Source organism: Bufo bufo, chromosome 3 (genome assembly GCF_905171765.1).
Source record: "Bufo bufo chromosome 3, aBufBuf1.1, whole genome shotgun sequence".
NCBI classification, from domain to species: Eukaryota; Metazoa; Chordata; class Amphibia; order Anura; family Bufonidae; genus Bufo; species Bufo bufo.
In genome coordinates, this window is record NC_053391.1 from 19,570,339 (window position 1) to 19,642,427 (window position 72,089).

The 72,089-nt window shown below is 40.9% G+C and overlaps 3 protein-coding genes and 1 pseudogene across 3 annotated transcripts; all 4 read left to right on the forward strand.

Annotated features, from left to right (window-relative positions):
• The first annotated feature begins 476 nt into the window (after positions 1–476).
• Positions 477–9,672, forward strand: LOC120993556 (annotated as a pseudogene).
• A 7,352-nt stretch (positions 9,673–17,024) lies between these two features.
• LOC120993557 (zinc finger protein 84-like) lies at positions 17,025–25,864 on the forward strand. Its single transcript, XM_040422035.1, has 2 exons — positions 17,025–17,739; positions 25,251–25,864. The coding sequence occupies exons 1-2, from the start codon at positions 17,025–17,027 to the stop codon at positions 25,862–25,864; spliced, it is 1,329 nt and encodes a 442-aa protein (XP_040277969.1).
• Positions 25,865–33,221: 7,357 nt separating this feature from the next.
• On the forward strand, positions 33,222–33,962 carry LOC120993559 (gastrula zinc finger protein XlCGF71.1-like). The gene has a single exon (XM_040422036.1). It carries the CDS (start codon positions 33,222–33,224, stop codon positions 33,960–33,962), a length of 741 nt encoding a protein of 246 aa, XP_040277970.1.
• Positions 33,963–41,320: 7,358 nt separating this feature from the next.
• On the forward strand, positions 41,321–50,160 carry LOC120993560 (zinc finger protein 84-like). Its single transcript, XM_040422037.1, has 2 exons — positions 41,321–42,035; positions 49,547–50,160. The coding sequence occupies exons 1-2, from the start codon at positions 41,321–41,323 to the stop codon at positions 50,158–50,160; spliced, it is 1,329 nt and encodes a 442-aa protein (XP_040277971.1).
• The last annotated feature ends 21,929 nt before the right edge of the window (positions 50,161–72,089 follow it).

Below are 72,089 nucleotides of genomic sequence, written 5' to 3' on the forward strand. Positions count from 1 at the left end.
AATCTATATATATTGTGTTTGTGTGTGTGTATGGTATATAGTGTATGGAACCGTATATAGTGTATGGTATATAGTGTGTGGTATATAGTGTGTGGTATATATTGAGTGACAGGAAAATGGACGTGCTATGTGCATGTGATAGAAATGTATCTGTTGTCCATACATACATGCTACAAACATAGTGCTGTGAAGTAACAAGCCAAGGCTATTGGGTAGAATATTGCATCTAGTGCAGCCCTGCCTAAAGAGCCGTGTCCTAGTAATTAGCAGCAGCTAATGAGCTATTTATATATTTGTAGCATTAATTAATTAGTAGCAAGGAAAATAAGGACCATTTAACTTATAAATATGTTCTTCTTTCTCCAGGTGATGACAGGATAAGAAGCTACTAGAAATATCTTTTCTCTTCCTCTTATGACGTAAAAGATAATTAAGTACGACTTGTCAGTAATAGAACTGAACACAGACTGGGTGAAATGTCAACAAGAGCTGAATGTAGGAAACCTTTAGAAATGAAATTTAAGGAAACTCGACAAGGTGAAAGGTCATTTAAATGTCCAGAATGTGGGAAATCATTTATTACAAAAACAAATCTTGTTGAACATCAGAGAATTCACACAGGAGAGAAACCGTATTCATGTATAGAATGTGAGAAGTGTTTTCGTCTGAAGTCAATTCTTTTTCGACATCAGAGAATTCACACAGAAGAGAAGCCATTTTCATGTACAGAATGTGAGAAGTGTTTTAGTCGGAAGTCATATCTTGTTCAACATCAGAGAATTCACACAGGAGAGAAACCGTATTCATGCTCAGAATGTGAGAAGAGTTTTAGTCATAAAATAAATCTTGCACGTCATGAGAAAATTCACACAGGAGAGAAGCTGTTTTCATGTACAGAATGTGAGAAGTGTTTTCGCCAGAAGTCAATTCTTTTTCAACATCAGAGAATTCACACAGAAGAGAAGCCATTTTCATGTACAGAATGTGAGAAGTGTTTTAGTCAGAAGTCACATCTTGTTCAACATCAGAGAATTCACACAGGAGAGAAGCCGTTTTCATGTACAGAATGTGAGAAGTGTTTTAGTCAAAAGTCAGATCTTGTTCAACATCAGATTATTCATACAGGGATAAAGCCATTTAAATGTACAGAATGTGAGAAATGTTTTAAAGATAAATCAAATCTTTTGAAACATTTAAAAATTCACACGAGGAAGTAGCCATGTGTATGTATAGTATGAGAAAAGTATGGAAGAAAGAAGAGACAGAGGGGATATGATAGAAACTTTTAAATACATAAAGGGAATCAACTCGGTAAAGGAGGAGAGCATATTTAAAAGAAGAAAAACTACCACAAGAGGACACAGTTTTAAATTAGAGGGGCAAAGGTTTAAAAGTAATATAGGGAAGTATTATATTCCTGCAGAAGTGGTAGCTGCAAATACAGTGAAGGAGTTTAAGCATGCATGGGATAGGCATAAGGCTATCCTTCATATAAGATAGGGCCAGGGACTATTCATAGGATTCAGATATATTGGGCAGACTAGATGGGCCAAATGGTTCTTATCTGCGACACATTCTATGTTTCTATGTTTCTAAAACAGTAGAATAAAAATGGGTCTTGTGGCAAATCGAAGAGCAGAGAAGTCAAAAGCCTTTGTAATGTTCAGATTGTATGAAATGTGGCAGGTGTGGAGCTCTACTGTAGGACTTGGTACCTTATGATGATTCTTAATTTTTTTCTTTCGATCTTCTTTTATAATAAATTTTACATTGAGTGAATACTGAGTAACGTCTCTTTACACTCAGAGAGTCTCCCCTTGGCTGTGATGTTCATAGAGAGCACAAGATAGGATTTTAACCCCTTAAGGACTGGGCTCATTTTCACCTTAAGGACCATCTCCATTTGCCATAAACTGTTAAAGAATACCTAAAGGGTTAATAAAGTTTGTAATAACATTTTGCGCGTGCGCACAGGGCTCTGCCAGTGTGCAGGTCATTGAGAGGTTGAGCGAAGTGCCGGCGCATGCGCACTTTGCTCTATGAAGCCGAACGGAGAAGTCCGCACGGGCGCATCAGGCAGAGCCCTGTGCGCACGCGCGAGATGTTAGAGCAGAAGGAGGGGGGATGGAGGGAGAGCCGGAAGCGTCACACAGGATTATAAGGCGACGCTGAGGTCGGGAAAGGTGGAGCTGGGCACGAACGGCGGCGGGTGCGGGCGGCAGCTTGGATCCATTTACATCCCCTTGGGCACCTTATTTTGCTCATAAGATTGGGCTTATACCTTTTTAGATCGCACCACTTCTTCTGTAGTTCTCAATCTTTGTGCCACAAGGAGAATTTCATATATAACTCCGCACGGAGAGACCTCAGGATGGCCCGCTTCTCCACTCTCTTCTTGGTAAGGGCCTATCCCCGCACCAACAAACACTGCAAGATAAAGATGCAAGCATATGATTCCAATTTTTTTAATTCTACGTTTTAAAAAATATGTCCTCAACAAACCAGCAAAAAGTAGTTACGTCTTTGAAGGGGAAATATTAGATTGAATGTTACCGTTATAAGATCGGTTTGTATTGCGATTGTATGTGTATGGTGTCTGAGTGAGCAATCGGATATTGGCCAGCTAAGCTGCGATGTACCTGTCTAGAGAAGTGACGGTACGGTATTGGGTGTACTGCTGGTTTGCATCCCTGTGGTGCACCCTGGGTATAGCTAAATGAACCAGCAATAATCTATATATATTGTGTTTGTGTGTGTGTATGGTATATAGTGTATGGAACCGTATATAGTGTATGGTATATAGTGTGTGGTATATAGTGTGTGGTATATATTGAGTGACAGGAAAATGGACGTGCTATGTGCATGTGATAGAAATGTATCTGTTGTCCATACATACATGCTACAAACATAGTGCTGTGAAGTAACAAGAGTACTTAGTGCATCAATCTGTATTATCTACTCTTACCATAAAAACGTTTTTTTTGGTAAGAAAAAAAAAATCACATTCATATAGCAAATATTCTGGAGACTGTCTGGAAATACTTTCTTTGAAAAAACTTTATCGGCGCGAATTAAATGACGTCATGCGGTCGCGCACACTCTAGGACATATAACGTTCATGATTTTTCAGTTTAAATCGTGATCTCGAATATTAAAAATATTCGATATTCTTGGATTAGAATATGACAAATATTCTAAAAAGCGAATATAAAGCAATATAGCGAATATATTCGTTATTTAGAATATTCGTCATTTTTTTGTCCATCTGAAAACGTGATTCCTTCCTGCTTCAGTTGCTTGTGGGCCAATGACTCATTGACCCACAAGCATGAAGCAGGGAGGAATCATGTTTTCAGATGGAAAAAATATGAATTTTCGATATAGCGAATATATAGCACTATATTCGAAATATTCGAGAATTCTCAAAGTTGCGATATTTGAGATAGAAAATTGCTATTCGAATATTCGTGCTCAACACTAGTTATAACCATGCTATAACAGAAAACCATAACGGAATCCCTAACGCTAGTGTGAACTCACCCTAACCCCTTTAATTTTTTATTTATCAGATTGCTTCTTACTAAGCAGCAGAAATATTTCTGATGAAGTAATGGTGGAACAAGCAGCATCCAGTTTGGATTTCTATTTTAGATTGTTATGTTTTTTCCTTCTTCTATATTTAATCTAAAAAAATGCAGAGTTCACAAAAGAGCAACTGACATTCTTCTCTAAGCTGATCAATTGTTATGAAGCATAATATGTTCTATGGACTAAGGATTGTGAAATAGACTCAATGGTATAAGTGGTATCTAATGAAGAAATAATCATAGTCAGGAGAAATACAAGCAGATGACCAGAAGAGGTCTACATTCTCAGAACTGGAAATGAAGACACAGATATCTGGGAGCCCAGTGAGGACAGTCTTAACTTGTATCATGGTGATGGCCACAAGTAAACTACAGAGCAGATGATGTAGAGATTGTGTCATATATAAAAAACTGATGTATCTGATCATGAAATGTGTGTGGTTGATTAAAGCTGACCCAGTAATGCATAATTTATAACTGAATCGTATCTGCCTGATTTCTAAAAATAATAAATGATCCTATAACAAGTTGTCATAGAGGGTTTATAATGAAAGTATTATAATCTGTTCTACTGAATATAATATGAAGTATTTCATATCTGTGAATTATAGATGGAGAGTCATGTGGTTGTAGGTCTGGATGGAATGTATCTCATCAGGATGTAAAATGCTCATTGTTTACACTGATTCTCACATGAAAAGGTCTCGGAGTATCCCAGGAATCTCTTACAGATGCTAAATAAGAGTGTGAACAATAGGTCTCTACCCTGCAAATACAATGTGTAAATGAAGAACCATCTCAGGAGGCCAGAAAATGCTAAACTTGTTGATGAGAAGGTGGGGCCATTATTCTTCCATTGCATATTGTAATGAGGGAAGAAAGATCTGGGCGCCTCTTGGGGGGAAGAGGAGGAGCAGATAGATATAGCCACCAAAGAGGTATAAAAGACCCAAGCATGGCTCAGAAAGCCAGAATTCACCAAGGGAATTCACTTGGATCACTGACTTGCTGAGGAGAAGACACTGACTGGAGATCAAGTACTGAGTGTGTAGAGGGTCCATGTCTGGTAAGTACTGACTGTGCTGTGTATAAGGACAATGTGTCTTTGTCTGTAATGTAATTATACACGCATACATGTTATAGTACATACCTGTAACTGTGCAGGGAACACAGACAATCACCGATCCTGATTGCCATCACTGGACTGTACCAATAAGTTTGTGAAAGAGTTTTACTCACAGGACTAATCTGTAATTAACTCACACATCATTTTCTCTATAGATACCATAATCTGCTTCTCTAACTAGAGATATCTGGGTATCTACAGTTACAGTCAGGTCCATAAATATTGAGACATCGAAACAATTATAACATTTTTGGCTCTATACACCACCACAATGTATTTGAAATTAAACAAACAAAATTTATTGATGATGTGACTGCGGACAAAAGCAGCAGGATGAAGTCTGAAGTGTTTCGGGCAATATTATCTGCTCATATTGAGCCAAATGCTTCAGAACTCATTGGACGGCGCTTCACAGTGCAGATGGACAATGACCTAAAGCATACTGAAAAAGCAACCAAAGAGTTTTTTAAGGGAAAGAAGTGGAATGTTATGCAATGGCCAAGTCAATCACCTGACCTGAATCCGATTGAGCATGCATTTCACTTGCTGAAGACAAAACTGAAGGGAAAATGCCCCAAGAACAAGCAGGAAGTGAAGACAGTTGTAGTAGAAGCCTGGGAGAGCATCACCAGGGATGAAACCCAGCGTCTGGTGATGTCTATGCGTTCCAGACTTCAGGCTGTAATTGACTGCAAAGGATTTGCAACCAAGTATTAAAAAGTGAAAGTTTGATTTATGATTATTATTATGTCCCATTACTTTTGGCCCCTTAACAAGTGGGAGGCACATATGCAAACTGATGTAAATGCCCTCAAATTAAAGCTGACAGTCTGCAGGTAAAGCACATCTTGTTTGTTTAATTTCAAATCCATTGTGGTAGTGTATAGAGCCAAAAATGTTAGAATTGTGTCGATGTCCCAATATTTATGGACCTGCCTGTATATAATACAGGTCTGTACACATAACACATATTGTAGACAGTACATAGTGTAGAGGATGGTGGAGCACAAAACATTGCCTTTTCATGCTATTTTGTGCCGTCATGACTTCCATAAATGATTTCTTAATGTCATGTCCTACTTGTGGGCAGTCTTCTAATGTGTACTTATATAATATGGAGGTAAAGAGTTTCCTCCTTGTAGGGATTATTCAAAACGTTAATGGGGTTTGGGGTCTATTTGCCAGTTTTTTTTAATGGATTTTTAAATTGTCCATAGGATGTAAATTCTACCATACCAATGCTATCCATGTATTACCTATATGCCAGTTAATATCAATAGATAAATCAAAAAGACCGCAATTCAATCTCCATGCTTTCCTTAAATCCTACTTTCTGGGCAATCAGATGACATGAAAAAGTCTGGTGACTGAAAATGTTTGCCGTCTATGATCTGATTTGTCCCTTAAAACATGAGAAACCAATAAAAATGTATTGAACGCGAGTTTAGAGAGTGAAGAAGTTTCAATGATCAATAGTGTTGGCAGTTTAAGAGCTACCAGCACCTCCCGGATAGACAGAGAGCAAGGATTGTCCGGTTTTAGATTTATTAAATAAGTAATCTCATAAAAAATTCAAAAAATAAACTCACAAGGGACCGATAAAATCTAATCAAGGTGTCATGTCTGTGTCATGGTACAAGCCCGGGACAATGCTACATAGCACATGGGCCAAAGTGTAAAGTTCATATAGAAATAATATTACAGTGCAAAACACCTTTATGTGAACACAATGTTATGGACTGGTCTGCAGGATTAATAATCAAAATGAATTCACACTATAAAGAGATAAGTGGGTAGACGTTCCTAAATACTAATAATATCACAGCCTGATGAACGTTAAAATTAAAAAACAAAACCTTTATTAAAAGTCTGTTTAAAGGGGGGCAAAAGGCATATACAGGGAGTGCAGAATTATTAGGCAAGTTGTATTTTTGAGGATTAATATTATTATTGAACAACAACCATGTTCTCAATGAACCCAAAAAACTCATTAATATCAAAGTAGTTTTTAGTTTGTTTTTAGTTTTAGCTATTTTAGGGGGATATCTGTGTGTGCAGGTGACTTTTACTGTGCATAATTATTAGGCAACTTAACAAAAAACAAATATATACCCATTTCAATTATTTATTTTTACCAGTGAAACCAATATAACATCTCAACATTCACAAATATACATTTCTGACATTCAGAAACAAAACAAAAACAAATCAGTGACCAATATAGCCACCTTTCTTTGCAAGGACACTCAAAAGCCTGCCATCCATGGATTCTGTCAGTGTTTTGATCTGTTCACCATCAACATTGCGTGCAGCAGCAACCACAGCCTCCCAGACACTGTTCAGAGAGGTGTACTGTTTTCCCTCCTTGTAAATCTCACATTTGATGATGGACCACAGGTTCTCAATGGGGTTCAGATCAGGTGAACAAGGAGGCCATGTCATTAGATTTTCTTCTTTTATACCCTTTCTTGCCAGCCACGCTGTGGAGTACTTGGACGCGTGTGATGGAGCATTGTCCTGCATGAAAATCATGTTTTTCTTGAAGGATGCAGACTTCTTCCTGTACCACTGCTTGAAGAAGGTGTCTTCCAGAAACTGGCAGTAGGACTGGGAGTTGAGCTTGACTCCATCCTCAACCCGAAAAGGCCCCACAAGCTCATCTTTGATGATACCAGCCCAAACCAGTACTCCACCTCCACCTTGCTGGCGTCTGAGTCGAACTGGAGCTCTCTGCCCTTTACCAATCTAGCCACGGGCCCATCCATCTGGCCCATCAAGACTCACTCTCATTTCATCAGTCCATAAAACCTTAGAAAAATCAGTCTTGAGATATTTATTGGCCCAGTCTTGACGTTTCAGCTTGTGTGTCTTGTTCAGTGGTGGTCGTCTTTCAGCCTTTCTTACCTTGGCCATGTCTCTGAGTATTGCACACCTTGTGCTTTTGGGCACTCCAGTGATGTTGCAGCTCTGAAATATGGCCAAACTGGTGGCAAGTGGCATCTTGGCAGCTGCACGCTTGACTTTTCTCAGTTCATGGGCAGTTATTTTGCGCCTTGGTTTTTCCACACGCTTCTTGCGACCCTGTTGACTATTTTGAATGAAATGCTTGATTATTCGATGATCACGCTTCAGAAGCTTTGCAATTTTTAGAGTGCTGCATCCCTCTGCAAGATATCTCACTATTTTTGACTTTTCTGAGCCTGTCAAGTCCTTCTTTTGACCTATTTTGCCAAAGGAAAGGAAGTTGCCTAATAATTATGCACACCTAATATAGGGTGTTGATGTCATTAGACCACACCCCTTCTCATTACAGAGATGCACATCACCTAATATGCTTAATAGGTAGTAGGCTTTCGAGCCTATACCGCTTGGAGTAAGACAACATGCATAAAGAGGATGATGTGGTCAAAATACTAATTTGCCTAATAATTCTGCACGCAGTGTATGTCACAGTCTGTGACATCAGGCAACCAGTCTCCAACCTATACAGAGAGGGGTAGCAAATAACTCCTCTGTACAGTTAAGGGACTGGGCTAGAAAACTCTACTTGCTAGCTAGTGATTGCTATGGATAAGCAAGTCAGAGTTGAGGGCACGGTAACCAGTGTGAATGGACACATGTGTGTATATTACAAGTGATCCTGTGGGTGTATATGCATATGTGGTTGTGCCACCTAGTTCATAGGTCGTATAATGCTAAATACAGTAGATCTCACTGCCTCTACCAGAGTGGAGTCTCTGTGGACTAGAATGTACCCTTGTATAGTACAGAGTTCAGACCAATCTATTTGTATAGCTTGCGGCCAGTATATAGGTCACAACCATGTATCGCAGCCAGTATGTTTTGGCTATATACAGTCACTCATAGCCAGTATATTTTGGCTCCATATACACACCTGTAGCCAGTATATTTTGGCTCCATCCATTCATCACATACACACTCCAAGGCTATTGGGTAGAATATTGCATCTAGTGCAGCCCTGCCTAAAGAGCCGTGTCCTAGAAATTAGCAGCAGCTAATGAGCTATTTATATATTTGTAGCATTAATTAATTAGTAGCAAGGAAAATAAGTACCATTTAACTTATAAATATGTTCTTCTTTCTCCAGGTGATGACAGGATAAGAAGCTACTAGAAATATCTTTTCTCTTCCTCTTATGACGTAAAAGATAATTAAGTACGACTTGTCAGTAATAGAACTGAACACAGACTGGGTGAAATGTCAACAAGAGCTGAATGTAGGAAACCTTTAGAAATGAAATTTAAGGAAACTCGACAAGGTGAAAGGTCATTTAAATGTCCAGAATGTGGGAAATCATTTATTACAAAAACAAATATTGTTGAACATCAAAGAATTCACACAGGAGAGAAACCGTATTCATGTACAGAATGTGAGAAGTGTTTTCGTCAGAAGTCAATTCTTTTTCGACATCAGAGAATTCACACAGAGGAGAAGCCGTTTTCATGTACAGAATGTGAGAAGTGTTTTAGTCGGAAGTCATATCTTGTTCAACATCAGAGAATTCACACAGGAGAGAAACCGTATTCATGCTCAGAATGTGAGAAGAGTTTTAGTTATAAAATAAATCTTGCACGTCATGAGAAAATTCACACAGGAGAGAAGCCGTTTTCATGTACAGAATGTGAGAAGTGTTTTCGTCAGAAGTCAATTCTTTTTCGACATCAGAGAATTCACACAGAAGAGAAGCCGTTTTCATGTACAGAATGTGAGAAGTGTTTTAGTCAGAAGTCACATCTTGTTCAACATCAGAGAATTCACACAGGAGAGAAGCCGTTTTCATGTACAGAATGTGAGAAGTGTTTTAGTCAAAAGTCAGATCTTGTTCAACATCAGATTATTCATACAGGGATAAAGCCATTTAAATGTACAGAATGTGAGAAATGTTTTAATGATAAATCAACTCTTTTGAAACATTTAAAAATTCACACGAGGAAGTAGCCATGTGTATGTATAGTATGAGAAAACAGTAGAATAAAAATGGGTCTTGTGGCAAATCAAAGAGCGGAGAAGTCAGAAGCCTTTGTAATGTTCAGATTGTATGAAATGTGGCAGGTGTGGAGCTCTACTGTAGGACTTGGTACCTTATGATGATTCTTTATTTTTTTCTTTCAATCTTCTTTTATAATAAATTTTACATTGAGTGAATACTGAGTAACGTCTCTTTACACTCAGAGAGTCTCCCCTTGGCTGTGATGTTCATAGAGAGCACAAGATAGGATTTTAACCCCTTAAGGACTGGGCTCATTTTCACCTTAAGGACCATCTCCATTTGCCATAAACTGTTAAAGAATACCTAAAGGGTTAATAAAGTTTGTAATAACATTTTGCGCGTGCGCACAGGGCTCTGCCAGTGTGCAGGTCATTGAGAGGTTGAGCGAAGTGCCGGCGCATGCGCACTTTGCTCTATGAAGCCGAACGGAGAAGTCCGCACGGGCGCATCAGGCAGAGCCCTGTGCGCACGCGCGAGATGTTAGAGCAGAAGGAGGGGGGATGGAGGGAGAGCCGGAAGCGTCACACAGGATTATAAGGCGACGCTGAGGTCGGGAAAGGCGGAGCTGGGCACGAACGGCGGCGGGTGCGGGCGGCAGCTTGGATCCATTTACATCCCCTTGGGCACCTTATTTTGCTCATAAGATTGGGCTTATACCTTTTCAGATCGCACCACTTCTTCTGTAGTTCTCAATCTTTGTGCCACAAGGAGAATTTCATATATAACTCCGCACGGAGAGACCTCAGGATGGCCCGCTTCTCCACTCTCTTCTTGGTAAGGGCCTATCCCCGCACCAACAAACACTGCAAGATAAAGATGCAAGCATATGATTCCAATTTTTTTAATTCTACGTTTTAAAAAATATGTCCTCAACAAACCAGCAAAAAGTAGTTACGTCTTTGAAGGGGAAATATTAGATTGAATGTTACCGTTATAAGATCGGTTTGTATTGCGATTGTATGTGTATGGTGTCTGAGTGAGCAATCGGATATTGGCCAGCTAAGCTGCGATGTACCTGTCTAGAGAAGTGACGGTACGGTATTGGGTGTACTGCTGGTTTGCATCCCTGTGGTGCACCCTGGGTATAGCTAAATGAACCAGCAATAATCTATATATATTGTGTTTGTGTGTGTGTATGGTATATAGTGTATGGAACCGTATATAGTGTATGGTATATAGTGTGTGGTATATAGTGTGTGGTATATATTGAGTGACAGGAAAATGGACGTGCTATGTGCATGTGATAGAAATGTATCTGTTGTCCATACATACATGCTACAAACATAGTGCTGTGAAGTAACAAGAGTACTTAGTGCACCAATCTGTATTATCTACTCTTACCATAAAAACGTTTTTTTGGTAAGAAAAAAAAAATCACATTCATATAGCAAATATTCTGGAGACTGTCTGGAAATACTTTCTTTGAAAAAACTTTATCGGCGCGAATTAAATGACGTCATGCGGTCGCGCACACTCTAGGACATATAACGTTCATGATTTTTCAGTTTAAATCGTGATCTCGAATATTAAAAATATTCAATATTCTTGGATTAGAATATGACAAATATTCTAAAAAGCGAATATAAAGCAATATAGCGAATATATTCGTTATTTAGAATATTCGTCATTTTTTTGTCCATCTGAAAACGTGATTCCTTCCTGCTTCAGTTGCTTGTGGGCCAATGACTCATTGACCCACAAGCAAGAAGCAGGGAGGAATCATGTTTTCAGATGGAAAAAATATGAATTTTCGATATAGCGAATATATAGCACTATATTCGAAATATTCGAGAATTCTCAAAGTTGCGATATTTGAGATAGAAAATTGCTATTCGAATATTGGTGCTCAACACTAGTTATAACCATGCTATAACAGAAAACCATAACGGAATCCCTAACGCTAGTGTGAACTCACCCTAACCCCTTTAATTTTTTATTTATCAGATTGCTTCTTACTAAGCAGCAGAAATATCTCTGATGAAGTAATGGTGGAACAAGCAGCATCCAGTTTGGATTTCTATTTTAGATTGTTATGTTTTTTCCTTCTTCTATATTTAATCTAAAAAAATGCAGAGTTCACAAAAGAGCAACTGACATTCTTCTCTAAGCTGATCAATTGTTATGAAGCATAATATGTTCTATGGACTAAGGATTGTGAAATAGACTCAATGGTATAAGTGGTATCTAATGAAGAAATAATCATAGTCAGGAGAAATACAAGCAGATGACCAGAAGAGGTCTACATTCTCTGAACTGGAAATGAAGACACAGATATCTGGGAGCCCAGTGAGGACAGTCTTAACTTGTATCATGGTGATGGCCACAAGTAAACTACAGAGCAGATGATGTAGAGATTGTGTCATATATAAAAAACTGATGTATCTGATCATGAAATGTGTGTGGTTGATTAAAGCTGACCCAGTAATGCATAATTTATAACTGAATCGTATCTGCCTGATTTCTGAAAATAATAAATGATCCTATAACAAGTTGTCATAGAGGGTTTATAATGAAAGTATTATAATCTGTTCTACTGAATATAATATGAAGTATTTCATATCTGTGAATTATAGATGGAGAGTCATGTGGTTGTAGGTCTGGATGGAATGTATCTCATCAGGATGTAAAATGCTCATTGTTTACACTGATTCTCACATGAAAAGGTCTCGGAGTATCCCAGGAATCTCTTACAGATGCTAAATAAGAGTGTGAACAATAGGTCTCTACCCTGCAAATACAATGTGTAAATGAAGAACCATCTCAGGAGGCCAGAAAATGCTAAACTTGTTGATGAGAAGGTGGGGCCATTATTCTTCCATTGCATATTGTAATGAGGAAAGAAAGATCTGGGCGCCTCTTGGGGGGAAGAGGAGGAGCAGATAGATATAGCCACCAAAGAGGTATAAAAGACCCAAGCATGGCTCAGAAAGCCAGAATTCACCAAGGGAATTCACTTGGATCACTGACTTGCTGAGGAGAAGACACTGACTGGAGATCAAGTACTGAGTGTGTAGAGGGTCCATGTCTGGTAAGTACTGACTGTGCTGTGTATAAGGACAATGTGTCTTTGTCTGTAATGTAATTATACACGCATACATGTTATAGTACATACCTGTAACTGTGCAGGGAACACAGACAATCACCGATCCTGATCACTGGACTGTACCAATAAGTTTGTGAAAGAGTTTTACTCACAGGACTAATCTGTAATTAACTCACACATCATTTTCTCTATAGATACCATAATCTGCTTCTCTAACTAGAGATATCTGTGTATCTACAGTTACAGTCAGGTCCATAAATATTGAGACATCGAAACAATTATAACATTTTTGGCTCTATACACCACCACAATGTATTTGAAATTAAACAAACAAAATTTATTGATGATGTGACTGCGGACAAAAGCAGCAGGATGAAGTCTGAAGTGTTTCGGGCAATATTATCTGCTCATATTGAGCCAAATGCTTCAGAACTCATTGGACGGCGCTTCACAGTGCAGATGGACAATGACCAAAAGCATACTGAAAAAGCAACCAAAGAGTTTTTTAAGGGAAAGAAGTGGAATGTTATGCAATGGCCAAGTCAATCACCTGACCTGAATCCGATTGAGCATGCATTTCACTTGCTGAAGACAAAACTGAAGGGAAAATGCCCCAAGAACAAGCAGGAAGTGAAGACAGTTGTAGTAGAAGCCTGGGAGAGCATCACCAGGGATGAAACCCAGCGTCTGGTGATGTCTATGCGTTCCAGACTTCAGGCTGTAATTGACTGCAAAGGATTTGCAACCAAGTATTAAAAAGTGAAAGTTTGATTTATGATTATTATTATGTCCCATTACTTTTGGCCCCTTAACAAGTGGGAGGCACATATGCAAACTGATGTAAATGCCCTCAAATTAAAGCTGACAGTCTGCAGGTAAAGCACATCTTGTTTGTTTAATTTCAAATCCATTGTGGTAGTGTATAGAGCCAAAAATGTTAGAATTGTGTCGATGTCCCAATATTTATGGACCTGCCTGTATATAATACAGGTCTGTACACATAACACATATTGTAGACAGTACATAGTGTAGAGGATGGTGGAGCACAAAACATTGCCTTTTCATGCTATTTTGTGCCGTCATGACTTCCATAAATGATTTCTTAATGTCATGTCCTACTTGTGGGCAGTCTTCTAATGTGTACTTATATAATATGGAGGTAAAGAGTTTCCTCCTTGTAGGGATTATTCAAAACGTTAATGGGGTTTGGGGTCTATTTGCCAGTTTTTTTTAATGGATTTTTAAATTGTCCATAGGATGTAAATTCTACCATACCAATGCTATCCATGTATTACCTATATGCCAGTTAATATCAATAGATAAATCAAAAAGACCGCAATTCAATCTCCATGCTTTCCTTAAATCCTACTTTCTGGGCAATCAGATGACATGAAAAAGTCTGGTGACTGAAAATGTTTGCCGTCTATGATCTGATTTGTCCCTTAAAACATGAGAAACCAATAAAAATGTATTGAACGCGAGTTTAGAGAGTGAAGAAGTTTCAATGATCAATAGTGTTGGCAGTTTAAGAGCTACCAGCACCTCCCGGATAGACAGAGAGCAAGGATTGTCCGGTTTTAGATTTATTAAATAAGTAATCTCATAAAAAATTAAAAAAATAAACTCACAAGGGACCGATAAAATCTAATCAAGGTGTCATGTCTGTGTCATGGTACAAGCCCGGGACAATGCTACATAGCACATGGGCCAAAGTGTAAAGTTCATATAGAAATAATATTACAGTGCAAAACACCTTTATGTGAACACAATGTTATGGACTGGTCTGCAGGATTAATAATCAAAATGAATTCACACTATAAAGAGATAAGTGGGTAGACGTTCCTAAATACTAATAATATCACAGCCTGATGAACGTTAAAATTAAAAAACAAAACCTTTATTAAAAGTCTGTTTAAAAGGGGGCAAAAGGCATATACAGGGAGTGCAGAATTATTAGGCAAGTTGTATTTTTGAGGATTAATATTATTATTGAACAACAACCATGTTCTCAATGAACCCAAAAAACTCATTAATATCAAAGTAGTTTTTAGTTTGTTTTTAGTTTTAGCTATTTTAGGGGGATATCTGTGTGTGCAGGTGACTTTTACTGTGCATAATTATTAGGCAACTTAACAAAAAACAAATATATACCCATTTCAATTATTTATTTTTACCAGTGAAACCAATATAACATCTCAACATTCACAAATATACATTTCTGACATTCAGAAACAAAACAAAAACAAATCAGTGACCAATATAGCCACCTTTCTTTGCAAGGACACTCAAAAGCCTGCCATCCATGGATTCTGTCAGTGTTTTGATCTGTTCACCATCAACATTGCGTGCAGCAGCAACCACAGCCTCCCAGACACTGTTCAGAGAGGTGTACTGTTTTCCCTCCTTGTAAATCTCACATTTGATGATGGACCACAGGTTCTCAATGGGGTTCAGATCAGGTGAACAAGGAGGCCATGTCATTAGATTTTCTTCTTTTATACCCTTTCTTGCCAGCCACGCTGTGGAGTACTTGGACGCGTGTGATGGAGCATTGTCCTGCATGAAAATCATGTTTTTCTTGAAGGATGCAGACTTCTTCCTGTACCACTGCTTGAAGAAGGTGTCTTCCAGAAACTGGCAGTAGGACTGGGAGTTGAGCTTGACTCCATCCTCAACCCGAAAAGGCCCCACAAGCTCATCTTTGATGATACCAGCCCAAACCAGTACTCCACCTCCACCTTGCTGGCGTCTGAGTCGAACTGGAGCTCTCTGCCCTTTACCAATCTAGCCACGGGCCCATCCATCTGGCCCATCAAGACTCACTCTCATTTCATCAGTCCATAAAACCTTAGAAAAATCAGTCTTGAGATATTTATTGGCCCAGTCTTGACGTTTCAGCTTGTGTGTCTTGTTCAGTGGTGGTCGTCTTTCAGCCTTTCTTACCTTGGCCATGTCTCTGAGTATTGCACACCTTGTGCTTTTGGGCACTCCAGTGATGTTGCAGCTCTGAAATATGGCCAAACTGGTGGCAAGTGGCATCTTGGCAGCTGCACGCTTGACTTTTCTCAGTTCATGGGCAGTTATTTTGCGCCTTGGTTTTTCCACACGCTTCTTGCGACCCTGTTGACTATTTTGAATGAAACGCTTGATTATTCGATGATCACGCTTCAGAAGCTTTGCAATTTTTAGAGTGCTGCATCCCTCTGCAAGATATCTCATTATTTTTGACTTTTCTGAGCCTGTCAAGTCCTTCTTTTGACCTATTTTGCCAAAGGAAAGGAAGTTGCCTAATAATTATGCACACCTAATATAGGGTGTTGATGTCATTAGACCACACCCCTTCTCATTACAGAGATGCACATCACCTAATATGCTTAATAGGTAGTAGGCTTTCGAGCCTATATCGCTTGGAGTAAGACAACATGCATAAAGAGGATGATGTGGTCAAAATACTCATTTGCCTAATAATTCTGCACGCAGTGTATGTCACAGTCTGTGACATCAGGCAACCAGTCTCCAACCTATACAGAGAGGGGTAGCAAATAACTCCTCTGTACAGTTAAGGGACTGGGCTAGAAAACTCTACTTGCTAGCTAGTGATTGCTATGGATAAGCAAGTCAGAGTTGAGGGCACGGTAACCAGTGTGAATGGACACATGTGTGTATATTACAAGTGATCCTGTGGGTGTATATGCATATGTGGTTGTGCCACCTAGTTCATAGGTCGTATAATGCTAAATACAGTAGATCTCACTGCCTCTACCAGAGTGGAGTCTCTGTGGACTAGAATGTACCCTTGTATAGTACAGAGTTCAGACCAATCTATTTGTATAGCTTGCGGCCAGTATATAGGTCACAACCATGTATCGCAGCCAGTATGTTTTGGCTATATACAGTCACTCATAGCCAGTATATTTTGGCTCCATATACACACCTGTAGCCAGTATATTTTGGCTCCATCCATTCATCACATACACACTCCAAGGCTATTGGGTAGAATATTGCATCTAGTGCAGCCCTGCCTAAAGAGCCGTGTCCTAGAAATTAGCAGCAGCTAATGAGCTATTTATATATTTGTAGCATTAATTAATTAGTAGCAAGGAAAATAAGTACCATTTAACTTATAAATATGTTCTTCTTTCTCCAGGTGATGACAGGATAAGAAGCTACTAGAAATATCTTTTCTCTTCCTCTTATGACGTAAAAGATAATTAAGTACGACTTGTCAGTAATAGAACTGAACACAGACTGGGTGAAATGTCAACAAGAGCTGAATGTAGGAAACCTTTAGAAATGAAATTTAAGGAAACTCGACAAGGTGAAAGGTCATTTAAATGTCCAGAATGTGGGAAATCATTTATTACAAAAACAAATCTTGTTGAACATCAGAGAATTCACACAGGAGAGAAACCGTATTCATGTACAGAATGTGAGAAGTGTTTTCGTCAGAAGTCAATTCTTTTTCGACATCAGAGAATTCACACAGAGGAGAAGCCGTTTTCATGTACAGAATGTGAGAAGTGTTTTAGTCGGAAGTCATATCTTGTTCAACATCAGAGAATTCACACAGGAGAGAAACCGTATTCATGCTCAGAATGTGAGAAGAGTTTTAGTTATAAAATAAATCTTGCACGTCATGAGAAAATTCACACAGGAGAGAAGCCGTTTTCATGTACAGAATGTGAGAAGTGTTTTCGTCAGAAGTCAATTCTTTTTCGACATCAGAGAATTCACACAGAAGAGAAGCCGTTTTCATGTACAGAATGTGAGAAGTGTTTTAGTCAGAAGTCACATCTTGTTCAACATCAGAGAATTCACACAGGAGAGAAGCCGTTTTCATGTACAGAATGTGAGAAGTGTTTTAGTCAAAAGTCAGATCTTGTTCAACATCAGATTATTCATACAGGGATAAAGCCATTTAAATGTACAGAATGTGAGAAATGTTTTAATGATAAATCAACTCTTTTGAAACATTTAAAAATTCACACGAGGAAGTAGCCATGTGTATGTATAGTATGAGAAAACAGTAGAATAAAAATGGGTCTTGTGGCAAATCAAAGAGCGGAGAAGTCAGAAGCCTTTGTAATGTTCAGATTGTATGAAATGTGGCAGGTGTGGAGCTCTACTGTAGGACTTGGTACCTTATGATGATTCTTTATTTTTTTCTTTCAATCTTCTTTTATAATAAATTTTACATTGAGTGAATACTGAGTAACGTCTCTTTACACTCAGAGAGTCTCCCCTTGGCTGTGATGTTCATAGAGAGCACAAGATAGGATTTTAACCCCTTAAGGACTGGGCTCATTTTCACCTTAAGGACCATCTCCATTTGCCATAAACTGTTAAAGAATACCTAAAGGGTTAATAAAGTTTGTAATAACATTTTGCGCGTGCGCACAGGGCTCTGCCAGTGTGCAGGTCATTGAGAGGTTGAGCGAAGTGCCGGCGCATGCGCACTTTGCTCTATGAAGCCGAACGGAGAAGTCCGCACGGGCGCATCAGGCAGAGCCCTGTGCGCACGCGCGAGATGTTAGAGCAGAAGGAGGGGGGATGGAGGGAGAGCCGGAAGCGTCACACAGGATTATAAGGCGACGCTGAGGTCGGGAAAGGCGGAGCTGGGCACGAACGGCGGCGGGTGCGGGCGGCAGCTTGGATCCATTTACATCCCCTTGGGCACCTTATTTTGCTCATAAGATTGGGCTTATACCTTTTCAGATCGCACCACTTCTTCTGTAGTTCTCAATCTTTGTGCCACAAGGAGAATTTCATATATAACTCCGCACGGAGAGACCTCAGGATGGCCCGCTTCTCCACTCTCTTCTTGGTAAGGGCCTATCCCCGCACCAACAAACACTGCAAGATAAAGATGCAAGCATATGATTCCAATTTTTTTAATTCTACGTTTTAAAAAATATGTCCTCAACAAACCAGCAAAAAGTAGTTACGTCTTTGAAGGGGAAATATTAGATTGAATGTTACCGTTATAAGATCGGTTTGTATTGCGATTGTATGTGTATGGTGTCTGAGTGAGCAATCGGATATTGGCCAGCTAAGCTGCGATGTACCTGTCTAGAGAAGTGACGGTACGGTATTGGGTGTACTGCTGGTTTGCATCCCTGTGGTGCACCCTGGGTATAGCTAAATGAACCAGCAATAATCTATATATATTGTGTTTGTGTGTGTGTATGGTATATAGTGTATGGAACCGTATATAGTGTATGGTATATAGTGTGTGGTATATAGTGTGTGGTATATATTGAGTGACAGGAAAATGGACGTGCTATGTGCATGTGATAGAAATGTATCTGTTGTCCATACATACATGCTACAAACATAGTGCTGTGAAGTAACAAGAGTACTTAGTGCACCAATCTGTATTATCTACTCTTACCATAAAAACGTTTTTTTGGTAAGAAAAAAAAAATCACATTCATATAGCAAATATTCTGGAGACTGTCTGGAAATACTTTCTTTGAAAAAACTTTATCGGCGCGAATTAAATGACGTCATGCGGTCGCGCACACTCTAGGACATATAACGTTCATGATTTTTCAGTTTAAATCGTGATCTCGAATATTAAAAATATTCGATATTCTTGGATTAGAATATGACAAATATTCTAAAAAGCGAATATAAAGCAATATAGCGAATATATTCGTTATTTAGAATATTCGTCATTTTTTTGTCCATCTGAAAACGTGATTCCTTCCTGCTTCAGTTGCTTGTGGGCCAATGACTCATTGACCCACAAGCAAGAAGCAGGGAGGAATCATGTTTTCAGATGGAAAAAATATGAATTTTCGATATAGCGAATATATAGCACTATATTCGAAATATTCGAGAATTCTCAAAGTTGCGATATTTGAGATAGAAAATTGCTATTCGAATATTGGTGCTCAACACTAGTTATAACCATGCTATAACAGAAAACCATAACGGAATCCCTAACGCTAGTGTGAACTCACCCTAACCCCTTTAATTTTTTATTTATCAGATTGCTTCTTACTAAGCAGCAGAAATATCTCTGATGAAGTAATGGTGGAACAAGCAGCATCCAGTTTGGATTTCTATTTTAGATTGTTATGTTTTTTCCTTCTTCTATATTTAATCTAAAAAAATGCAGAGTTCACAAAAGAGCAACTGACATTCTTCTCTAAGCTGATCAATTGTTATGAAGCATAATATGTTCTATGGACTAAGGATTGTGAAATAGACTCAATGGTATAAGTGGTATCTAATGAAGAAATAATCATAGTCAGGAGAAATACAAGCAGATGACCAGAAGAGGTCTACATTCTCTGAACTGGAAATGAAGACACAGATATCTGGGAGCCCAGTGAGGACAGTCTTAACTTGTATCATGGTGATGGCCACAAGTAAACTACAGAGCAGATGATGTAGAGATTGTGTCATATATAAAAAACTGATGTATCTGATCATGAAATGTGTGTGGTTGATTAAAGCTGACCCAGTAATGCATAATTTATAACTGAATCGTATCTGCCTGATTTCTGAAAATAATAAATGATCCTATAACAAGTTGTCATAGAGGGTTTATAATGAAAGTATTATAATCTGTTCTACTGAATATAATATGAAGTATTTCATATCTGTGAATTATAGATGGAGAGTCATGTGGTTGTAGGTCTGGATGGAATGTATCTCATCAGGATGTAAAATGCTCATTGTTTACACTGATTCTCACATGAAAAGGTCTCGGAGTATCCCAGGAATCTCTTACAGATGCTAAATAAGAGTGTGAACAATAGGTCTCTACCCTGCAAATACAATGTGTAAATGAAGAACCATCTCAGGAGGCCAGAAAATGCTAAACTTGTTGATGAGAAGGTGGGGCCATTATTCTTCCATTGCATATTGTAATGAGGAAAGAAAGATCTGGGCGCCTCTTGGGGGGAAGAGGAGGAGCAGATAGATATAGCCACCAAAGAGGTATAAAAGACCCAAGCATGGCTCAGAAAGCCAGAATTCACCAAGGGAATTCACTTGGATCACTGACTTGCTGAGGAGAAGACACTGACTGGAGATCAAGTACTGAGTGTGTAGAGGGTCCATGTCTGGTAAGTACTGACTGTGCTGTGTATAAGGACAATGTGTCTTTGTCTGTAATGTAATTATACACGCATACATGTTATAGTACATACCTGTAACTGTGCAGGGAACACAGACAATCACCAATCCTGATTGCCATCACTGGACTGTACCAATAAGTTTGTGAAAGAGTTTTACTCACAGGACTAATCTGTAATTAACTCACACATCATTTTCTCTATAGATACCATAATCTGCTTCTCTAACTAGAGATATCTGTGTATCTACAGTTACAGTCAGGTCCATAAATATTGAGACATCGAAACAATTATAACATTTTTGGCTCTATACACCACCACAATGTATTTGAAATTAAACAAACAAAATTTATTGATGATGTGACTGCGGACAAAAGCAGCAGGATGAAGTCTGAAGTGTTTCGGGCAATATTATCTGCTCATATTGAGCCAAATGCTTCAGAACTCATTGGACGGCGCTTCACAGTGCAGATGGACAATGACCTAAAGCATACTGAAAAAGCAACCAAAGAGTTTTTTAAGGGAAAGAAGTGGAATGTTATGCAATGGCCAAGTCAATCACCTGACCTGAATCCGATTGAGCATGCATTTCACTTGCTGAAGACAAAACTGAAGGGAAAATGCCCCAAGAACAAGCAGGAAGTGAAGACAGTTGTAGTAGAAGCCTGGGAGAGCATCACCAGGGATGAAACCCAGCGTCTGGTGATGTCTATGCGTTCCAGACTTCAGGCTGTAATTGACTGCAAAGGATTTGCAACCAAGTATTAAAAAGTGAAAGTTTGATTTATGATTATTATTATGTCCCATTACTTTTGGCCCCTTAACAAGTGGGAGGCACATATGCAAACTGATGTAAATGCCCTCAAATTAAAGCTGACAGTCTGCAGGTAAAGCACATCTTGTTTGTTTAATTTCAAATCCATTGTGGTAGTGTATAGAGCCAAAAATGTTAGAATTGTGTCGATGTCCCAATATTTATGGACCTGCCTGTATATAATACAGGTCTGTACACATAACACATATTGTAGACAGTACATAGTGTAGAGGATGGTGGAGCACAAAACATTGCCTTTTCATGCTATTTTGTGCCGTCATGACTTCCATAAATGATTTCTTAATGTCATGTCCTACTTGTGGGCAGTCTTCTAATGTGTACTTATATAATATGGAGGTAAAGAGTTTCCTCCTTGTAGGGATTATTCAAAACGTTAATGGGGTTTGGGGTCTATTTGCCAGTTTTTTTTAATGGATTTTTAAATTGTCCATAGGATGTAAATTCTACCATACCAATGCTATCCATGTATTACCTATATGCCAGTTAATATCAATAGATAAATCAAAAAGACCGCAATTCAATCTCCATGCTTTCCTTAAATCCTACTTTCTGGGCAATCAGATGACATGAAAAAGTCTGGTGACTGAAAATGTTTGCCGTCTATGATCTGATTTGTCCCTTAAAACATGAGAAACCAATAAAAATGTATTGAACGCGAGTTTAGAGAGTGAAGAAGTTTCAATGATCAATAGTGTTGGCAGTTTAAGAGCTACCAGCACCTCCCGGATAGACAGAGAGCAAGGATTGTCCGGTTTTAGATTTATTAAATAAGTAATCTCATAAAAAATTAAAAAAATAAACTCACAAGGGACCGATAAAATCTAATCAAGGTGTCATGTCTGTGTCATGGTACAAGCCCGGGACAATGCTACATAGCACATGGGCCAAAGTGTAAAGTTCATATAGAAATAATATTACAGTGCAAAACACCTTTATGTGAACACAATGTTATGGACTGGTCTGCAGGATTAATAATCAAAATGAATTCACACTATAAAGAGATAAGTGGGTAGACGTTCCTAAATACTAATAATATCACAGCCTGATGAACGTTAAAATTAAAAAACAAAACCTTTATTAAAAGTCTGTTTAAAAGGGGGCAAAAGGCATATACAGGGAGTGCAGAATTATTAGGCAAGTTGTATTTTTGAGGATTAATATTATTATTGAACAACAACCATGTTCTCAATGAACCCAAAAAACTCATTAATATCAAAGTAGTTTTTAGTTTGTTTTTAGTTTTAGCTATTTTAGGGGGATATCTGTGTGTGCAGGTGACTTTTACTGTGCATAATTATTAGGCAACTTAACAAAAAACAAATATATACCCATTTCAATTATTTATTTTTACCAGTGAAACCAATATAACATCTCAACATTCACAAATATACATTTCTGACATTCAGAAACAAAACAAAAACAAATCAGTGACCAATATAGCCACCTTTCTTTGCAAGGACACTCAAAAGCCTGCCATCCATGGATTCTGTCAGTGTTTTGATCTGTTCACCATCAACATTGCGTGCAGCAGCAACCACAGCCTCCCAGACACTGTTCAGAGAGGTGTACTGTTTTCCCTCCTTGTAAATCTCACATTTGATGATGGACCACAGGTTCTCAATGGGGTTCAGATCAGGTGAACAAGGAGGCCATGTCATTAGATTTTCTTCTTTTATACCCTTTCTTGCCAGCCACGCTGTGGAGTACTTGGACGCGTGTGATGGAGCATTGTCCTGCATGAAAATCATGTTTTTCTTGAAGGATGCAGACTTCTTCCTGTACCACTGCTTGAAGAAGGTGTCTTCCAGAAACTGGCAGTAGGACTGGGAGTTGAGCTTGACTCCATCCTCAACCCGAAAAGGCCCCACAAGCTCATCTTTGATGATACCAGCCCAAACCAGTACTCCACCTCCACCTTGCTGGCGTCTGAGTCGAACTGGAGCTCTCTGCCCTTTACCAATCTAGCCACGGGCCCATCCATCTGGCCCATCAAGACTCACTCTCATTTCATCAGTCCATAAAACCTTAGAAAAATCAGTCTTGAGATATTTATTGGCCCAGTCTTGACGTTTCAGCTTGTGTGTCTTGTTCAGTGGTGGTCGTCTTTCAGCCTTTCTTACCTTGGCCATGTCTCTGAGTATTGCACACCTTGTGCTTTTGGGCACTCCAGTGATGTTGCAGCTCTGAAATATGGCCAAACTGGTGGCAAGTGGCATCTTGGCAGCTGCACGCTTGACTTTTCTCAGTTCATGGGCAGTTATTTTGCGCCTTGGTTTTTCCACACGCTTCTTGCGACCCTGTTGACTATTTTGAATGAAACGCTTGATTATTCGATGATCACGCTTCAGAAGCTTTGCAATTTTTAGAGTGCTGCATCCCTCTGCAAGATATCTCACTATTTTTGACTTTTCTGAGCCTGTCAAGTCCTTCTTTTGACCTATTTTGCCAAAGGAAAGGAAGTTGCCTAATAATTATGCACACCTAATATAGGGTGTTGATGTCATTAGACCACACCCCTTCTCATTACAGAGATGCACATCACCTAATATGCTTAATAGGTAGTAGGCTTTCGAGCCTATACCGCTTGGAGTAAGACAACATGCATAAAGAGGATGATGTGGTCAAAATACTCATTTGCCTAATAATTCTGCACGCAGTGTATGTCACAGTCTGTGACATCAGGCAACCAGTCTCCAACCTATACAGAGAGGGGTAGCAAATAACTCCTCTGTACAGTTAAGGGACTGGGCTAGAAAACTCTACTTGCTAGCTAGTGATTGCTATGGATAAGCAAGTCAGAGTTGAGGGCACGGTAACCAGTGTGAATGGACACATGTGTGTATATTACAAGTGATCCTGTGGGTGTATATGCATATGTGGTTGTGCCACCTAGTTCATAGGTCGTATAATGCTAAATACAGTAGATCTCACTGCCTCTACCAGAGTGGAGTCTCTGTGGACTAGAATGTACCCTTGTATAGTACAGAGTTCAGACCAATCTATTTGTATAGCTTGCGGCCAGTATATAGGTCACAACCATGTATCGCAGCCAGTATGTTTTGGCTATATACAGTCACTCATAGCCAGTATATTTTGGCTCCATATACACACCTGTAGCCAGTATATTTTGGCTCCATCCATTCATCACATACACACTCCAAGGCTATTGGGTAGAATATTGCATCTAGTGCAGCCCTGCCTAAAGAGCCGTGTCCTAGAAATTAGCAGCAGCTAATGAGCTATTTATATATTTGTAGCATTAATTAATTAGTAGCAAGGAAAATAAGTACCATTTAACTTATAAATATGTTCTTCTTTCTCCAGGTGATGACAGGATAAGAAGCTACTAGAAATATCTTTTCTCTTCCTCTTATGACGTAAAAGATAATTAAGTACGACTTGTCAGTAATAGAACTGAACACAGACTGGGTGAAATGTCAACAAGAGCTGAATGTAGGAAACCTTTAGAAATGAAATTTAAGGAAACTCGACAAGGTGAAAGGTCATTTAAATGTCCAGAATGTGGGAAATCATTTATTACAAAAACAAATCTTGTTGAACATCAGAGAATTCACACAGGAGAGAAACCGTATTCATGTACAGAATGTGAGAAGTGTTTTCGTCAGAAGTCAATTCTTTTTCGACATCAGAGAATTCACACAGAGGAGAAGCCGTTTTCATGTACAGAATGTGAGAAGTGTTTTAGTCGGAAGTCATATCTTGTTCAACATCAGAGAATTCACACAGGAGAGAAACCGTATTCATGCTCAGAATGTGAGAAGAGTTTTAGTTATAAAATAAATCTTGCACGTCATGAGAAAATTCACACAGGAGAGAAGCCGTTTTCATGTACAGAATGTGAGAAGTGTTTTCGTCAGAAGTCAATTCTTTTTCGACATCAGAGAATTCACACAGAAGAGAAGCCGTTTTCATGTACAGAATGTGAGAAGTGTTTTAGTCAGAAGTCACATCTTGTTCAACATCAGAGAATTCACACAGGAGAGAAGCCGTTTTCATGTACAGAATGTGAGAAGTGTTTTAGTCAAAAGTCAGATCTTGTTCAACATCAGATTATTCATACAGGGATAAAGCCATTTAAATGTACAGAATGTGAGAAATGTTTTAATGATAAATCAACTCTTTTGAAACATTTAAAAATTCACACGAGGAAGTAGCCATGTGTATGTATAGTATGAGAAAACAGTAGAATAAAAATGGGTCTTGTGGCAAATCAAAGAGCGGAGAAGTCAGAAGCCTTTGTAATGTTCAGATTGTATGAAATGTGGCAGGTGTGGAGCTCTACTGTAGGACTTGGTACCTTATGATGATTCTTTATTTTTTTCTTTCAATCTTCTTTTATAATAAATTTTACATTGAGTGAATACTGAGTAACGTCTCTTTACACTCAGAGAGTCTCCCCTTGGCTGTGATGTTCATAGAGAGCACAAGATAGGATTTTAACCCCTTAAGGACTGGGCTCATTTTCACCTTAAGGACCATCTCCATTTGCCATAAACTGTTAAAGAATACCTAAAGGGTTAATAAAGTTTGTAATAACATTTTGCGCGTGCGCACAGGGCTCTGCCAGTGTGCAGGTCATTGAGAGGTTGAGCGAAGTGCCGGCGCATGCGCACTTTGCTCTATGAAGCCGAACGGAGAAGTCCGCACGGGCGCATCAGGCAGAGCCCTGTGCGCACGCGCGAGATGTTAGAGCAGAAGGAGGGGGGATGGAGGGAGAGCCGGAAGCGTCACACAGGATTATAAGGCGACGCTGAGGTCGGGAAAGGCGGAGCTGGGCACGAACGGCGGCGGGTGCGGGCGGCAGCTTGGATCCATTTACATCCCCTTGGGCACCTTATTTTGCTCATAAGATTGGGCTTATACCTTTTCAGATCGCACCACTTCTTCTGTAGTTCTCAATCTTTGTGCCACAAGGAGAATTTCATATATAACTCCGCACGGAGAGACCTCAGGATGGCCCGCTTCTCCACTCTCTTCTTGGTAAGGGCCTATCCCCGCACCAACAAACACTGCAAGATAAAGATGCAAGCATATGATTCCAATTTTTTTAATTCTACGTTTTAAAAAATATGTCCTCAACAAACCAGCAAAAAGTAGTTACGTCTTTGAAGGGGAAATATTAGATTGAATGTTACCGTTATAAGATCGGTTTGTATTGCGATTGTATGTGTATGGTGTCTGAGTGAGCAATCGGATATTGGCCAGCTAAGCTGCGATGTACCTGTCTAGAGAAGTGACGGTACGGTATTGGGTGTACTGCTGGTTTGCATCCCTGTGGTGCACCCTGGGTATAGCTAAATGAACCAGCAATAATCTATATATATTGTGTTTGTGTGTGTGTATGGTATATAGTGTATGGAACCGTATATAGTGTATGGTATATAGTGTGTGGTATATAGTGTGTGGTATATATTGAGTGACAGGAAAATGGACGTGCTATGTGCATGTGATAGAAATGTATCTGTTGTCCATACATACATGCTACAAACATAGTGCTGTGAAGTAACAAGAGTACTTAGTGCACCAATCTGTATTATCTACTCTTACCATAAAAACGTTTTTTTGGTAAGAAAAAAAAAATCACATTCATATAGCAAATATTCTGGAGACTGTCTGGAAATACTTTCTTTGAAAAAACTTTATCGGCGCGAATTAAATGACGTCATGCGGTCGCGCACACTCTAGGACATATAACGTTCATGATTTTTCAGTTTAAATCGTGATCTCGAATATTAAAAATATTCGATATTCTTGGATTAGAATATGACAAATATTCTAAAAAGCGAATATAAAGCAATATAGCGAATATATTCGTTATTTAGAATATTCGTCATTTTTTTGTCCATCTGAAAACGTGATTCCTTCCTGCTTCAGTTGCTTGTGGGCCAATGACTCATTGACCCACAAGCAAGAAGCAGGGAGGAATCATGTTTTCAGATGGAAAAAATATGAATTTTCGATATAGCGAATATATAGCACTATATTCGAAATATTCGAGAATTCTCAAAGTTGCGATATTTGAGATAGAAAATTGCTATTCGAATATTCGTGCTCAACACTAGTTATAACCATGCTATAACAGAAAACCATAACGGAATCCCTAACGCTAGTGTGAACTCACCCTAACCCCTTTAATTTTTTATTTATCAGATTGCTTCTTACTAAGCAGCAGAAATATCTCTGATGAAGTAATGGTGGAACAAGCAGCATCCAGTTTGGATTTCTATTTTAGATTGTTATGTTTTTTCCTTCTTCTATATTTAATCTAAAAAAATGCAGAGTTCACAAAAGAGCAACTGACATTCTTCTCTAAGCTGATCAATTGTTATGAAGCATAATATGTTCTATGGACTAAGGATTGTGAAATAGACTCAATGGTATAAGTGGTATCTAATGAAGAAATAATCATAGTCAGGAGAAATACAAGCAGATGACCAGAAGAGGTCTACATTCTCAGAACTGGAAATGAAGACACAGATATCTGGGAGCCCAGTGAGGACAGTCTTAACTTGTATCATGGTGATGGCCACAAGTAAACTACAGAGCAGATGATGTAGAGATTGTGTCATATATAAAAAACTGATGTATCTGATCATGAAATGTGTGTGGTTGATTAAAGCTGACCCAGTAATGCATAATTTATAACTGAATCGTATCTGCCTGATTTCTGAAAATAATAAATGATCCTATAACAAGTTGTCATAGAGGGTTTATAATGAAAGTATTATAATCTGTTCTACTGAATATAATATGAAGTATTTCATATCTGTGAATTATAGATGGAGAGTCATGTGGTTGTAGGTCTGGATGGAATGTATCTCATCAGGATGTAAAATGCTCATTGTTTACACTGATTCTCACATGAAAAGGTCTCGGAGTATCCCAGGAATCTCTTACAGATGCTAAATAAGAGTGTGAACAATAGGTCTCTACCCTGCAAATACAATGTGTAAATGAAGAACCATCTCAGGAGGCCAGAAAATGCTAAACTTGTTGATGAGAAGGTGGGGCCATTATTCTTCCATTGCATATTGTAATGAGGGAAGAAAGATCTGGGCGCCTCTTGGGGGGAAGAGGAGGAGCAGATAGATATAGCCACCAAAGAGGTATAAAAGACCCAAGCATGGCTCAGAAAGCCAGAATTCACCAAGGGAATTCACTTGGATCACTGACTTGCTGAGGAGAAGACACTGACTGGAGATCAAGTACTGAGTGTGTAGAGGGTCCATGTCTGGTAAGTACTGACTGTGCTGTGTATAAGGACAATGTGTCTTTGTCTGTAATGTAATTATACACGCATACATGTTATAGTACATACCTGTAACTGTGCAGGGAACACGGACAATCACCGATCCTGATTGCCATCACTGGACTGTACCAATAAGTTTGTGAAAGAGTTTTACTCACAGGACTAATCTGTAATTAACTCACACATCATTTTCTCTATAGATACCATAATCTGCTTCTCTAACTAGAGATATCTGTGTATCTACAGTTACAGTCAGGTCCATAAATATTGAGACATCGAAACAATTATACATTTTTGGCTCTATACACCACCACAATGTATTTGAAATTAAACAAACAAAATTTATTGATGATGTGACTGCGGACAAAAGCAGCAGGATGAAGTCTGAAGTGTTTCGGGCAATATTATCTGCTCATATTGAGCCAAATGCTTCAGAACTCATTGGACGGCGCTTCACAGTGCAGATGGACAATGACCTAAAGCATACTGAAAAAGCAACCAAAGAGTTTTTTAAGGGAAAGAAGTGGAATGTTATGCAATGGCCAAGTCAATCACCTGACCTGAATCCGATTGAGCATGCATTTCACTTGCTGAAGACAAAACTGAAGGGAAAATGCCCCAAGAACAAGCAGGAAGTGAAGACAGTTGTAGTAGAAGCCTGGGAGAGCATCACCAGGGATGAAACCCAGCGTCTGGTGATGTCTATGCGTTCCAGACTTCAGGCTGTAATTGACTGCAAAGGATTTGCAACCAAGTATTAAAAAGTGAAAGTTTGATTTATGATTATTATTATGTCCCATTACTTTTGGCCCCTTAACAAGTGGGAGGCACATATGCAAACTGATGTAAATGCCCTCAAATTAAAGCTGACAGTCTGCAGGTAAAGCACATCTTGTTTGTTTAATTTCAAATCCATTGTGGTAGTGTATAGAGCCAAAAATGTTAGAATTGTGTCGATGTCCCAATATTTATGGACCTGCCTGTATATAATACAGGTCTGTACACATAACACATATTGTAGACAGTACATAGTGTAGAGGATGGTGGAGCACAAAACATTGCCTTTTCATGCTATTTTGTGCCGTCATGACTTCCATAAATGATTTCTTAATGTCATGTCCTACTTGTGGGCAGTCTTCTAATGTGTACTTATATAATATGGAGGTAAAGAGTTTCCTCCTTGTAGGGATTATTCAAAACGTTAATGGGGTTTGGGGTCTATTTGCCAGTTTTTTTTAATGGATTTTTAAATTGTCCATAGGATGTAAATTCTACCATACCAATGCTATCCATGTATTACCTATATGCCAGTTAATATCAATAGATAAATCAAAAAGACCGCAATTCAATCTCCATGCTTTCCTTAAATCCTACTTTCTGGGCAATCAGATGACATGAAAAAGTCTGGTGACTGAAAATGTTTGCCGTCTATGATCTGATTTGTCCCTTAAAACATGAGAAACCAATAAAAATGTATTGAACGCGAGTTTAGAGAGTGAAGAAGTTTCAATGATCAATAGTGTTGGCAGTTTAAGAGCTACCAGCACCTCCCGGATAGACAGAGAGCAAGGATTGTCCGGTTTTAGATTTATTAAATAAGTAATCTCATAAAAAATTAAAAAAATAAACTCACAAGGGACCGATAAAATCTAATCAAGGTGTCATGTCTGTGTCATGGTACAAGCCCGGGACAATGCTACATAGCACATGGGCCAAAGTGTAAAGTTCATATAGAAATAATATTACAGTGCAAAACACCTTTATGTGAACACAATGTTATGGACTGGTCTGCAGGATTAATAATCAAAATGAATTCACACTATAAAGAGATAAGTGGGTAGACGTTCCTAAATACTAATAATATCACAGCCTGATGAACGTTAAAATTAAAAAACAAAACCTTTATTAAAAGTCTGTTTAAAAGGGGGCAAAAGGCATATACAGGGAGTGCAGAATTATTAGGCAAGTTGTATTTTTGAGGATTAATATTATTATTGAACAACAACCATGTTCTCAATGAACCCAAAAAACTCATTAATATCAAAGTAGTTTTTAGTTTGTTTTTAGTTTTAGCTATTTTAGGGGGATATCTGTGTGTGCAGGTGACTTTTACTGTGCATAATTATTAGGCAACTTAACAAAAAACAAATATATACCCATTTCAATTATTTATTTTTACCAGTGAAACCAATATAACATCTCAACATTCACAAATATACATTTCTGACATTCAGAAACAAAACAAAAACAAATCAGTGACCAATATAGCCACCTTTCTTTGCAAGGACACTCAAAAGCCTGCCATCCATGGATTCTGTCAGTGTTTTGATCTGTTCACCATCAACATTGCGTGCAGCAGCAACCACAGCCTCCCAGACACTGTTCAGAGAGGTGTACTGTTTTCCCTCCTTGTAAATCTCACATTTGATGATGGACCACAGGTTCTCAATGGGGTTCAGATCAGGTGAACAAGGAGGCCATGTCATTAGATTTTCTTCTTTTATACCCTTTCTTGCCAGCCACGCTGTGGAGTACTTGGACGCGTGTGATGGAGCATTGTCCTGCATGAAAATCATGTTTTTCTTGAAGGATGCAGACTTCTTCCTGTACCACTGCTTGAAGAAGGTGTCTTCCAGAAACTGGCAGTAGGACTGGGAGTTGAGCTTGACTCCATCCTCAACCCGAAAAGGCCCCACAAGCTCATCTTTGATGATACCAGCCCAAACCAGTACTCCACCTCCACCTTGCTGGCGTCTGAGTCGAACTGGAGCTCTCTGCCCTTTACCAATCTAGCCACGGGCCCATCCATCTGGCCCATCAAGACTCACTCTCATTTCATCAGTCCATAAAACCTTAGAAAAATCAGTCTTGAGATATTTATTGGCCCAGTCTTGACGTTTCAGCTTGTGTGTCTTGTTCAGTGGTGGTCGTCTTTCAGCCTTTCTTACCTTGGCCATGTCTCTGAGTATTGCACACCTTGTGCTTTTGGGCACTCCAGTGATGTTGCAGCTCTGAAATATGGCCAAACTGGTGGCAAGTGGCATCTTGGCAGCTGCACGCTTGACTTTTCTCAGTTCATGGGCAGTTATTTTGCGCCTTGGTTTTTCCACACGCTTCTTGCGACCCTGTTGACTATTTTGAATGAAACGCTTGATTATTCGATGATCACGCTTCAGAAGCTTTGCAATTTTTAGAGTGCTGCATCCCTCTGCAAGATATCTCACTATTTTTGACTTTTCTGAGCCTGTCAAGTCCTTCTTTTGACCTATTTTGCCAAAGGAAAGGAAGTTGCCTAATAATTATGCACACCTAATATAGGGTGTTGATGTCATTAGACCACACCCCTTCTCATTACAGAGATGCACATCACCTAATATGCTTAATAGGTAGTAGGCTTTCGAGCCTATATCGCTTGGAGTAAGACAACATGCATAAAGAGGATGATGTGGTCAAAATACTCATTTGCCTAATAATTCTGCACGCAGTGTATGTCACAGTCTGTGACATCAGGCAACCAGTCTCCAACCTATACAGAGAGGGGTAGCAAATAACTCCTCTGTACAGTTAAGGGACTGGGCTAGAAAACTCTACTTGCTAGCTAGTGATTGCTATGGATAAGCAAGTCAGAGTTGAGGGCACGGTAACCAGTGTGAATGGACACATGTGTGTATATTACAAGTGATCCTGTGGGTGTATATGCATATGTGGTTGTGCCACCTAGTTCATAGGTCGTATAATGCTAAATACAGTAGATCTCACTGCCTCTACCAGAGTGGAGTCTCTGTGGACTAGAATGTACCCTTGTATAGTACAGAGTTCAGACCAATCTATTTGTATAGCTTGCGGCCAGTATATAGGTCACAACCATGTATCGCAGCCAGTATGTTTTGGCTATATACAGTCACTCATAGCCAGTATATTTTGGCTCCATATACACACCTGTAGCCAGTATATTTTGGCTCCATCCATTCATCACATACACACTCCAAGGCTATTGGGTAGAATATTGCATCTAGTGCAGCCCTGCCTAAAGAGCCGTGTCCTAGAAATTAGCAGCAGCTAATGAGCTATTTATATATTTGTAGCATTAATTAATTAGTAGCAAGGAAAATAAGTACCATTTAACTTATAAATATGTTCTTCTTTCTCCAGGTGATGACAGGATAAGAAGCTACTAGAAATATCTTTTCTCTTCCTCTTATGACGTAAAAGATAATTAAGTACGACTTGTCAGTAATAGAACTGAACACAGACTGGGTGAAATGTCAACAAGAGCTGAATGTAGGAAACCTTTAGAAATGAAATTTAAGGAAACTCGACAAGGTGAAAGGTCATTTAAATGTCCAGAATGTGGGAAATCATTTATTACAAAAACAAATCTTGTTGAACATCAGAGAATTCACACAGGAGAGAAACCGTATTCATGTACAGAATGTGAGAAGTGTTTTCGTCAGAAGTCAATTCTTTTTCGACATCAGAGAATTCACACAGAGGAGAAGCCGTTTTCATGTACAGAATGTGAGAAGTGTTTTAGTCGGAAGTCATATCTTGTTCAACATCAGAGAATTCACACAGGAGAGAAACCGTATTCATGCTCAGAATGTGAGAAGAGTTTTAGTTATAAAATAAATCTTGCACGTCATGAGAAAATTCACACAGGAGAGAAGCCGTTTTCATGTACAGAATGTGAGAAGTGTTTTCGTCAGAAGTCAATTCTTTTTCGACATCAGAGAATTCACACAGAAGAGAAGCCGTTTTCATGTACAGAATGTGAGAAGTGTTTTAGTCAGAAGTCACATCTTGTTCAACATCAGAGAATTCACACAGGAGAGAAGCCGTTTTCATGTACAGAATGTGAGAAGTGTTTTAGTCAAAAGTCAGATCTTGTTCAACATCAAATTATTCATACAGGGATAAAGCCATTTAAATGTACAGAATGTGAGAAATGTTTTAATGATAAATCAACTCTTTTGAAACATTTAAAAATTCACACGAGGAAGTAGCCATGTGTATGTATAGTATGAGAAAACAGTAGAATAAAAATGGGTCTTGTGGCAAATCAAAGAGCGGAGAAGTCAGAAGCCTTTGTAATGTTCAGATTGTATGAAATGTGGCAGGTGTGGAGCTCTACTGTAGGACTTGGTACCTTATGATGATTCTTTATTTTTTTCTTTCAATCTTCTTTTATAATAAATTTTACATTGAGTGAATACTGAGTAACGTCTCTTTACACTCAGAGAGTCTCCCCTTGGCTGTGATGTTCATAGAGAGCACAAGATAGGATTTTAACCCCTTAAGGACTGGGCTCATTTTCACCTTAAGGACCATCTCCATTTGCCATAAACTGTTAAAGAATACCTAAAGGGTTAATAAAGTTTGTAATAACATTTTGCGCGTGCGTACAGGGCTCTGCCAGTGTGCAGGTCATTGAGAGGTTGAGCGAAGTGCCGGCGCATGCGCACTTTGCTCTATGAAGCCGAACGGAGAAGTCCGCACGGGCGCATCAGGCAGAGCCCTGTGCGCACGCGCGAGATGTTAGAGCAGAAGGAGGGGGGATGGAGGGAGAGCCGGAAGCGTCACACAGGATTATAAGGCGACGCTGAGGTCGGGAAAGGCGGAGCTGGGCACGAACGGCGGCGGGTGCGGGCGGCAGCTTGGATCCATTTACATCCCCTTGGGCACCTTATTTTGCTCATAAGATTGGGCTTATACCTTTTCAGATCGCACCACTTCTTCTGTAGTTCTCAATCTTTGTGCCACAAGGAGAATTTCATATATAACTCCGCACGGAGAGACCTCAGGATGGCCCGCTTCTCCACTCTCTTCTTGGTAAGGGCCTATCCCCGCACCAACAAACACTGCAAGATAAAGATGCAAGCATATGATTCCAATTTTTTTAATTCTACGTTTTAAAAAATATGTCCTCAACAAACCAGCAAAAAGTAGTTACGTCTTTGAAGGGGAAATATTAGATTGAATGTTACCGTTATAAGATCGGTTTGTATTGCGATTGTATGTGTATGGTGTCTGAGTGAGCAATCGGATATTGGCCAGCTAAGCTGCGATGTACCTGTCTAGAGAAGTGACGGTACGGTATTGGGTGTACTGCTGGTTTGCATCCCTGTGGTGCACCCTGGGTATAGCTAAATGAACCAGCAATAATCTATATATATTGTGTTTGTGTGTGTGTATGGTATATAGTGTATGGAACCGTATATAGTGTATGGTATATAGTGTGTGGTATATAGTGTGTGGTATATATTGAGTGACAGGAAAATGGACGTGCTATGTGCATGTGATAGAAATGTATCTGTTGTCCATACATACATGCTACAAACATAGTGCTGTGAAGTAACAAGAGTACTTAGTGCACCAATCTGTATTATCTACTCTTACCATAAAAACATTTTTTTGGTAAGAAAAAAAAAATCACATTCATATAGCAAATATTCTGGAGACTGTCTGGAAATACTTTCTTTGAAAAAACTTTATCGGCGCGAATTAAATGACGTCATGCGGTCGCGCACACTCTAGGACATATAACGTTCATGATTTTTCAGTTTAAATCGTGATCTCGAATATTAAAAATATTCGATATTCTTGGATTAGAATATGACAAATATTCTAAAAAGCGAATATAAAGCAATATAGCGAATATATTCGTTATTTAGAATATTCGTCATTTTTTTGTCCATCTGAAAACGTGATTCCTTCCTGCTTCAGTTGCTTGTGGGCCAATGACTCATTGACCCACAAGCAAGAAGCAGGGAGGAATCATGTTTTCAGATGGAAAAAATATGAATTTTCGATATAGCAAATATATAGCACTATATTCGAAATATTCGAGAATTCTCAAAGTTGCGATATTTGAGATAGAAAATTGCTATTCGAATATTGGTGCTCAACACTAGTTATAACCATGCTATAACAGAAAACCATAACGGAATCCCTAACGCTAGTGTGAACTCACCCTAACCCCTTTAATTTTTTATTTATCAGATTGCTTCTTACTAAGCAGCAGAAATATCTCTGATGAAGTAATGGTGGAACAAGCAGCATCCAGTTTGGATTTCTATTTTAGATTGTTATGTTTTTTCCTTCTTCTATATTTAATCTAAAAAAATGCAGAGTTCACAAAAGAGCAACTGACATTCTTCTCTAAGATGATCAATTGTTATGAAGCATAATATGTTCTATGGACTAAGGATTGTGAAATAGACTCAATGGTATAAGTGGTATCTAATGAAGAAATAATCATAGTCAGGAGAAATACAAGCAGATGACCAGAAGAGGTCTACATTCTCAGAACTGGAAATGAAGACACAGATATCTGGGAGCCCAGTGAGGACAGTCTTAACTTGTATCATGGTGATGGCCACAAGTAAACTACAGAGCAGATGATGTAGAGATTGTGTCATATATAAAAAACTGATGTATCTGATCATGAAATGTGTGTGGTTGATTAAAGCTGACCCAGTAATGCATAATTTATAACTGAATCGTATCTGCCTGATTTCTGAAAATAATAAATGATCCTATAACAAGTTGTCATAGAGGGTTTATAATGAAAGTATTATAATCTGTTCTACTGAATATAATATGAAGTATTTCATATCTGTGAATTATAGATGGAGAGTCATGTGGTTGTAGGTCTGGATGGAATGTATCTCATCAGGATGTAAAATGCTCATTGTTTACACTGATTCTCACATGAAAAGGTCTCGGGGTATCCCAGGAATCTCTTACAGATGCTAAATAAGAGTGTGAACAATAGGTCTCTACCCTGCAAATACAATGTGTAAATGAAGAACCATCTCAGGAGGCCAGAAAATGCTAAACTTGTTGATGAGAAGGTGGGGCCATTATTCTTCCATTGCATATTGTAATGAGGGAAGAAAGATCTGGGCGCCTCTTGGGGGGAAGAGGAGGAGCAGATAGATATAGCCACCAAAGAGGTATAAAAGACCCAAGCATGGCTCAGAAAGCCAGAATTCACCAAGGGAATTCACTTGGATCACTGACTTGCTGAGGAGAAGACACTGACTGGAGATCAAGTACTGAGTGTGTAGAGGGTCCATGTCTGGTAAGTACTGACTGTGCTGTGTATAAGGACAATGTGTCTTTGTCTGTAATGTAATTATACACGCATACATGTTATAGTACATACCTGTAACTGTGCAGGGAACACAGACAATCACCGATCCTGATTGCCATCACTGGACTGTACCAATAAGTTTGTGAAAGAGTTTTACTCACAGGACTAATCTGTAATTAACTCACACATCATTTTCTCTATAGATACCATAATCTGCTTCTCTAACTAGAGATATCTGTGTATCTACAGTTACAGTCAGGTCCATAAATATTGAGACATCGAAACAATTATGACATTTTTGGCTCTATACACCACCACAATGTATTTGAAATTAAACAAACAAAATTTATTGATGATGTGACTGCGGACAAAAGCAGCAGGATGAAGTCTGAAGTGTTTCGGGCAATATTATCTGCTCATATTGAGCCAAATGCTTCAGAACTCATTGGACGGCGCTTCACAGTGCAGATGGACAATGACCTAAAGCATACTGAAAAAGCAACCAAAGAGTTTTTTAAGGGAAAGAAGTGGAATGTTATGCAATGGCCAAGTCAATCACCTGACCTGAATCCGATTGAGCATGCATTTCACTTGCTGAAGACAAAACTGAAGGGAAAATGCCCCAAGAACAAGCAGGAAGTGAAGACAGTTGTAGTAGAAGCCTGGGAGAGCATCACCAGGGATGAAACCCAGCGTCTGGTGATGTCTATGCGTTCCAGACTTCAGGCTGTAATTGACTGCAAAGGATTTGCAACCAAGTATTAAAAAGTGAAAGTTTGATTTATGATTATTATTATGTCCCATTACTTTTGGCCCCTTAACAAGTGGGAGGCACATATGCAAACTGATGTAAATGCCCTCAAATTAAAGCTGACAGTCTGCAGGTAAAGCACATCTTGTTTGTTTAATTTCAAATCCATTGTGGTAGTGTATAGAGCCAAAAATGTTAGAATTGTGTCGATGTCCCAATATTTATGGACCTGCCTGTATATAATACAGGTCTGTACACATAACACATATTGTAGACAGTACATAGTGTAGAGGATGGTGGAGCACAAAACATTGCCTTTTCATGCTATTTTGTGCCGTCATGACTTCCATAAATGATTTCTTAATGTCATGTCCTACTTGTGGGCAGTCTTCTAATGTGTACTTATATAATATGGAGGTAAAGAGTTTCCTCCTTGTAGGGATTATTCAAAACGTTAATGGGGTTTGGGGTCTATTTGCCAGTTTTTTTTAATGGATTTTTAAATTGTCCATAGGATGTAAATTCTACCATACCAATGCTATCCATGTATTACCTATATGCCAGTTAATATCAATAGATAAATCAAAAAGACCGCAATTCAATCTCCATGCTTTCCTTAAATCCTACTTTCTGGGCAATCAGATGACATGAAAAAGTCTGGTGACTGAAAATGTTTGCCGTCTATGATCTGATTTGTCCCTTAAAACATGAGAAACCAATAAAAATGTATTGAACGCGAGTTTAGAGAGTGAAGAAGTTTCAATGATCAATAGTGTTGGCAGTTTAAGAGCTACCAGCACCTCCCGGATAGACAGAGAGCAAGGATTGTCCGGTTTTAGATTTATTAAATAAGTAATCTCATAAAAAATTAAAAAAATAAACTCACAAGGGACCGATAAAATCTAATCAAGGTGTCATGTCTGTGTCATGGTACAAGCCCGGGACAATGCTACATAGCACATGGGCCAAAGTGTAAAGTTCATATAGAAATAATATTACAGTGCAAAACACCTTTATGTGAACACAATGTTATGGACTGGTCTGCAGGATTAATAATCAAAATGAATTCACACTATAAAGAGATAAGTGGGTAGACGTTCCTAAATACTAATAATATCACAGCCTGATGAACGTTAAAATTAAAAAACAAAACCTTTATTAAAAGTCTGTTTAAAAGGGGGCAAAAGGCATATACAGGGAGTGCAGAATTATTAGGCAAGTTGTATTTTTGAGGATTAATATTATTATTGAACAACAACCATGTTCTCAATGAACCCAAAAAACTCATTAATATCAAAGTAGTTTTTAGTTTGTTTTTAGTTTTAGCTATTTTAGGGGGATATCTGTGTGTGCAGGTGACTTTTACTGTGCATAATTATTAGGCAACTTAACAAAAAACAAATATATACCCATTTCAATTATTTATTTTTACCAGTGAAACCAATATAACATCTCAACATTCACAAATATACATTTCTGACATTCAGAAACAAAACAAAAACAAATCAGTGACCAATATAGCCACCTTTCTTTGCAAGGACACTCAAAAGCCTGCCATCCATGGATTCTGTCAGTGTTTTGATCTGTTCACCATCAACATTGCGTGCAGCAGCAACCACAGCCTCCCAGACACTGTTCAGAGAGGTGTACTGTTTTCCCTCCTTGTAAATCTCACATTTGATGATGGACCACAGGTTCTCAATGGGGTTCAGATCAGGTGAACAAGGAGGCCATGTCATTAGATTTTCTTCTTTTATACCCTTTCTTGCCAGCCACGCTGTGGAGTACTTGGACGCGTGTGATGGAGCATTGTCCTGCATGAAAATCATGTTTTTCTTGAAGGATGCAGACTTCTTCCTGTACCACTGCTTGAAGAAGGTGTCTTCCAGAAACTGGCAGTAGGACTGGGAGTTGAGCTTGACTCCATCCTCAACCCGAAAAGGCCCCACAAGCTCATCTTTGATGATACCAGCCCAAACCAGTACTCCACCTCCACCTTGCTGGCGTCTGAGTCGAACTGGAGCTCTCTGCCCTTTACCAATCTAGCCACGGGCCCATCCATCTGGCCCATCAAGACTCACTCTCATTTCATCAGTCCATAAAACCTTAGAAAAATCAGTCTTGAGATATTTATTGGCCCAGTCTTGACGTTTCAGCTTGTGTGTCTTGTTCAGTGGTGGTCGTCTTTCAGCCTTTCTTACCTTGGCCATGTCTCTGAGTATTGCACACCTTGTGCTTTTGGGCACTCCAGTGATGTTGCAGCTCTGAAATATGGCCAAACTGGTGGCAAGTGGCATCTTGGCAGCTGCACGCTTGACTTTTCTCAGTTCATGGGCAGTTATTTTGCGCCTTGGTTTTTCCACACGCTTCTTGCGACCCTGTTGACTATTTTGAATGAAACGCTTGATTATTCGATGATCACGCTTCAGAAGCTTTGCAATTTTTAGAGTGCTGCATCCCTCTGCAAGATATCTCACTATTTTTGACTTTTCTGAGCCTGTCAAGTCCTTCTTTTGACCTATTTTGCCAAAGGAAAGGAAGTTGCCTAATAATTATGCACACCTAATATAGGGTGTTGATGTCATTAGACCACACCCCTTCTCATTACAGAGATGCACATCACCTAATATGCTTAATAGGTAGTAGGCTTTCGAGCCTATACCGCTTGGAGTAAGACAACATGCATAAAGAGGATGATGTGGTCAAAATACTCATTTGCCTAATAATTCTGCACGCAGTGTATGTCACAGTCTGTGACATCAGGCAACCAGTCTCCAACCTATACAGAGAGGGGTAGCAAATAACTCCTCTGTACAGTTAAGGGACTGGGCTAGAAAACTCTACTTGCTAGCTAGTGATTGCTATGGATAAGCAAGTCAGAGTTGAGGGCACGGTAACCAGTGTGAATGGACACATGTGTGTATATTACAAGTGATCCTGTGGGTGTATATGCATATGTGGTTGTGCCACCTAGTTCATAGGTCGTATAATGCTAAATACAGTAGATCTCACTGCCTCTACCAGAGTGGAGTCTCTGTGGACTAGAATGTACCCTTGTATAGTACAGAGTTCAGACCAATCTATTTGTATAGCTTGCGGCCAGTATATAGGTCACAACCATGTATCGCAGCCAGTATGTTTTGGCTATATACAGTCACTCATAGCCAGTATATTTTGGCTCCATATACACACCTGTAGCCAGTATATTTTGGCTCCATCCATTCATCACATACACACTCCAAGGCTATTGGGTAGAATATTGCATCTAGTGCAGCCCTGCCTAAAGAGCCGTGTCCTAGAAATTAGCAGCAGCTAATGAGCTATTTATATATTTGTAGCATTAATTAATTAGTAGCAAGGAAAATAAGTACCATTTAACTTATAAATATGTTCTTCTTTCTCCAGGTGATGACAGGATAAGAAGCTACTAGAAATATCTTTTCTCTTCCTCTTATGACGTAAAAGATAATTAAGTACGACTTGTCAGTAATAGAACTGAACACAGACTGGGTGAAATGTCAACAAGAGCTGAATGTAGGAAACCTTTAGAAATGAAATTTAAGGAAACTCGACAAGGTGAAAGGTCATTTAAATGTCCAGAATGTGGGAAATCATTTATTACAAAAACAAATCTTGTTGAACATCAGAGAATTCACACAGGAGAGAAACCGTATTCATGTACAGAATGTGAGAAGTGTTTTCGTCAGAAGTCAATTCTTTTTCGACATCAGAGAATTCACACAGAGGAGAAGCCGTTTTCATGTACAGAATGTGAGAAGTGTTTTAGTCGGAAGTCATATCTTGTTCAACATCAGAGAATTCACACAGGAGAGAAACCGTATTCATGCTCAGAATGTGAGAAGAGTTTTAGTTATAAAATAAATCTTGCACGTCATGAGAAAATTCACACAGGAGAGAAGCCGTTTTCATGTACAGAATGTGAGAAGTGTTTTCGTCAGAAGTCAATTCTTTTTCGACATCAGAGAATTCACACAGAAGAGAAGCCGTTTTCATGTACAGAATGTGAGAAGTGTTTTAGTCAGAAGTCACATCTTGTTCAACATCAGAGAATTCACACAGGAGAGAAGCCGTTTTCATGTACAGAATGTGAGAAGTGTTTTAGTCAAAAGTCAGATCTTGTTCAACATCAGATTATTCATACAGGGATAAAGCCATTTAAATGTACAGAATGTGAGAAATGTTTTAATGATAAATCAACTCTTTTGAAACATTTAAAAATTCACACGAGGAAGTAGCCATGTGTATGTATAGTATGAGAAAACAGTAGAATAAAAATGGGTCTTGTGGCAAATCAAAGAGCGGAGAAGTCAGAAGCCTTTGTAATGTTCAGATTGTATGAAATGTGGCAGGTGTGGAGCTCTACTGTAGGACTTGGTACCTTATGATGATTCTTTATTTTTTTCTTTCAATCTTCTTTTATAATAAATTTTACATTGAGTGAATACTGAGTAACGTCTCTTTACACTCAGAGAGTCTCCCCTTGGCTGTGATGTTCATAGAGAGCACAAGATAGGATTTTAACCCCTTAAGGACTGGGCTCATTTTCACCTTAAGGACCATCTCCATTTGCCATAAACTGTTAAAGAATACCTAAAGGGTTAATAAAGTTTGTAATAACATTTTGCGCGTGCGCACAGGGCTCTGCCAGTGTGCAGGTCATTGAGAGGTTGAGCGAAGTGCCGGCGCATGCGCACTTTGCTCTATGAAGCCGAACGGAGAAGTCCGCACGGGCGCATCAGGCAGAGCCCTGTGCGCACGCGCGAGATGTTAGAGCAGAAGGAGGGGGGATGGAGGGAGAGCCGGAAGCGTCACACAGGATTATAAGGCGACGCTGAGGTCGGGAAAGGCGGAGCTGGGCACGAACGGCGGCGGGTGCGGGCGGCAGCTTGGATCCATTTACATCCCCTTGGGCACCTTATTTTGCTCATAAGATTGGGCTTATACCTTTTCAGATCGCACCACTTCTTCTGTAGTTCTCAATCTTTGTGCCACAAGGAGAATTTCATATATAACTCCGCACGGAGAGACCTCAGGATGGCCCGCTTCTCCACTCTCTTCTTGGTAAGGGCCTATCCCCGCACCAACAAACACTGCAAGATAAAGATGCAAGCATATGATTCCAATTTTTTTAATTCTACGTTTTAAAAAATATGTCCTCAACAAACCAGCAAAAAGTAGTTACGTCTTTGAAGGGGAAATATTAGATTGAATGTTACCGTTATAAGATCGGTTTGTATTGCGATTGTATGTGTATGGTGTCTGAGTGAGCAATCGGATATTGGCCAGCTAAGCTGCGATGTACCTGTCTAGAGAAGTGACGGTACGGTATTGGGTGTACTGCTGGTTTGCATCCCTGTGGTGCACCCTGGGTATAGCTAAATGAACCAGCAATAATCTATATATATTGTGTTTGTGTGTGTGTATGGTATATAGTGTATGGAACCGTATATAGTGTATGGTATATAGTGTGTGGTATATAGTGTGTGGTATATATTGAGTGACAGGAAAATGGACGTGCTATGTGCATGTGATAGAAATGTATCTGTTGTCCATACATACATGCTACAAACATAGTGCTGTGAAGTAACAAGAGTACTTAGTGCACCAATCTGTATTATCTACTCTTACCATAAAAACATTTTTTTGGTAAGAAAAAAAAAATCACATTCATATAGCAAATATTCTGGAGACTGTCTGGAAATACTTTCTTTGAAAAAACTTTATCGGCGCGAATTAAATGACGTCATGCGGTCGCGCACACTCTAGGACATATAACGTTCATGATTTTTCAGTTTAAATCGTGATCTCGAATATTAAAAATATTCGATATTCTTGGATTAGAATATGACAAATATTCTAAAAAGCGAATATAAAGCAATATAGCGAATATATTCGTTATTTAGAATATTCGTCATTTTTTTGTCCATCTGAAAACGTGATTCCTTCCTGCTTCAGTTGCTTGTGGGCCAATGACTCATTGACCCACAAGCAAGAAGCAGGGAGGAATCATGTTTTCAGATGGAAAAAATATGAATTTTCGATATAGCAAATATATAGCACTATATTCGAAATATTCGAGAATTCTCAAAGTTGCGATATTTGAGATAGAAAATTGCTATTCGAATATTCGTGCTCAACACTAGTTATAACCATGCTATAACAGAAAACCATAACGGAATCCCTAACGCTAGTGTGAACTCACCCTAACCCCTTTAATTTTTTATTTATCAGATTGCTTCTTACTAAGCAGCAGAAATATCTCTGATGAAGTAATGGTGGAACAAGCAGCATCCAGTTTGGATTTCTATTTTAGATTGTTATGTTTTTTCCTTCTTCTATATTTAATCTAAAAAAATGCAGAGTTCACAAAAGAGCAACTGACATTCTTCTCTAAGATGATCAATTGTTATGAAGCATAATATGTTCTATGGACTAAGGATTGTGAAATAGACTCAATGGTATAAGTGGTATCTAATGAAGAAATAATCATAGTCAGGAGAAATACAAGCAGATGACCAGAAGAGGTCTACATTCTCAGAACTGGAAATGAAGACACAGATATCTGGGAGCCCAGTGAGGACAGTCTTAACTTGTATCATGGTGATGGCCACAAGTAAACTACAGAGCAGATGATGTAGAGATTGTGTCATATATAAAAAACTGATGTATCTGATCATGAAATGTGTGTGGTTGATTAAAGCTGACCCAGTAATGCATAATTTATAACTGAATCGTATCTGCCTGATTTCTGAAAATAATAAATGATCCTATAACAAGTTGTCATAGAGGGTTTATAATGAAAGTATTATAATCTGTTCTACTGAATATAATATGAAGTATTTCATATCTGTGAATTATAGATGGAGAGTCATGTGGTTGTAGGTCTGGATGGAATGTATCTCATCAGGATGTAAAATGCTCATTGTTTACACTGATTCTCACATGAAAAGGTCTCGGAGTATCCCAGGAATCTCTTACAGATGCTAAATAAGAGTGTGAACAATAGGTCTCTACCCTGCAAATACAATGTGTAAATGAAGAACCATCTCAGGAGGCCAGAAAATGCTAAACTTGTTGATGAGAAGGTGGGGCCATTATTCTTCCATTGCATATTGTAATGAGGGAAGAAAGATCTGGGCGCCTCTTGGGGGGAAGAGGAGGAGCAGATAGATATAGCCACCAAAGAGGTATAAAAGACCCAAGCATGGCTCAGAAAGCCAGAATTCACCAAGGGAATTCACTTGGATCACTGACTTGCTGAGGAGAAGACACTGACTGGAGATCAAGTACTGAGTGTGTAGAGGGTCCATGTCTGGTAAGTACTGACTGTGCTGTGTATAAGGACAATGTGTCTTTGTCTGTAATGTAATTATACACGCATACATGTTATAGTACATACCTGTAACTGTGCAGGGAACACAGACAATCACCGATCCTGATTGCCATCACTGGACTGTACCAATAAGTTTGTGAAAGAGTTTTACTCACAGGACTAATCTGTAATTAACTCACACATCATTTTCTCTATAGATACCATAATCTGCTTCTCTAACTAGAGATATCTGTGTATCTACAGTTACAGTCAGGTCCATAAATATTGAGACATCGAAACAATTATAACATTTTTGGCTCTATACACCACCACAATGTATTTGAAATTAAACAAACAAAATTTATTGATGATGTGACTGCGGACAAAAGCAGCAGGATGAAGTCTGAAGTGTTTCGGGCAATATTATCTGCTCATATTGAGCCAAATGCTTCAGAACTCATTGGACGGCGCTTCACAGTGCAGATGGACAATGACCTAAAGCATACTGAAAAAGCAACCAAAGAGTTTTTTAAGGGAAAGAAGTGGAATGTTATGCAATGGCCAAGTCAATCACCTGACCTGAATCCGATTGAGCATGCATTTCACTTGCTGAAGACAAAACTGAAGGGAAAATGCCCCAAGAACAAGCAGGAAGTGAAGACAGTTGTAGTAGAAGCCTGGGAGAGCATCACCAGGGATGAAACCCAGCGTCTGGTGATGTCTATGCGTTCCAGACTTCAGGCTGTAATTGACTGCAAAGGATTTGCAACCAAGTATTAAAAAGTGAAAGTTTGATTTATGATTATTATTATGTCCCATTACTTTTGGCCCCTTAACAAGTGGGAGGCACATATGCAAACTGATGTAAATGCCCTCAAATTAAAGCTGACAGTCTGCAGGTAAAGCACATCTTGTTTGTTTAATTTCAAATCCATTGTGGTAGTGTATAGAGCCAAAAATGTTAGAATTGTGTTGATGTCCCAATATTTATGGACCTGCCTGTATATAATACAGGTCTGTACACATAACACATATTGTAGACAGTACATAGTGTAGAGGATGGTGGAGCACAAAACATTGCCTTTTCATGCTACTTTGTGCCGTCATGACTTCCATAAATGATTTCTTAATGTCATGTCCTACTTGTGGGCAGTCTTCTAATGTGTACTTATATAATATGGAGGTAAAGAGTTTCCTCCTTGTAGGGATTATTCAAAACGTTAATGGGGTTTGGGGTCTATTTGCCAGTTTTTTTTAATGGATTTTTAAATTGTCCATAGGATGTAAATTCTACCATACCAATGCTATCCATGTATTACCTATATGCCAGTTAATATCAATAGATAAATCAAAAAGACCGCAATTCAATCTCCATGCTTTCCTTAAATCCTACTTTCTGGGCAATCAGATGACATGAAAAAGTCTGGTGACTGAAAATGTTTGCCGTCTATGATCTGATTTGTCCCTTAAAACATGAGAAACCAATAAAAATGTATTGAACGCGAGTTTAGAGAGTGAAGAAGTTTCAATGATCAATAGTGTTGGCAGTTTAAGAGCTACCAGCACCTCCCGGATAGACAGAGAGCAAGGATTGTCCGGTTTTAGATTTATTAAATAAGTAATCTCATAAAAAATTAAAAAAATAAACTCACAAGGGACCGATAAAATCTAATCAAGGTGTCATGTCTGTGTCATGGTACAAGCCCGGGACAATGCTACATAGCACATGGGCCAAAGTGTAAAGTTCATATAGAAATAATATTACAGTGCAAAACACCTTTATGTGAACACAATGTTATGGACTGGTCTGCAGGATTAATAATCAAAATGAATTCACACTATAAAGAGATAAGTGGGTAGACGTTCCTAAATACTAATAATATCACAGCCTGATGAACGTTAAAATTAAAAAACAAAACCTTTATTAAAAGTCTGTTTAAAAGGGGGCAAAAGGCATATACAGGGAGTGCAGAATTATTAGGCAAGTTGTATTTTTGAGGATTAATATTATTATTGAACAACAACCATGTTCTCAATGAACCCAAAAAACTCATTAATATCAAAGTAGTTTTTAGTTTGTTTTTAGTTTTAGCTATTTTAGGGGGATATCTGTGTGTGCAGGTGACTTTTACTGTGCATAATTATTAGGCAACTTAACAAAAAACAAATATATACCCATTTCAATTATTTATTTTTACCAGTGAAACCAATATAACATCTCAACATTCACAAATATACATTTCTGACATTCAGAAACAAAACAAAAACAAATCAGTGACCAATATAGCCACCTTTCTTTGCAAGGACACTCAAAAGCCTGCCATCCATGGATTCTGTCAGTGTTTTGATCTGTTCACCATCAACATTGCGTGCAGCAGCAACCACAGCCTCCCAGACACTGTTCAGAGAGGTGTACTGTTTTCCCTCCTTGTAAATCTCACATTTGATGATGGACCACAGGTTCTCAATGGGGTTCAGATCAGGTGAACAAGGAGGCCATGTCATTAGATTTTCTTCTTTTATACCCTTTCTTGCCAGCCACGCTGTGGAGTACTTGGACGCGTGTGATGGAGCATTGTCCTGCATGAAAATCATGTTTTTCTTGAAGGATGCAGACTTCTTCCTGTACCACTGCTTGAAGAAGGTGTCTTCCAGAAACTGGCAGTAGGACTGGGAGTTGAGCTTGACTCCATCCTCAACCCGAAAAGGCCCCACAAGCTCATCTTTGATGATACCAGCCCAAACCAGTACTCCACCTCCACCTTGCTGGCGTCTGAGTCGAACTGGAGCTCTCTGCCCTTTACCAATCTAGCCACGGGCCCATCCATCTGGCCCATCAAGACTCACTCTCATTTCATCAGTCCATAAAACCTTAGAAAAATCAGTCTTGAGATATTTATTGGCCCAGTCTTGACGTTTCAGCTTGTGTGTCTTGTTCAGTGGTGGTCGTCTTTCAGCCTTTCTTACCTTGGCCATGTCTCTGAGTATTGCACACCTTGTGCTTTTGGGCACTCCAGTGATGTTGCAGCTCTGAAATATGGCCAAACTGGTGGCAAGTGGCATCTTGGCAGCTGCACGCTTGACTTTTCTCAGTTCATGGGCAGTTATTTTGCGCCTTGGTTTTTCCACACGCTTCTTGCGACCCTGTTGACTATTTTGAATGAAACGCTTGATTATTCGATGATCACGCTTCAGAAGCTTTGCAATTTTTAGAGTGCTGCATCCCTCTGCAAGATATCTCACTATTTTTGACTTTTCTGAGCCTGTCAAGTCCTTCTTTTGACCTATTTTGCCAAAGGAAAGGAAGTTGCCTAATAATTATGCACACCTAATATAGGGTGTTGATGTCATTAGACCACACCCCTTCTCATTACAGAGATGCACATCACCTAATATGCTTAATAGGTAGTAGGCTTTCGAGCCTATACCGCTTGGAGTAAGACAACATGCATAAAGAGGATGATGTGGTCAAAATACTCATTTGCCTAATAATTCTGCACGCAGTGTATGTCACAGTCTGTGACATCAGGCAACCAGTCTCCAACCTATACAGAGAGGGGTAGCAAATAACTCCTCTGTACAGTTAAGGGACTGGGCTAGAAAACTCTACTTGCTAGCTAGTGATTGCTATGGATAAGCAAGTCAGAGTTGAGGGCACGGTAACCAGTGTGAATGGACACATGTGTGTATATTACAAGTGATCCTGTGGGTGTATATGCATATGTGGTTGTGCCACCTAGTTCATAGGTCGTATAATGCTAAATACAGTAGATCTCACTGCCTCTACCAGAGTGGAGTCTCTGTGGACTAGAATGTACCCTTGTATAGTACAGAGTTCAGACCAATCTATTTGTATAGCTTGCGGCCAGTATATAGGTCACAACCATGTATCGCAGCCAGTATGTTTTGGCTATATACAGTCACTCATAGCCAGTATATTTTGGCTCCATATACACACCTGTAGCCAGTATATTTTGGCTCCATCCATTCATCACATACACACTCCAAGGCTATTGGGTAGAATATTGCATCTAGTGCAGCCCTGCCTAAAGAGCCGTGTCCTAGAAATTAGCAGCAGCTAATGAGCTATTTATATATTTGTAGCATTAATTAATTAGTAGCAAGGAAAATAAGTACCATTTAACTTATAAATATGTTCTTCTTTCTCCAGGTGATGACAGGATAAGAAGCTACTAGAAATATCTTTTCTCTTCCTCTTATGACGTAAAAGATAATTAAGTACGACTTGTCAGTAATAGAACTGAACACAGACTGGGTGAAATGTCAACAAGAGCTGAATGTAGGAAACCTTTAGAAATGAAATTTAAGGAAACTCGACAAGGTGAAAGGTCATTTAAATGTCCAGAATGTGGGAAATCATTTATTACAAAAACAAATCTTGTTGAACATCAGAGAATTCACACAGGAGAGAAACCGTATTCATGTACAGAATGTGAGAAGTGTTTTCGTCAGAAGTCAATTCTTTTTCGACATCAGAGAATTCACACAGAGGAGAAGCCGTTTTCATGTACAGAATGTGAGAAGTGTTTTAGTCGGAAGTCATATCTTGTTCAACATCAGAGAATTCACACAGGAGAGAAACCGTATTCATGCTCAGAATGTGAGAAGAGTTTTAGTTATAAAATAAATCTTGCACGTCATGAGAAAATTCACACAGGAGAGAAGCCGTTTTCATGTACAGAATGTGAGAAGTGTTTTCGTCAGAAGTCAATTCTTTTTCGACATCAGAGAATTCACACAGAAGAGAAGCCGTTTTCATGTACAGAATGTGAGAAGTGTTTTAGTCAGAAGTCACATCTTGTTCAACATCAGAGAATTCACACAGGAGAGAAGCCGTTTTCATGTACAGAATGTGAGAAGTGTTTTAGTCAAAAGTCAGATCTTGTTCAACATCAGATTATTCATACAGGGATAAAGCCATTTAAATGTACAGAATGTGAGAAATGTTTTAATGATAAATCAACTCCTTTGAAACATTTAAAAATTCACACGAGGAAGTAGCCATGTGTATGTATAGTATGAGAAAACAGTAGAATAAAAATGGGTCTTGTGGCAAATCAAAGAGCGGAGAAGTCAGAAGCCTTTGTAATGTTCAGATTGTATGAAATGTGGCAGGTGTGGAGCTCTACTGTAGGACTTGGTACCTTATGATGATTCTTTATTTTTTTCTTTCAATCTTCTTTTATAATAAATTTTACATTGAGTGAATACTGAGTAACGTCTCTTTACACTCAGAGAGTCTCCCCTTGGCTGTGATGTTCATAGAGACCACAAGATAGGATTTTAACCCCTTAAGGACTGGGATCATTTTCACCTTAAGGACCATCTCCATTTGCCATATACTTTTAAAGAATACCTAAAGGGTTAATAAAGTTTGTAATATCAGTTTTCAATACCTTGAGTGGTTTTGTTTCTTAGATGGGATCACTTTTATGCAGTTTCTATTCTAGGGGTGCATCAGGGGTTCTTCAAATGGGACATGGTGCCAAAAAAAAGGCAATCAAAATATGCCTTCCAGAAACCATTCGGTGTTCCTTTCCTTCTGCGCCCTGCCGTTTGGTCATACAGAAGTTTACAACCACATATGGGGTGTTTCTGTAAACTGCAGAATCAGGGTAATAAATATTAAGTTTTGTTTGGCTTTGTTACTGGAAAAAAATTATTAAAATGGAAAATTTCCTAAAAAATAGCTGTTTTGGCACTGTTTTTATTTTATTTTTTTGACCGTGTTCATCTGAGGGGTTAGGTAATGGGGGATTTTTATAGAGTAGATTCTTACGGACGCGGCGATACCTAATATGTCTACTTTTTTAAATTTATTTAGGTTTTACACTATATTATCCTTTTATAAAAAAACAAAACATTTTAGTATCTCCATAGTCTAATAGTAATAATTTTTTTAGTTTTTAGCCAATTATCTTAGGTAGGGGCTCATTTTTTGAGGGATGAGAGTATGGTTTTATTGGCACTATTTTGGCGGGCATATGACTATTTGATCACTTGTTAATACACTTTTTGTGATGTAAGGTGACAAAAAAAAAACCTTTTTTTGCACCGTTTAGATTTTATTTTTTTGACCGTGTTCATCTGAGGGGTTAGGTCATGGGGTATTTTTATAGAGCAGATTATTACGGATGCGGAGATACCTAATATGTCAACTTTTTAAATTTATTAAAGTTTTACAAAATAATATTTTAGAAATAATTTTTTGTTTTGTTTTAGTGTCTCATGTCTGAGAACTAGGGATGAGCGAACCCGAACTGTATAGTTCGGGTTCGTACCGAATTTTGGGGTGTCCGTGACACAGACCCAAACCCGAACATTTTCGTAAAAGTCCGGGTTCGGGTTCGGTGTTCGGCGCTTTCTTGGCGCTTTTTGAAAGGCTGCTAAGCAGCCAATCAACAAGCGTCATACTACTTGCCCCAAGAGGCCAACACAGCCATGCCTACTATTGGCATGGCTGTGATTGGCCAGTGCAGCATGTGACCCAGCCTCTATTTAAGCTGGAGTCACGTAGCGCCGCACGTCACTCTGCTCTGATCAGTGTAGGGAGAGGATGCAGCTGCTGCTGTTATGGCGAGATTAGGCAGTGATTTATTTACTGAAGTGATCGATATACAGCTGTGTATCATACAACCTCTGCTATTCAATTGCTCACTGTTTTAAGGCTGCCCAGAGCGTTTTTCAGTCACTTTTTTCTGGGGTGATCGGCGGCCATTTTGTGTCTTATGGTGCGCCAGCACAAGCTGCCACCAAGTCCATTTTTAACCATCAATAGTGTGTTTTTTTTTTGCTATATCCTACATCAGGGGCTTGGCTGTGCTTGCTATTTTATTGAGGGGTAAAATACAATTGCCAAAATAGCAGTACCCTAAATCTGGTGTTTCAGCTGTGGCTAGCCAATTGTAATACTGTCTGCTGTCTGCCGAAGCACAGTTTTTGTTCTGGGTTGAATACAATTCCCAACTTAGCAATTCCCTAAATCAGTGGTTTCTGCTGTATCAGGCCAAGGTTAAATCTATCTATAAAAGGGTATATTAGATTGAAGGTGCGGATAGGGTCATCCTCAATAACTTCACACGCTACCGTGCATTATACCCAATAGTTCTGACAGGGGATGTGTGGGCTGTAACCAGTCTGTGATTAAAGAATGGATATTTTTCTGTAGGTGTCTCCCTTGCATGGGAGAGTAGGCATAAAAGTAGGGAATGTGGCATTAAACAGGGTTTTGCTCCTGATACTGTCTGTCAGTGTCGTACAGTTATTGGGAAGAGTGATGGGATATTTGTTGATGGTTTTATTTACTAATGATGCTGTGCTTCCTGTGTGAACTACTTGATCCCAAAATAAACCCATTTAATACCGGCAGACAAAGCCTATTTCGCATTATGGCTCCGCTACAGTGGTTTATGTGGTTAATTAACTGGGGTGTGTGTGTATATATACACTCACCTAAAGAATTATTAGGAACACCATACTAATACGGTGTTGGACCCCCTTTTGCCTTCAGAACTGCCTTAATTCTACGTGGCATTGATTCAACAAGGTGCTGATATCATTTTTTAGAAATGTTGGCCCATATTGATAGGATAGCATCTTGCAGTTGATGGAGATTTGAGGGATGCACATCCAGGGCACGAAGCTCCCGTTCCACCACATCCCAAAGATGCTTTATTGGGTTGAGATCTGGTGACTGTGGGGGCCATTTTAGTACAGTGAACTCATTGTCATGTTCAAGAAACCAATTTGAAATGATTCAAGCTTTGTGACATGGTGCATTATCCTGCTGGAAGTAGCCATCAGAGGATGGATACATGTTCTCATTCTGTTTACGCCAAATTCGGACTCTACCATTTGAATGTCTCAACAGAAATCGAGACTCATCAGACCAGGCAACATTTTTCCAGTCTTCAACAGTCCAATTTTGGTGAGCTTGTGCAAATTGTAACCTCTTTTTCCTATTTGTAGTGGAGATGAGTGGTACCTGGTGGGGTCTTCTGCTGTTGTAGCCCAGCCGCCTCAAGGTTGTGCGTGTTGTGGCTTCACAAATGCTTTGCTGCATAACTCGGTTGTAACGAGTGGTTATTTCTTTTTTTTTTTTTTTTTTTCTTGCAGATATGCTCTTTTTTTTTTTTTTAAATGTTTTATTTGTTTTATTATTATAATACAAAATTTATATCGATATTGCATTTGTGACATTATAAAGTCCATAAGTTCATCAAATCTGATTTATGATCATAATTAACAATAATTGCATACGAGTATCCATAATTATGTGAACATTTAAAAGTCAAGTGGATATCTCTTGCTGAGGAGGATAGCAGGACTCACCCGCATGCGAAAGCTTAATAAAGCGGATGGACAAAGCATCTCATTTAGCGTAATATTATCTATTAGGGGCAGGGATAAGAGACCCGCGGCCCAGATGGCCGCCAAGCAGCGAGCGCGCATCGGGCACGCCCCTCCCCAGACACGGGCAAACACGATCGGCAGGGTTGACACTCATGTGGCCAATCACTTGATACTCACATACTCCGTGCAAGGAGGGCTTACGGCGATCTTTAATCGCAAACATTTCATAAAGCAGAAAACAGAAAAAAGGGGGGTCCAGCAGTCTTCGATCACAGTGGTGGAAAGCCCACTCACATATTTTACTGCCTCATCCCCATGTAGCTAAATTAAATATTAGTGCCGTGATTAGCCGAACCTCGCATATATTCACATTGGTATCTCATGTGCCAAAGAACTCGATTCGAGTATCGCTCGGCGGTCACCGGCAATTAAGAGGATGTAAACAAAAAAAACACAGCCAGAGGCCCACTCTGTCCCATTCAGAACACATGGTAGCACGCCTGCCACACGTGTCATATCTCTGCCCGCAGTCAAACCACATGTCTTGCAGGAAGAGCCGCACCCCGAGTCGCACCCAGTGCCCAGGCGCCCCAAGGTCCCGAGCCCCAGTCCCCCGCCCGAGTGCCGCTCAGTATCATGAATAAAATAAAAATTTCAACCATTGTTTAATGCCGGGAAGTCCTCCCATCCTCCAAAATTCCCAGAGATACTCCTATGCTCCAATATAACTTTACATTCTTCACCAATACAATGCATATAAAAGAAACCAGACTAATAGGATTTTCCCCAACCCATCCCACCAACCCACCCCACCACCTTGCAGGAAGAGAACAAAAAAAAAAAAAAAGGGGAAGAAGGGTCCTAATTAATTGGCCGTGTCCCAATCCTTCCACATATTATTCCACTTTAAGTAGGATCCTCTTTGTTTATACAGAATCTTCTCATAGCTTTTCACTTTCTCAACCAAGCCCAGCCAGTTATTACAATCTGGGGAGGAAGAGGAAAACCATGATCTAGAAATAAGGAGCCTAGCCAAGAACATCACCTTGATCAACAAATGGCATTTAATAGGCTGATAATTGACCTCCGATAAATCTCCCAGGACCCATATTCTGGGGGACAAAGGGACAACAATATTAAGTTTACGAGCCAGTTTCTTTTGGACCAAACTCCAATACCTACTCACCATTGGGCAGTCCCAAAACAGATGTAAGTGATCTGCCTTGGAATCGCCACAACGTGGGCAGTCAGAGGAGGCCCTTAGTCCTCTTCTATGTAGCCATATGGGTGTCACATAAATTTTGTGCAAAATATTAAATTGTACGACGGTGTGGTTAAAGTTACGTGAAACCAACTTTGAATTTTCCCCTATGTTCTCCCAGTTTGGAGGGCCCACCTCTGAAAGAAGAGAAGACCAGGCTCTCTGTCCTGGAGAAAGAACATCCAAAAAGAAATTATCCATTAAGTGTCTATAACAATGTGATAGTTTGATTCTCATAGCAATTTTCTTACAAATTAAGTCATGTAGAAATACAGGAGTATCTATAGTAAAGAGGTGACTATTCGAAGTGCTAGAGAGTGCGGACCTCAATTGAAAATATGCCTACCAAGCCACCTCCCCTAAATTTGCCCTTAATTCCGTGAGGGGCAAAATTTGTCCGCCACTGACTACTTGATGTAAGTACTGAACATTTTTAGTCCTCCAATACTGGCAACAGCTTAGGTCATTTAAGTAAAAAAGTTTTGGGTTATGCCACAATGGGGTGCAGATAAGTGATGCCTTAACTCCGCACCAACTCCTTATGGCCAACCAAGTCTTTATAGCCATTCTGCAAAAAAGTGTATACCCACTTAGTGTATTTGATAAATAGTCAGATTCCAGTACTGTAAAAAAATCAGAAAAACCCGAATCTTTCACCACTTTGCTGCAGAAAGGGCTATTTTCCCAGTCGTTAAAAAGGCAGAGTTGGGAGGCCACAAAATAGCCGCTAAAATAGGGGAGGTTGTCATGGTCTTACCTTCTTGCTGTTCTCCTTCGTTTGACATGTGCTGGCGGCCATCTTGGTTTCTGGGTTTCTTGTAGCCTCCCACCCTGCGGCTTCTCCTTCCCACTGGGAGGAGCTGGATGCCTAGCTCATATATATAGGAGGTCTGTGGTTTTAGTTCCTTGCTTGGTCCTCCTGTGTTCACATGCTTCTAGACTGCTGCTGCTTCTGGTTCCTGATCCTGGTTTCGTCCGACTACCCTGCTGGTTCCTGATCCTGACTTCGTCTGACTACCCTTCTGGTTCCTGACCTCTGGCTTCGCAAAGACTCTGCTTTGGTTTCGCCATCCGTTTGGACTTTTGCTTTACAGCTTTATTTTCAATAAAGCCTTCTTATTTCACTTATCTCTTGTTGTACGTCTGGTTCATGGTTCCGTGACATTAGGACCAAGCCATGAATTCTGACGGTACAGGGCCATCCTCGCTACCCACGCTGGTTGCCAGACTTGATCAGCAGGATCACCTGTTGGGTCGGTTCGCTGTGGCGTTGCAAACCCTGCTTGAACGCACGGCTCATTTTGCTCCCGTTGCCGATGGGTCGGTTGTCGCTCCTGGGCCCGCTCCTACTGCCGCTCCGGTTGTTGCGCCAGAGTCTACCCCGACACCTGTTGTTGCACCTGCGGTGTTTCGGGGTATGACCAGTTCTGCCCCTCTTCCACAGCGCTTTGGGGGAGAGCCAACTCAGTGCCGAGGTTTCCTTAACCAGGTGGGCATTTATTTCGAGTTGCTGCCACATGCCTTTCCTACTGAGAGATCAAAGGTGGGCTTCTTGATCTCGCTGCTCTCGGACAAGGCCTTGGCCTGGGCCAGCCCTTTATGGGAGAACAACAATCCGGTGGTTGCCGAGTTTTCCGGTTTTGTTGCTTCTCTTCGGAAGGTATTCGATGTGCCGGCTCGTGCTGCCTCTGCTGCGAAGCTCCTTATGTCCATCAGACAGGGTTCACGATCCGTAGCTGAATACGCCATTGAGTTTCGTACCCTGGCAGCAGAGGTGGGCTGGAATAATGAGGCTCTGGTCGCTGCTTTCTCTCATGGTCTCTCGGATGCCTTGAAGGATGAGGTTGCAGCTAAGGACCTACCAGTGGAGCTCGAGTCTCTTATTTCTTTCCTGATTTTGATTGACACCAGACTCAGGGAGAGACCTTCCTTTAAGGAGAGCCTGCGGAGGTTTTCTAATAGATTGGCGCCTACGTTTGCTGTCCCACCCGTGCCTCCCTCTCCTCCCACGCCTCCTGGGGATGACTTGTCTGGGGGTGAACCCATGCAGCTGGGGTTTGCTCGCCTGTCCGAGGGGGAGAGGGTACTCCGGAGACGCGAGGGCCGATGCATGTACTGTGGTCTCGGTGGGCATTTTCGGTTGGCATGTCCGAACCGTCCGGGAAACGCTCGCACCTGAGATCCTGTCGGGGGCAGATCTTGGGTGGAGTCTCCTCGTCCCCGGTTTCATGTGTTGACAAACCACTGATCACTGTTGTCCTCTCCTGGGTCGGGGGCTCGGTGACGACCCAGGCGTTGGTGGACTCTGGTGCCGGTGGTTTGTTCATTGATAATGTGTTCGCTGCCGCCAATTCCATTCCTCTGCAGGCTCGAGGTTCCCCACTGGCTCTTGAGGCGATAGACGGCAGACCCCTTCTGCCGCCACACGTGACTCATGAGACCCTTCCAGTGGGGATAGCCATTGGTGCCGTTCACAGAGAGTCGGTCTGCCTCCAGGTTATTTCGTCTCCACACTACTCGGTGGTCTTGGGGTACCCCTGGCTCCGGAAGCATAATCCGACTTTCGATTGGAGATCGGCCGAGATCCTCTCGTGGTCACCGCAGTGTGGGGCTAGTTGCATCCATGGGTCTGTCAAGTTGCTGTGTACTTCCTCGGACTCTCTGTTGCCTCCTGAATACGAGGAGTACCGGGATGTATTCGATAAGGTGCGCGCGGTTGCCCTACCTCCGCACCGCCCATACGATTGTGCCATAGAGTTACAATCTGGTGCCGTTCCTCCTCGTGGCAAAGTCTATCCACTGTCGGTAGCGGAGAATGAGGCCATGGAGGAGTACGTGAGGGAGGCGCTTTCACGCGGACACATTCGCAAATCCTCGTCCCCGGCAGGGGCTGGATTTTTCTTTGTGAAAAAGAAGGGTGGTGAGTTGAGGCCTTGCATCGATTACAGGGGTCTCAATCGCATCACGATCAAGAACGCTTACCCGATACCCTTGATTTCCGAGCTGTTCGATCGCCTTAAAGGGGCCACAGTCTTTACCAAACTCGACCTGAGGGCGGCATATAACCTGGTAAGGATCAAGGCGGGCGATGAGTGGAAGACCGCGTTTAACACCAGGACCGGTCATTATGAATCCTTGGTTATGCCCTTTGGGTTGTGCAATGCGCCCGCAGTCTTTCAGGAATTCATCAACGATGTTTTCCGTGACCTGTTGCAGCAGTGTGTGGTGGTCTATTTGGATGACATCTTGGTATATTCTGAATCCATGGAGGCCCACATTCTGGATGTCAGACGAGTGTTGCAACGGTTACGAGAGAACAAGCTGTTCGGTAAGCTTGAGAAATGCGAATTTCACCGATCCCAGGTAACCTTCTTAGGTTACATCATTTCCGCTGAGGGGTTTTCCATGGATCCTGAGAAGGTTTCGGCTGTCTTACAGTGGCCCCAGCCCACTGGTCTTCGTTCCCTGCAGCGCTTTTTGGGCTTCGCCAATTATTATCGGAAGTTCATCAGGGACTTTTCCATGCTAGCCAAGCCTCTCACGGATCTGACCAGGAAGGACAGTAATTCCCAGGTCTGGCCGCTCAAGGCCATCCGAGCTTTTGAGGCTCTAAAGTCCGCCTTTGTGTCGGCTCCGATTCTGTCGCATCCCAACCCTGGGTTGCCCTTTGTCCTCGAGGTGGACGCGTCTGAGACGGGAGTAGGCGCCCTTCTGTCTCAGCGTAGAACACCAGAGGGTCCTCTGCTTCCTTGTGGGTTTTACTCCCGGAAACTGTCTTCCGCGGAGTGCAACTATCAGATTGGTGACAGGGAGTTATTGGCCATCGTGCAGGCCCTTAAAGAATGGAGGCACTTGCTCGAGGGTTCGGTGGTTCCGGTCCTCATCCTGACGGACAACAAGAATCTGACCTACCTTTCTGAGGCCAAGAGATTGACACCACGTCAGGCCAGATGGGCTCTGTTCTTGTCACGTTTTAATTACGTGGTCTCCTACCTACCCGGTTCCAAGAACATCAGGGCGGATGCCTTATCACGGCAGTACTCCGAGCTGTCCAGGGAGGAGTCGATTCCGACTTCGGTCATACCTCCGAATCAGATCTTGGCCGCCATTCGCACCAGCCTGACCTCTCCCCTGGGTGAGCAGATTTTGGCGGCTCAATCTGGTGCTCCCTCTGGGAGACCCAACGGCAGATGTTTTGTGCCTGAGGAGTTGCGCACTCGGTTGTTGCGAACCTACCATAACTCCAAGACCGCGGGGCATCCTGGAAAGAATCAGCTGTCCTGGGCTGTTTCACGTCTGTTCTGGTGGCCTTCCCTACGTTCCGACATCGCCGCATATGTAGCGGCATGCTCCGTTTGTGCCCAGAGTAAGTCCCCTCGGCACCTTCCGTTGGGCCTTCTGCAACCCATAGCCACCGGGGAGCGCCCATGGTCACACCTGGGGATGGATTTCATTGTGGACCTCCCTGCATCCCGAGGCCATACGGTCATTCTCATGATTGTGGATCGGTTTTCCAAAATGTGCCACTGTGTTCCTCTCAAGAAGTTACCCTCTGCACAAGAGTTGGCCACGATTTTTGCCAGGGAGGTCTTCCGGTTGCACGGTTTGCCCAAGGAGATTGTGTCGGATCGGGGGAGTCAGTTTGTGTCCAGGTTCTGGCGCGCCTTTTGCTCCCAGTTGGGGATTCATCTCTCCTTCTCCTCGGCCTACCACCCTCAGTCCAATGGGGCCGCAGAACGATCCAATCAGGCCTTGGAGCAATTCCTTCGTTGCTATGTCTCCGATCACCAAGACAATTGGGTTGACCTCCTGCCTTGGGCTGAGTTTGCCAGGAACACGGCGGTGAACTCTTCCTCTGGGACGTCTCCATTCATGGCCAATTATGGGTTCCAACCTGCCGTGTTACCGGAGGTATTCTCTCCCCAGGATATTCCGGCTGTGGAGGATCACCTTTCCGTCCTACGTGCTTCTTGGGTACTGATCCAGAAGTCCCTTGAGGTCTCTGCGCAGCGCCAGAGACTCCAGACTGATCGCAGACGAGCGCCTGCTCCTTCCTACCAGGTCGGAGACCGTGTATGGTTGTCCACCCGCAACCTCAACCTTCGAGTGCCCACTCCCAAGCTGGCGCCTCGCTTTGTTGGTCCCTTCCGAGTGCTTCGCAGGGTAAACCCGGTAGCCTATGCCCTTGCGCTTCCTCCTGGCATGCGGATCTCCAACGTGTTTCATGTCTCCCTGTTGAAGCCACTGGTGTGTAATCGTTTCACTTCCTCGGTTCCTCGGCCTCGTCCGGTCCAAGTGGGCAATCGTGAGGAGTATGAGGTGAGCAATATCCTGGACTCACGCCTGGTCCGCGGTCGGGTGCAGTTTTTGGTCCATTGGCGTGGTTATGGTCCAGAGGAGCGTTCCTGGGTTCCCTCCGCAGATGTCCATGCTCCTGCCTTGCTCCGAGCCTTCCACGCACGCTTCCCTCAGAAACCGTTCTTTACTCCGCGGAGGAGGGGCCCTTGAGGGGGAGGTACTGTCATGGTCTTACCTTCTTGCTGTTCTCCTTCGTTTGACATGTGCTGGCGGCCATCTTGGTTTCTGGGTTTCTTGTAGCCTCCCACCCTGCGGCCTCTCCTTCCCACTGGGAGGAGCTGGATGCCTAGCTCATATATATAGGAGGTCTGTGGCTTCAGTTCCTTGCTTGGTCCTCCTGTGTTCACATGCTTCTAGACTGCTGCTGCTTCTGGTTCCTGATCCTGGTTTCGTCCGACTGCCCTGCTGGTTCCTGATCCTGGCTTCGTTTGACTACCCTTCTGGTTCCTGACCTCTGGCTTCGCAAAGACTCTGCTTCGGTTTCGCCATCCGTTTGGACTTTTGCTTTACAGCTTTATTTTCAATAAAGCCTTCTTATTTTCACTTATCTCTTGTTGTACGTCTGGTTCATGGTTCCGTGACAGAGGTTGAGACCTCCCCGATTGTAGGGCATGGAAAAGTAAAGTAGCTTCAGTCTCACGCGCTTCCTCCCCCATAGGCTAAGCTAAGAGAAAGAAATACCAAAAACAGCCGCACCTCCAAGAAACAATAATGATTTATTGAAGACACAAAATTTTAAAACCATGGACAAATACAGCCTAATCCCACTGGAGGGAGAAGATGATGAAAATGAGACAAACCTCATCCAAAAGTACCATAAATAACATGGTGCTAACATGAGCAGAACATATCCATAGGACCAAAATGGTATACTTATCCGGTAGCACAGTGGTAACACAGGAGGAGAGAAAATAATGAACAACCCTTCAGTGGGACAAGCAGGAAAAAAATCCCTTTCCTCACGCGTATCGCTAGTCTCTAACTAGCTTCATCAGAGGTCCATGTAAATCTGCAGTAGTGCTTCATAGTTTATATACTAACAGTAATTAACATATAATGAAATACATCTGTGGTCAAACCTGTTGAGGCAATTGAGAGGAGAGGCGGGCAGGTGGGCATATCGAGGTGCACCGCCTCAATGCTCCCCGGTGCACGGTCTGAGCGCTACCGCATGTGCCGGACAAGCCGGCATGATGATGAAGCAGATGCGCATGCGCAAAATGGCGCCCGGCCGGAAGCTGACGCCATAGTGCGTTCCACAGACCGGAAAAGAACCTGGCGCAGCGTCACATCCGGGCGACAGAACGCGCAGTTCCCTCCCGTGGACCGCACAGGGCGGGGGATTGGTTGGAACGCAGGCTAAGTGGGGCAAATGTACTTAGCAATAGTGCGTATAGTAACATAATCAATCAAGTATGCTTGCATAATTTTAAAGAAGGTTTATATATAGATACATTGTGATGAAAAGTTCATTTAGTATACAGTGGGCCATGTTAGGCCAATATACACAATCATCCTACAACACTATATTAACAGCCATGACAAAAATAACACATGCATAATATATATTTCAAATAAATAAATAAATAAATAAATATAGTGCAAATATACAAGGTAGGGTTGTTAAGATACAGTAGGCACAATATAGGCCACCTGACCCAAAAATAGCACCACTAGGGTAACCAAACAAAACACCACATAAATTGTGATAAAGAATGCATATATATGTATTGAAAAACCCACATATCACAGTTCATAGTCAATTAATAACTCATAAATTCATAATCGATTAAAAACTCACATACCAGTTCATGATCAATTAATAGCTCAAACAAAATTATTTACACATGCCCAGACGTGCGAATTTAGTATAATAAATATATCCTACAGAATCTACGTCAAATCCCCTGAGTCTGGATAATCATTGACAACATCAATATAAACAATTGTCTCAGACAACCGATACATTCATCTACATCTATCCAAAGACTTAAAGCCCAGAGGGCCAAACAGGTGGGAGACCGTGCACCGGGGAGCAAGGGGCCAGTAGCGCAAGCGCATAATGAAAAGAGCAAGATATTCAATAGATACAAATACATATATTAAAAAAATATATATATAAGAGAACGAGGGATAACAAATTGTGTCACTGGAAATATAATTGCAAGTATATAACGTTAAAGAAAATATATCATAGTATATAAATATAGTAATTAAGGCAGTGACACCAATACAAAGAGCTCAAGGAGGACATTTTCAATAAAAAAGGGTGGCTCAACGACTGTACAAATAAAGTGACCAAAGGTGCCTAAAGTGCTTAAAGTGCTAAGTGTCAAATATACTCCATAGGGAAGGAAGTGAAGTCCACGATTTCCAAGGTTCCCATGGTCAGATGACCAAAGGTGCCCAAAAATGCTTAAAGTGCCAAGTGTCGAGTATGCTCCATGAAGAAGGAAGTGAAGTCCATGGCTTCAGTGGGTCCCATAGTCAGGTGTCGGTGGGTCTTTGTGGAACCTAAAACATGAGGTAAAAGGGGTGAGAAAAGGGTGAGACGTGCTTATCCCCATAAAGATAACCAAGGGGTAGATGATTAAAACATAATCTTTATTAGATCAGGACAAGATCTATGTGTAAAAACCCGTGAAAGTTAGTTCTTCATTTAAACCCTCTGGAAACTGTGAACCAAGGTTGAAGATCCACCTTGATTCAGAACAAAGCAACCTTTTGGAGATAAAGACACCCCTAATGTTGCCCCGAACAATGTCCAGTCCTGCCACCCGTAAATCATCATACCTGCCCTCATGACAATCCAAGAAATGGGTTGCCACTGATGTCAGGGGTTTCTCCCCCTTGCTTCTGTCTCGTGCTGCTAAGCGAATATTCGATGTATGTTGTTGTACTCTTTTCCTGAGCTCCTGCATGGTCTGGCCCACATAGATCTTGTTGCAGGGGCAAAGCAGGGCGTAGACAACATTCCTGGAACGGCAATTGACATAGTGTTTCAAATCTACACTGCGGTTATCTCCATAGGAGAGAGTATCCGAGTGGAGCATAAACTGGCAAATATTACAATCCCCACAGGGATATGTGCCCTTCAATGCGCCACCCCTGGCCGTGGAAACAGCAGGTCGTTGGAAGTGGCTACGTACCAGGGTATCTTTAAAATTAGGTGCCCTCCGAGCCACAATCCTAGGTGTTTCATCCACATGCGAGGCTAATTTGGCATCCGAGCGAAGTAGGAACCAGTGTGTATTTAGAATTCTGTAAAGATCAGACCACTGGTTATTATACCTGGTGATTAAACGTATTTTATTATCTCTTGATTTTACCTTAGGTATAAAAAGATCTTCGCGATTAGCCCCTTTGGCCCTCTCGAATGCCCGGGCTGTGACCTTTTTGGGATAACCCCTCTCATTCAAACGTGATGTCAGATCTTGTGCGGCCTCTTTAAAATCATTCAGATCGGAACAGTTGCGTCGTAGACGTAAGAACTGGCCCCTAGGTATCCCCTTCTTTAGATGTGTCGGGTGGAAGCTGGCAAAATGAAGTAAGTTATTGGTGGCAGTGCTTTTTCGAAACAGGGATGTAACAATTTTGGAGTCTCTCAATCTGATCCGGAGATCCAGGAAATCGACTTCAGAATCCGAAATCTTATGCGTTAAGAATATATTCAATGGGTTCTTATTTAGATGGCCAATGAACTCCTCGCAATTTTGTTTTGACCCCTGCCAAAAAAAGACGATGTCGTCGATAAATCGGTACCAACCAATCACCTGGTTTCTGAATTGGTCCAATGGGTACACAAGTGTGGCCTCCCACCAGCCCAAAAACAGGTTGGCATAGGAGGGTGCACACCGTGCACCCATGGCTGTGCCAGAAACTTGTCTGTAAAAGGTCCGATCGAAGACAAAGTAATTGTGCGTGAGCACGAACTCCAGTAAACTCACCAGGAATGTGTGATGAGCCGCGTCACCAGTAGTGGAGCCAGACAGGAAAAATTTCACAGCCTCTAGCCCATCATTGTGAGCAATATTTGAGTACAGTGACTCGACATCACAGGTAACCATCAGGGTACCGGGAGGTAGGATGATGTCTCCTAATACCTGGATTAGATGCATAGAGTCCCGAATGTAGGATTTGAGGCCCAAAACAAAAGACTGCAAGAAAAAATCCAAATAAATACAGGCTTGCTCACACAGGCCCCCAATCCCTGCCACAATTGGGCGGCCAGGTGGATTTTGTAAATGTTTATGAACCTTGGGCAACATATAGAACGTAGGTGTGATGGGGCAACTCACCTCCAAGAACAGATGTTCCCGCTTAGTGATAATCCTCATATCAAGGGCTCTTCTCAAGAGTTGATCAAGTTTCTTCTTGAAGAATGTGGTGGGATCTGAGGGGATAGGAGTGTAATAGGTTTTGTTACTAAGTTGTCGTTTAGCCTCACTCATATACATCCCCATATCCCATAGTACCACATTCCCACCTTTGTCCGCCTCTTTTATGACAAAAGATGTATTTTGTTGGAGTTTTCGGATAATATTGGATTCTGTCGCAGCCATATTTCTCCCCCTGGTGGTATTCCTTTGTAATTTCCGTGTTTCCAATAAAACTGCTTGGAAAAATAAATTAACATTAGGAAACATACTGAGGGAGGGTGTGATGGTAGATGGTTTTGATATATTAAATGATCTCCTACCTAGGTCGCTCTCACTTTCCTTAAGTAGGTCCATTAAATCCAGGAAGACACCACGTTCATCCTCCGCAAGATCTTTCATCAAAGTTGGTTGAGCATATAAGAGTTTGAAACATAATTGCCTGCAGAATAAATATACATCCTTAATAAACTCGAACTTGTCAAGTAGGCTCATAGGGGAGAAGGAAAGTCCTTTCTTAAGTACCATTTGTTCTTTGTCGGATAGAGCATAGGAGGAAAGATTAATGACCTGGAGTGACCTATTGTCCTCTACCAGACCAACTCCTATGTCCGTTTCTTGTACGCAGGTGGGTGATTGTTGCCCCTGCGCAGCTGCGGGCCCCTTTTTTTGGGATTTACGTAGTCCCCTCCTAGTTCGCCGTCCTCGCTGCTTTCGGATAAAAAATCCATATCCGTGTTTGAGTTAGGGGCCTGCTTCACAGCTGTTTTGTTTTGATCATGTCCTCTAGACGGTGCTCGCGTGTTACCACTATGCTTCCACCTGAAAGCCTGTTTCCTATGAAAGTCGCCCTTATCCCGCTGAAACTTGGACTTTTTGCCCATCATTATTTCCTTGTCAAAGTTTTCCAAGATCTCCTTCAATTTGATTTGAAATGAATCAACCCTCTCTTTGTCATGCTGATCAAGCTTCAATTCCAGCTCCACCAGCCTAGTTTTAGTCCGCTGTAGGAGCTCCTTATCATGTGTGATCAGCATGTCAATGAGTATTTTGGAACACTGTAATAGTCCCTGTTCCCAGGTCTCCTTAAATTCCGCAGTAACCTCCCAGGCTGGGAATTTCTGCACCCTTAAGCCCCTGGGGATGATGGAGCACTTGAGGTATTCCTCAAGGCTTTTGATATTCCACCACACCCGAGTGTAGAGCTTGTGGGTGTCAATAATCTCAGTGGTCAACGATCTGAAATCACCACCTGAATCGGCGGCGCCTTCCTCATGGAACAGCGCAGTGACCTGCGAAGTCCAAGCCGCCTCCCTAGCCTCCAAATTAAATGCCATGGTTCAAGCCACAGAGAAAATAGGGTGCCACAACCCCAGAAAAGCAAGAGGGAAAGACTCCCTAGCTAAAAGACAACAACAACAATGTAATGACGGGGGGCACACCGATAATAAAGTGAAGGAGTGCAGGCCTGGTATAGACAAAAGCATGAGCTAAGCTAAGAGAAAGAAATACCAAAAACAGCCGCACCTCCAAGAAACAATAATGATTTATTGAAGACACAAAATTTTAAAACCATGGACAAATACAGCCTAATCCCACTGGAGGGAGAAGATGATGAAAATGAGACAAACCTCATCCAAAAGTACCATAAATAACATGGTGCTAACATGAGCAGAACATATCCATAGGACCAAAATGGTATACTTATCCGGTAGCACAGTGGTAACACAGGAGGAGAGAAAATAATGAACAACCCTTCAGTGGGACAAGCAGGAAAAAAATCCCTTTCCTCACGCGTATCGCTAGTCTCTAACTAGCTTCATCAGAGGTCCATGTAAATCTGCAGTAGTGCTTCATAGTTTATATACTAACAGTAATTAACATATAATGAAATACATCTGTGGTCAAACCTGTTGAGGCAATTGAGAGGAGATGCGGGCAGGTGGGCATATCGAGGTGCACCGCCTCAATGCTCCCCGGTGCACGGTCTGAGCGCTACCGCATGTGCCGGACAAGCCGGCATGATGATGAAGCAGATGCGCATGCGCAAAATGGCGCCCGGCCGGAAGCTGACGCCATAGTGCGTTCCACAGACCGGAAAAGAACCTGGCGCAGCGTCACATCCGGGCGACAGAACGCGCAGTTCCCTCCCGTGGACCGCACAGGGCGGGGGATTGGTTGGAACGCAGGCTAAGTGGGGCAAATGTACTTAGCAATAGTGCGTATAGTAACATAATCAATCAAGTATGCTTGCATAATTTTAAAGAAGGTTTATATATAGATACATTGTGATGAAAAGTTCATTTAGTATACAGTGGGCCATGTTAGGCCAATATACACAATCATCCTACAACACTATATTAACAGCCATGACAAAAATAACACATGCATAATATATATTTCAAATAAATAAATAAATAAATAAATATAGTGCAAATATACAAGGTAGGGTTGTTAAGATACAGTAGGCACAATATAGGCCACCTGACCCAAAAATAGCACCACTAGGGTAACCAAACAAAACACCACATAAATTGTGATAAAGAATGCATATATATGTATTGAAAAACCCACATATCACAGTTCATAGTCAATTAATAACTCATAAATTCATAATCGATTAAAAACTCACATACCAGTTCATGATCAATTAATAGCTCAAACAAAATTATTTACACATGCCCAGACGTGCGAATTTAGTATAATAAATATATCCTACAGAATCTACGTCAAATCCCCTGAGTCTGGATAATCATTGACAACATCAATATAAACAATTGTCTCAGACAACCGATACATTCATCTACATCTATCCAAAGACTTAAAGCCCAGAGGGCCAAACAGGTGGGAGACCGTGCACCGGGGAGCAAGGGGCCAGTAGCGCAAGCGCATAATGAAAAGAGCAAGATATTCAATAGATACAAATACATATATTAAAAAAATATATATATAAGAGAACGAGGGATAACAAATTGTGTCACTGGAAATATAATTGCAAGTATATAACGTTACAGAAAATATATCATAGTATATAAATATAGTAATTAAGGCAGTGACACCAATACAAAGAGCTCAAGGAGGACATTTTCAATAAAAAAGGGTGGCTCAACGACTGTACAAATAAAGTGACCAAAGGTGCCTAAAGTGCTTAAAGTGCTAAGTGTCAAATATACTCCATAGGGAAGGAAGTGAAGTCCACGATTTCCAAGGTTCCCATGGTCAGATGACCAAAGGTGCCCAAAAATGCTTAAAGTGCCAAGTGTCGAGTATGCTCCATGAAGAAGGAAGTGAAGTCCATGGCTTCAGTGGGTCCCATAGTCAGGTGTCGGTGGGTCTTTGTGGAACCTAAAACATGAGGTAAAAGGGGTGAGAAAAGGGTGAGACGTGCTTATCCCCATAAAGATAACCAAGGGGTAGATGATTAAAACATAATCTTTATTAGATCAGGACAAGATCTATGTGTAAAAACCCGTGAAAGTTAGTTCTTCATTTAAACCCTCTGGAAACTGTGAACCAAGGTTGAAGATCCACCTTGATTCAGAACAAAGCAACCTTTTGGAGATAAAGACACCCCTAATGTTGCCCCGAACAATGTCCAGTCCTGCCACCCGTAAATCATCATACCTGCCCTCATGACAATCCAAGAAATGGGTTGCCACTGATGTCAGGGGTTTCTCCCCCTTGCTTCTGTCTCGTGCTGCTAAGCGAATATTCGATGTATGTTGTTGTACTCTTTTCCTGAGCTCCTGCATGGTCTGGCCCACATAGATCTTGTTGCAGGGGCAAAGCAGGGCGTAGACAACATTCCTGGAACGGCAATTGACATAGTGTTTCAAATCTACACTGCGGTTATCTCCATAGGAGAGAGTATCCGAGTGGAGCATAAACTGGCAAATATTACAATCCCCACAGGGATATGTGCCCTTCAATGCGCCACCCCTGGCCGTGGAAACAGCAGGTCGTTGGAAGTGGCTACGTACCAGGGTATCTTTAAAATTAGGTGCCCTCCGAGCCACAATCCTAGGTGTTTCATCCACATGCGAGGCTAATTTGGCATCCGAGCGAAGTAGGAACCAGTGTGTATTTAGAATTCTGTAAAGATCAGACCACTGGTTATTATACCTGGTGATTAAACGTATTTTATTATCTCTTGATTTTACCTTAGGTATAAAAAGATCTTCGCGATTAGCCCCTTTGGCCCTCTCGAATGCCCGGGCTGTGACCTTTTTGGGATAACCCCTCTCATTCAAACGTGATGTCAGATCTTGTGCGGCCTCTTTAAAATCATTCAGATCGGAACAGTTGCGTCGTAGACGTAAGAACTGGCCCCTAGGTATCCCCTTCTTTAGATGTGTCGGGTGGAAGCTGGCAAAATGAAGTAAGTTATTGGTGGCAGTGCTTTTTCGAAACAGGGATGTAACAATTTTGGAGTCTCTCAATCTGATCCGGAGATCCAGGAAATCGACTTCAGAATCCGAAATCTTATGCGTTAAGAATATATTCAATGGGTTCTTATTTAGATGGCCAATGAACTCCTCGCAATTTTGTTTTGACCCCTGCCAAAAAAAGACGATGTCGTCGATAAATCGGTACCAACCAATCACCTGGTTTCTGAATTGGTCCAATGGGTACACAAGTGTGGCCTCCCACCAGCCCAAAAACAGGTTGGCATAGGAGGGTGCACACCGTGCACCCATGGCTGTGCCAGAAACTTGTCTGTAAAAGGTCCGATCGAAGACAAAGTAATTGTGCGTGAGCACGAACTCCAGTAAACTCACCAGGAATGTGTGATGAGCCGCGTCACCAGTAGTGGAGCCAGACAGGAAAAATTTCACAGCCTCTAGCCCATCATTGTGAGCAATATTTGAGTACAGTGACTCGACATCACAGGTAACCATCAGGGTACCGGGAGGTAGGATGATGTCTCCTAATACCTGGATTAGATGCATAGAGTCCCGAATGTAGGATTTGAGGCCCAAAACAAAAGACTGCAAGAAAATATACTAACAGTAATTAACATATAATGAAATACTTCTGTGGTCAAACCTGTTGAGGCAATTGAGAGGAGAGGCGGGCAGGTGGGCATATCGAGGTGCACCGCCTCAATGCTCCCCGGTGCACGGTCTGAGCGCTACCGCATGTGCCGGACAAGCCGGCATGATGATGAAGCAGATGCGCATGCGCAAAATGGCGCCCGGCCGGAAGCTGACGCCATAGTGCGTTCCACAGACCGGAAAAAAAACCTGGCGCAGCGTCACATCCGGGCGACAGAACGCGCAGTTCCCTCCCGTGGACCGCACAGGGCGGGGGATTGGTTGGAACGCAGGCTAAGTGGGGCAAATGTACTTAGCAATAGTGCGTATAGTAACATAATCAATCAAGTATGCTTGCATAATTTTAAAGAAGGTTTATATATAGATACATTGTGATGAAAAGTTCATTTAGTATACAGTGGGCCATGTTAGGCCAATATACACAATCATCCTACAACACTATATTAACAGCCATGACAAAAATAACACATGCATAATATATATTTCAAATAAATAAATAAATAAATAAATAAATATATTGCAAATATACAAGGTAGGGTTGTTAAGATACAGTAGGCACAATATAGGCCACCTGACCCAAAAATAGCACCACTAGGGTAACCAAACAAAACACCACATAAATTGTGATAAAGAATGCATATATATGTATTGAAAAACCCACATATCACAGTTCATAGTCAATTAATAACTCATAAATTCATAATCGATTAAAAACTCACATACCAGTTCATGATCAATTAATAGCTCAAACAAAATTATTTACACATGCCCAGACGTGCGAATTTAGTATAATAAATATATCCTACAGAATCTACGTCAAATCCTCTGAGTCTGGATAATCATTGACAACATCAATATAAACAATTGTCTCAGACAACCGATACATTCATCTACATCTATCCAAAGACTTAAAGCCCAGAGGGCCAAACAGGTGGGAGACCGTGCACCGGGGAGCAAGGGGCCAGTAGCGCAAGCGCATAATGAAAAGAGCAAGATATTCAATAGATACAAATACATATATTAAAAAAATATATATATAAGAGAACGAGGGATAACAAATTGTGTCACTGGAAATATAATTGCAAGTATATAACGTTACAGAAAATATATCATAGTATATAAATATAGTAATTAAGGCAGTGACACCAATACAAAGAGCTCAAGGAGGACATTTTCAATAAAAAAGGGTGGCTCAACGACTGTACAAATAAAGTGACCAAAGGTGCCTAAAGTGCTTAAAGTGCTAAGTGTCAAATATACTCCATAGGGAAGGAAGTGAAGTCCACGATTTCCAAGGTTCCCATGGTCAGATGACCAAAGGTGCCCAAAAATGCTTAAAGTGCCAAGTGTCGAGTATGCTCCATGAAGAAGGAAGTGAAGTCCATGGCTTCAGTGGGTCCCATAGTCAGGTGTCGGTGGGTCTTTGTGGAACCTGCCCTCATGACAATCCTCCCCCATAGTAAATCATTGAGCATACGCTCTATCAATCTGAAATACTTATCTGCGATCCACACAGGAGAGTTGCGTAAGACATAAAGAACCTGGGGCAGCACTACCATTTTTATTAATGAGATTCTGTCCGCTCTTGCTGGTAGGATTTTTTGCCATACCTTAATTTTAGTTCTCAACTTCATCAGCAAGGGAATCAGGTTAAGTTGTAAATATTCCTGAGGTTTGGCAGAAACTGTTATCCCCAGGTACTTTATAGAGTCAGAGATCGTTAACTGATTTTCCCATTCACCTCGCAACTCATCTATAGGGAGGAGAACGGTTTTATCCCAGTTGATCTCCAATCCAGACGGATCGGAAAAGAGACCAACCAGGTCCATTATGCGAGGGAGAGTGGTATCTGTTTGATGGATAAAAACCAGTATATCATCTGCGTAAAGGGATACACGATCATGCTTCCCCATTGTGCCAAAACCGACCACCTTTGGGTCCTGTCTTATCATAGCCGCTAGAGGTTCAATATAAATATTAAATAGAAGGGGGGAAAGGGGACAGCCTTGACGGGTGCCTCTTCCTAGAATGAAACTCTCTGTCGTCGAATCATTGATCCTAATCCTGGCAGATGGAGACTGGTAAAGTAACTGGACCATCGTCATAAATCTTGGGCCAAAGCCCATTTTTTTCATTACCTCCCAGAGAAAAGTCCACTCCACCCTGTCGAAGGCTTTAGTAGCATCCAACGACAGGATGGAGCGGGTGCCACACCCCGGGGACTGAATATTCATAAATAGCCTATGCAAATTGTGGTGGGTACCCCTTTTTGGCATGAAGCCATTTTGATCTGGGTGGATAATGGTGGATATAACCCGCGAGAGCCTCCTAGCCAGAACTTTTGATAGTAACTTAGCATCAGTGTTTAATAAGGAAATTGGTCTGTAGGAGCTCAATTCTGCCGGGTCCTTATCCTTTTTTAGAATTAAAACAATGAGAGCCTCCATCATAGAGTATGGTAGTCCCCCTCCCTGTGTTGCTTGGGAGAAAACCTCTAACATCTGAGGGAGAATCACATCGCTATACTTA

Bases quoted from the DNA above. Each gene is read 5' to 3' on its own strand.
- LOC120993557 (XM_040422035.1), top strand. From the start codon at position 17,025: ATGTCAACAAGAGCTGAATGTAGGAAACCTTTAGAAATGAAATTTAAG. The intron at 17,740-25,250 runs ATTTAAAAATTC...ATCTTGTTGAAC, and splicing joins TAAATCAACTCTTTTGAAAC to ATCAGAGAATTCACACAGGA.
- LOC120993559 (XM_040422036.1), top strand. From the start codon at position 33,222: ATGTCAACAAGAGCTGAATGTAGGAAACCTTTAGAAATGAAATTTAAG.
- LOC120993560 (XM_040422037.1), top strand. From the start codon at position 41,321: ATGTCAACAAGAGCTGAATGTAGGAAACCTTTAGAAATGAAATTTAAG. The intron at 42,036-49,546 runs ATTTAAAAATTC...ATCTTGTTGAAC, and splicing joins TAAATCAACTCTTTTGAAAC to ATCAGAGAATTCACACAGGA.